Here is a 72,089-nt window from a genome sequence, read left to right as displayed (position 1 = left end):
TTTTGGGTTTTCTTTTTAATTACTACTACAAGCATGGAAGGTAAATTAATTAAAAGCTACAACTAATTTTTTTGTTTTTCTTAAGGTTTATTAAACACACAAGAAGAAAGCATCAAAAGGAAAGTAAACTAGCATGGATGATACAATGAAAAAGTATGAGCACCAACATCTAGCAATGAGTGTGTGAGCATAAATGTAATGTCGGTGAGAAATACGTACTCCCCCAAGCTTAGGCTTTTGGCCTAAGTTGGTCTATGGCCACGGCTGGCCTGGCGGATATCCATAATAGTAGCTGGGGTCATACTGTGATGTAGATGAGGAAGGCTCCGATTGCCACTGGCTGACAATCATCTCCGGATCCCACTGGTAATTAGACTGTCGTGAAGGATCGAACTGTGGTTCCGGATCTGGCTCCTCGGCTGGTGCAGGGTTCCGGTAGGCGTGGATAGCCGTCAACGGAACAAGCTACGTGCCTACAGTCAAATCAAACAAAGAAGGAGCAGGCAAGGTAATAGTCTCAGGATGATGTTTATTAAAAAACAATGGATATTTAAGCTCTCATTCCCTATTCTTAACAATAAAATCATGTGCTACCATACTTTTATAATCTAGATAAACATGGGGCAGCACTTTTTCTTCCTTCTCAGCGTGCCTAATAGGTATGTTAAAATGTGCAGCTAGGCATGTAGCATAGATGCCTCCAAAGATGGGGCCCTTGGTACGGTTCAGACTTAACCGTTTGGCAATAATGCTGCCCATACTAAAAGAGTTATCACCGTATAAACCGTGGTGCAAAATAATAATATCAGGGATACTCAGCTTTCCACAGTTTCCGCGACCAATTAAGCAACGACTAGCAAATAATGCAAAATAGCGTAAAACAGGAAAATGTATGCTAGTGATTCGTGCATCGGAAACCTTCCTTGTTTCCCCTACAGTGATAGTGTCAATAAATCCCTCCACATCATCACGATGTGGTTCTTCTGTCTTGCCCCCAAAAGGGACTAAAAAGATCCGACAAAAATCATAAAGTGACATCTCCTTATGCTCATCATATAAATGAAACTCCACCGTAGGTGGTGAGTTCCTAGAATGAAAATGAAAGTTTTGCACAAAGGTATTCGTGAGCAAGAGATACTGATTGCATTGGTCGTGGAGGAAAGCGGTAAGGCCTGCAGTCTGAGCCAACTCATGAAAATCTTCATAAATCCCGGCTGCTCTTAAGAAATCCTCAGAAGGCCATTCACACGCCCGAACCTCCGCGGTGCAAGGCAGATTATACTTAGGCTTTGGTGCCTTCTCCTTCAAGCTTTGGCTCGATGAGCCCCTCAAAAGTCTCCTCATCATTTTCTGAAAAATTCTGAAATTTTTAGTAACTTCAAAATAAAAGTAAGCCAAACTCAATAATATTGATAGCAACTACTCCTACAAGTGCCTAGGGACTATATCATGCAACAAAACTACTTTTGACCATATAAATTTGACATGCAAGCTCAAGAACAGAGTCACCTAAGCAGCAAAAATTTGCAATGAATAAAGCACTAGAACAAAAATTAATTGGACCAATGGAGGAGTCACATACCAAGGAACAATCTCCCCAAGCAGTTTTGTGAGAGGTGCTTTGAGCAAGGAGATCGAAAATGGCAGCAAAACGAGCTTGGACTCGGGTTTGAGCTGGATATTCGTGTTTGGGGGAGGAAGATGAAGTGTGTGGGTGCAGGAATAAGTGGAGGAGGGCCACCGTGGGCCCACGAGGCAGGGGGCGCGCCCTCCACCCTTGTGGCAAGGTGGTTGGCCCCCCTGGTGTGTATTCAGTTCCATAAATCCTCAAATATTCTAGAAAAAATCATATTTAATTTTCAGGGCATTTGGAGAACTTTTATTTTCGAGGTATTTTTATATTGCACGGATAATCAGATAACAGACAGACAAATATTTATTTTTATTTTATTTAATATAAATAACAGAAAGTAAAAGTGGGGTACAGAAGGTTGTGCCTTCTAGTTTCATCCATCTCATGATCATCAAAAGGAATCCACTAACAAAGTTGATCAAGTCTTGTTAACGAACTCATTCCGAATAACATGGAACCGGAGAAATTTCGAATAACACTATGTTACCTCAACGGGGATATGCACATCCCCAATAATAAGAATATCATATTTCTTCTTGACAGTAGGAAGAGGAAATTCAAAACCTCCAAATATAATCGATGGAATTTTTCCAATAGAGTTGATACTATGAACTTGAGGTTGTTTCCTCGAAAAGTGTACCGTGTGCTCATTACCATTAACATGAAAAGTGACATTGCCTTTAGTGCAATCAATAACAGCCCCTATAGTATTCAAAAAGGGTCTTCCAAGAATAATAGACATACTATCATCCTCGGGAATATCAAGAATAACAAAGTCCATTAAAATAGTAACATTTGCAACTACAACAGGCACATCCTCACAAATACCTACATGTATAGTAGTTGATTTATCAGCCATTTGCAAAGATATTTCAGTAGGCGTCAACCTATTCAAATCAAGTCTACGATATAAAGAGAGAGGCATAACACTAACACGGGCTCCAAGATCACATAAAGCAGTTTTAACATAGTTTCTTTTAATGGAGCATGGTATAGTTGGTACACCGGGATCTCCAAGTTTCTTTGGTATTCCACCCTTAAAAGTATAATTAGCAAGCATGGTGGAAATTTCAGCTTCCAGTATCTTTCTCTTATTTGTAATAATATCTTTCATATACCTAGCATAAGGATTGGTTTTGAGCATATCAGTTAATCGCATACGTAAAAAGATAGGTCTAATCATTTCAGCAAAGTGCTCAAAATCCTAATCATCCTTTTTCTTGGATGGTTTAGGAGGAAAGGGCATGGGTTTCTAAACCCAAGGCTCTCTTTCTTTACCATGTTTCCTAGCGACAAAGTCGTTCTTATCATAACATTGATTCTTTGATTGTGGGTTATCAAGATCAACAGAAGGTTCAATTTCTATATCATTATCATTACTAGGTTGAGCATCATTATGAACATTATCATTAACATTATCACTAGTTTCAGTTTCATTACCAGGTTGTGTTTCAGCATCAGAAATATAAATATCATTTGGATTCTCAAGTGTTTCAACAATAGGATCACTAGAAGCATGCAAAGTCCTATCATTTTTCTTTTTCTTGTTTTTAGAAGAGCTAGGTGTTGGGGAACGTAGTAATTTCAAAATTTCCTACGCACATGCAAGATCATGGTGATGCATAGCAACGAGAGGGGAGAGTGTTGTCTACATACCCTTGTAGACCATTTGCAGAAGCGTTATATCAACGCGGTTGATGTAGTCGTACGTCTTCATGATCCGACCGATCCAAGTACCGAAAGCATGGCACCTCCGAGTTCTGCACACGTTCGGCTCGGTGACGTCCTCGCCTTCTCGATCCAGCAAGAGGGGCAAAGTAGTAGATGAGTTCCGGCAACACGACGACGTGGTGACGGTGTTGGTGAAGAACAATCTCCGTAGGGCTTCGCCTAAGCACTATGAAAACTATGACGGAGGATAAACTAGAGGGGACGGGGTTGTCGGCACATGGCATGGTGTTTCTTGATGTGTCTTGGGTGCTAGCCCTACCCCTCTATTTATATGTTGAGCCTTGGGGTCGAAACTTGGAGTAAAAGCCTCCACAAAGTCGGTTTCACCCGAAAGGCAAGAGTCCTTCTCGGACTCCAGGGCCAGACGCCAGGGTTCCCGGTGTCTGGACCCAGACTCCACGGACCCTGACGTCTGGCCCCTGGACTCCGCAAAACTTCCTTTTGCACTTTCCAAAAACCTTGTGGGCTTTACCCTTTGGCCCAAATAAAGTGTTCTCGTACCCAAACATTTTGGGAAACATCCGGAACCCCATCCGGTGAATTCCGGAACCCTTCCGGTGACCAAACACTATTATCCCATATATCAAACTTTATCTCCGGACAATTCCGGAGTTCCTCGTCATGTCCGTGATGTCATCCCGGACTCCGAACAACGTTCGGTCATCAACATACATAACTCATATAGTACTATATCATCAACGAATGTTAAGCGTGCGAACCCTACGGGTTCAAGAACTATGTAGACATGACCGAGACACCTCTCTAGTCAATAACCAATAGCGGGACCTGGATGCCCATATTGGCTCCTACATATTCTACGAAGATCTTTATCGGTCAGACCGCATAACAACATATGTTGTTCCCTTTATCATCGGTATGTTACTTGCCCGAGATTCGATTGTCGGTATCTCAATACCTAGTTCAATCTCGTTACCGACAAGTCTCTTTACTCGTTCCGTAATACATCATCCCGCAACTAACACATTAGTTGCAATGCTTGCAAGGCTTATAGTGATGTGCATTACCGAGTGGGCCCAGAGATACCTCTCCGACAATCGGAGTGACAAATCCTAATATTGAAATATGCCAACCCAACAAGTACCTTTGGAGACACATGTAGAGCACCTTTATAATCACCCAGTTACGTTGTGACGTTTGGTGGCACACAAAGTGTTCCTCCGGTAAACGGGAGTTGCATAATCTCATAGTGATAGGAACATGTATAAGTCATGAAGAAAGCAATAGCAACAAACTAAACGATCAAGTGCTAAGCTAACGGAATGGGTCAAGTCAATCACATCATTCTCCTAATGATGTGATCCCGTTAATGAAATGACAACTCATGTCTATGGTTAGGAAACTTAACCATCTTTGATGAACGAGCTAGTCAAGTAGAGGCATACTAGTGACACTCTGTTTGTCTATGTATTCACACATGTATTATGTTTCCAGTTAATAAAATTCTAGCATGAATAATAAACATTTATGATGAAATAAGGAAATAAATAATAACTTTATTATTGCCTCTAGGGCATATTTCCTTCAGTCTCCCACTTGCACTAGAGTCAATAATCTAGATCACATCTCCATGTGATTTAACATCAATAGTTCACATCACCATGTGATTAACACCCATAGTTCACATCGACATGTGACCAACACCCAAAGGGTTTACTAGAGTCAATAATCTAGTTCACATCTCTATGTGATTAACACCCAAAGAGTACTAAGGTGTGATCATGTTTTGCTTGAGAGAGAAGTTTAGTCAACGGGTCTGCCACATTCAGATCCGTAAGTATTTTGCAAATTTCTATGTCAACAATGCTCTGCACAGAGCCACTCTAGCTAATTGCTCCCACTTTCAATATGTATCCAGATTGAGACTTTGAGTCATCTGGATCAGTGTCAAAACTGGCATCGACGTAACCCTTTACGACGAACCTTTTGTCACCTCCATAATCGAGAAACATATCCTTATTCCACTAAGGATAATTTTGACCGCTGTCTAGTGATCTACTCCTAGATCACTATTGTACTCCCTTGCCAAACTCAGGGCATGGTATACAATAGGTCTGGTACACAGCATGGCATACTTTATAGAACCTATGGCCAAGGCATAGGGAATGACTTTCATTCTCTTTCTATCTTCTGCCGTGGTCGGGCTTTGAGTCTTACTCAGCTTCACACCTTGTAACATAGGCAAGAACTCTTTCTTTGACTGTTCCATTTTGAACTACTTCAAAATCTTGTCAAGGTATGTACTCATTGAAAAACTTTATCAAGCGTCTTGATCTTTCTCTATAGATCTTGATGCTTAATATGTAAGCAGCTTCACCGAGGTCTTTCTTTGAAAAACTCCTTTCAAACACTCCTTTATGCTTTGCAGAATAATTCTACATTATCTCTGATCAACAATATGTCATTCACATATACTTATAAGAAATGTTGTAGTGCTCCCACTCACTTTCTTGTAAATACAGGCTTCACCGCAAGTCTGAATAAAACTATATGCTTTGATCAACTTATCAAAGCGTATATTCCAAGTCCGAGATGCTTGCACCAGTCCATAGATGGATCGCTGGAGCTTGCATATTTTGTTAGTACATTTAGGATTGACAAAACCTTCTGGTTGCATCATATACAACTCTTCTTTAATAAATCCATTAAGGAATGCAGTTTTGTTTATCCATTTGCCAGATTACATAAAATGCGAAAATTGCTAACATGATCCGGACAGACTTAAGCATAGATACGAGTGAGAAACTCTCATCATAGTCAACACCTTGAACTTGTCGAAAACCTTTTTGTGCGACAATTCTAGCTTTGTAGATAGTAACACTACTATCAGCGTCCGTCTTCCTATTGAAGGTCCATTTAATCTCAATGGCTCGCCGATCAATGGGCAAGTCAATCAAAGTCCATACTTTGTTCTCATACATGGATCTCATCTCAGATTTCATGGCCTCAAGCCATTTTGCAGAATCTGGGCTCATCATCGCTTCCTCATAGTTCGTAGGTTCGTCATGGTCAAGTAACATGACCTCCAGAACAGGATTACCGTACCACTCTGGTGCGGATCTCACTCTGTTTTACCTATGAGGTTCGGTAGTAACTTGATCTGAAGTTACATGATCATCATCATTAGCTTCCTCACTAATTGGTGTAGTAGTCACAGGAACATAATTCTGTGATGAACTACTTTCCAATAAGGGAGTAGGTACAATTACCTTATCAAGTTCTACTTTCCTCCCACTCACATCTTTCGAGAGAAACTCCTTCTCTAGAAAGGATCCATTCTCAGCAACGAATAACTTGCCTTCGGATCTGTGATAGAAGGTGTACCCAACATTTTCTTTTTGGGTATCCTATGAAGACGCACTTCCGATTTGGGTTTGAGCTTATCAGGTTGAAACTTTTTCACATAAGCATTGCAACCTCAAACTTTAAGAAACGACAGCTTAGGTTTCTTGCCAAACCATAGTTCATATGGTGTCGTCTCAATGGATTTAGATGGTGCCCTATTAAATGTGAATGTAGCTGTCTCTAATGCATAACCCCAAATCAATAGTGGTAAATCGGTAAGAAACATCATAGATTGCACTATATCAAATAAAGTACGGTTATGACGTTTGGACACACCATTACGTTGTGGTGTTCCAGGTGGCGTGAGTAGTGAAACTATTTCACATTGTTTTAACTGAAGCCCAAACTCGTAACTCAAATATTTTACCTCTGCGATCATATCGTAGAAACTTCTTTTTTTTTGTTACGATGATTCTCCACTTCACTCTGAAATTCTTTGAACTTTTCAAATGTTTCAGACTTGTGTTTCATCAAGTAGATATGCCCATATCTGCTCAAATCATCTGTGAAGGTCAGAAAATAATGATACCCGCCGCGAGCCTCAACACTCATCGGACCGTATACATCAGTATGTATTATTTCCAATAAGTCAGTTGCTTGCTCCATTGTTCCCAAGAATGGAGTTTTAGTCATCTTGCCCATAAGGCATGGTTCGCAAGCATCAAGTGATTCCAAAAGTCCATCAGCATGGAGTTTCTTCATGCTCTTTACACCAATATGATCTAAATGGTAGTGCCACAAATAAGTTGCACTATCATTATTAACTTTGCATCTTTTGGTTTCAATATTATGAATATGTGTATCACTACGATCGAGATCCAATGAACCATTTTCATTGGGTGTGTAACCATATAAGGTTTTATTCATGTAAACAGAACAACAATTTATTCTCTTACTTAAATGAATAACCGTATTGCAATAAACATGATCAAATCATATTCATGCTCAATGCAAACACCAAATAACACTTATTTAGGTTCAACACTAATCCCGAAAGTATAGGGAGTGTGCGATGATGATCATATCAATCTTGGAACCACTTCCAACACACATCGTCACTTCAGCCTTAACTAGTCTCGGTTCATTCTGCAACTCCCGTTTCGAGTTACTACTCTTAGCAACTGAACCAGTATCAAATACCGAGGGGTTTCTACGAAACTAGTAAAATACACATCAATAATATGTATATCAAATATACCTTTGTTCACTTTGCCATCCTTCTTATCCGCCAAATACTTGGGGCAGTTCCGCTTCCAGTGACCAGTCCCTTTGTAGTAGAAGCACTCAGTTTTAGGCTAAGGTCCAGACTTGGGTTTTTTCACTTGAGCAGCAACTTGCTTGCCGTTCTTCTTGAAGTTCCCCTTCTTCCCTTTGCCCTTTTCTTGAAACTAGTGTTCTTGTCTACCATCAACACTTGATATTTTTCTTGATTTCTACCTTCGTTGATTTCAGCATTACGAAGAGCTTGGGAATCGTTTCCGTTATCCCTTGCATATCATAGTTCATCACGAAGTTCTACTAACTTGGTGATGGTGACTAGAGAATTCTATCAATCACTATCTTATCTAGAAGATTAACTCCCACTTGATTCAAGCGATTGTAATACCCAGACAATCTAAGCACATGCTCACTGCTTGAGCTATTCTCCTCCATCTTTTTAGCTATAGAACTTGTTGGAGACTTCATATCTCCCAACTCGGGTATTTGCTTGAAATATTAACTTCAACTCCTGGAACATCTCATATGGTCCATGACATTCAAAACATCTTTGAAGTCTCGATTCTAATCCTGTTTTGAGGGGGTTTCAAGGTAGCGAGGAGTTAAGTTGCCCATAATTACTTTTGATACGGAGATCATTGAAACTCTCTATACCAGCCTAAGGCAATTCACCAACAATCGTTTGGTGGAGTTCAGAGAAATGGCATACCCGGACTAGAATGGATGATGTGGACTACCTTGTTCAAGACAACGCAATGGATGATTTTGCTTGCGCATGCTCTCAAGAGCTTGAGCATTTCCATATTCATCAAGGTTCTACCAACATTCGTGTCAAGGATCCTGGCAACACAACATACTACCATGATGAATAGTGATGGACGATGCAGATGCAAAGGAAGATAACACCTTCTCGGAGTTCACCTTAGCGAGGCCAAGGAAACAAAATCTGGGTGATTGACCAAGAGACATTTAGCAATCCGCTTCTAATGTTCTCCTTGATGTACTAGGTACCACGGTCAATGTTTAAAAGCATCGCCAACATGGCCATCAAGTAAAGGTCAGACTTCGGGAGCACAAAAATCCATAAGGAACAACTTGTGGAATAAGTCATACCAAATCCTCATGGAGAAGATGGTCGAATTGCTCATTCAAGATACTACCGTAATAGATCTTCCGACTAGGTGTGTCGGCCAGAGCATCAACCTCGTTGGGACCTACATCATAGATCTTGGAGATGTTCCAGCCATCATATCTGCCTGAGATTCAGATCTGACTAGTAACATGATTTTTTTCAGACAACATGTCTAGAAAAGAAAGGTTGCAACACAAATCGACGAGATAACATTGCGAGACTCTTGGGAGATGAACTACGATAGCAAGCTCCAAAACATGAGCTGGTTCTGCTACACACATGTGAGCATGTTGTCCAAGACAAGAATGACTACATAGTAGTATTATAATAAAACACTACCGAGTTCAAGTTGGGAACCATCAAGGAGGATATCGGAGTCTTGTGCATGATCTAGAATTAACACAACAGACTCATTTTCCTTGAGCAAATCAATCAGTGGCTTGGTGTGCTAGGGAATACATATGGAGTGGAGGTAATTAATCTATCAAACCATAGAATACATTTGCACATGCATAACTGACTTGGGATGGTACCAGAGGAATTAGAAACAAACCTTTCTCAAATTCATGGCGGCAACTTACACCTAATGCACGTGAACTTGGAGAAAGTCACTTCTTTCACCCAAACATATACCTCATGAGCGGGACACAAAGGCAATGCTTACAAAAGTTTCCAACACTACCTCAATGTTCAACATGAATCATGGAGGGGACAAGATGCTGCTGATGGGCTGAACAGCAACTCATCTTAATTTCCATATCACTAGAATTCCACCATTATGTGATCAATGTGATAGTATTGGTCAGACCAAAAGATATAATGGTGTATGCTCGAGGAATCAACCACGAGTGAGATAACATTATGAACATCGTTGGTACTGATTTGATTTGGTGATAGCCCATACTCAAATCAACTTTTGATAAGACAATAGGTCCGACAACTGATCACAGGGACCAATCGATGAAGATATCATCTTTCTTCAACTAACACACAACACAAGGATATCCATGGGAAACGAACTAAATTAGGTAAGCTTTTATCTTCCAACTCTCCAAGTTGTTGTTTAGCTTAACCAACTAGCTCAGAGGTATCCAACATGGATCCTTGGAGAAGGAGTGGTTTACAAGAAACCAACTTGATCACGAACTCAACATAGCGGTCAGGTGACAACCTGGTAACACTTCCGAGAAGATATTCGGAAATTCACGAACCACTGATATGTTACTAAGCTCGACAACAATCTTGCTTTTCAAGGCAAGACGAGGTGATCAATAGAGCAAGGATTTGATAAAATCCTAACTCATCGATTGAAGAGTGCGCCAACAGAAATGGACTAGGTAGCACGATCAGTCCTAGGATGGTGATTCGATAACCAACACGTTAGGGATGAGAATAGTGTCCATTAACCACCAAGCAACGGGGTTGCTAGGAGTATCGATTTCACACACCACGATTCACTTGTCGGTATTCTTGTTACAATAACACGGAGACCTAGCAATGAACGATGATGGCGAGAAGTATCACTATATCAAGAGTTCATAGGAGGTGGTGCAATTCCCATGACATTCCTGACATAAAGTGGATAATACTTTAGGGTAGAACAGACGAATAGCTTGATTGCATTTGATCTGCGAAATACAACTGATTTGACCCAATCCTAGAAATGGATGAGGTACTGGAGTTTGTTTCTCCTAGTCATTCTGGAATAGAATGGCTTGACGGACCACAAGAATATTAGACACTGACAAACACGATGGCATAACTATTCCTGACTATCACTTGATAGATGGAGGTCAGGGTACAACTAAAGAGGGACAACTCAAAGGAACATGTGTTTTTCTGAGTTGTGGATGCATAGATAAGTATGTCGAGCAAAGCTCAACATTTCTTCCGGATAACCCATGCAGAAAGGTAGAATTGGCAGACTCACAATGCAAAATGGAGAACTCATCAAGAGCACTCTTATTGTGATGTTTGGTTCAACAAGGAACTTCTGCCATAAGTAGTGCATGGTATTGAAAGAAGGATTTACCACGGACCTTGAGGACTATCGCAAAGGTTACTAATAACCTAAAGGAACGAGCAAACACTAACAACGGGAAGTGAGTAGAGTGATTCTTGGGTTCAAGAACCCAGAAATAGAGTACCTACATACGAAATAACATCACGGGATGCTTTCAAGAATGATGGTCAGAATCATCACACTAGGGATACGAAAGCATTGCTAAATTCTCGAGGACACCTAGGGTCATAATACTAACTCCAACATACACCTCAAGTCAAGGGAGTACCTCAACACACCGATTAGTGTGCTTAATCTGGCCCAAAATACAACAGGAACATGGAGGAAAGATTTGCAAGTGCATAAGACTATTTAGAAACCTGCAATGACTCGGACAACATAATAGCTGTAAATGCTCAAAATGATTTGAGACATCCTGCAAAATGGTGGCATAACCACTCAACATCATAATATCAAGGTTCTGAGGCCAGCTATGAACATATGGAAGTAGTAGGAACTGAACTGAGGCTTGAACTCAACAATCCTAGGCAACTACGGTTTAGTAACACGTCATACTGAGAGATAGAAGAGAAGCCTAGTTCTTAACCCCGTAGAAAAGATAAGATGACTCAGATCAGAAGGTCATGAGGATAAGAAGTAAAAAGAGCCTTACGTTCCCATCCACAATCAATTCCCTTATATAACTAAAGCATTTCTAGACACGACTTCGACCAGCTTGGCTTGGTAATCCTACAGGCAGTCAGGCTCTGATACCAAAGCTGTCAGGACCCCGATTCTAAGTCACATCGATCTAGCCGGTAACACCTCATATCACTTTGCGGCCTCACGCACAGTATTCCCACGGGTGTCGCCTTACCATGGCCCGGGACTATTTGCGCCTTTTGGCTCACATATATGATAGTGTCGCTAGCATCCATATGACAGAGAACCCGGGCCGACATGACTAGTCGTGAACCCAAAGTGGCACTAACTTACGGGAACAGGCATACATGAATCAACATCGAGCATGTCGGTCAGCAGCATGCGAATCCGGGCTGTAGCACTGGGCTAATAGGACTCCGGGAACCCGGGCTGTAGCAGGCTAGGCAGGACTCCGGATGTCACCGCGTGACATTTCCCCGAAGGGACAGACACAGGAACGAAGTGAATCACACGCCGGCCAGTCAAGTGTTTCGGAGCAGTAGTGCTGGGCTAGCAGGACTCTGATGAACCGGGCTGTAGAGGACTACTATGGCTCATGGAAGCACAAGACTACATTTCCCCATAAGAGAGGCTACCAAGGATAAACAACTAGGTTGTCGGATCCCACACATACCAAGCATTTCAATCATACACACAATATGCTCGATATGTGTAAATACAATATGGCATCACAACATAACTCTACGACTCAATAATTTATTTATTAGGCTCCGAAGAGCCAAGAATTACAAACATGGGTCTCATGACCCAACATACAGAGCATACAAGCAACAAGCACATGCTGAAGGATAACTTGTCTGAGTACAGACAACTACAAATGAAAAAGGCTGAGAAGCCTGACTATCTACCAGATCCTGCCGAGGGCACAAGATCGTAGCTGAGGTATCAAGCTAAACGTCGAAGTCCACACGGAACTACTAGCGAGACTGACGTCTCTCTGCAAAACATAAAATAGGCAAACATGAGTACAAATGTACCCAACAAGACTTACATCAGAACTAGCTACATATGCATCGGTATCAACAAAGGGGGTGGTGGAGTTTAACTACAGCAAGCCAGCTTTGACTCAGTGGCTAACCTGAACTACGACTGCAAGCAACTCTTTTGAGGTGGCGCACATGAGTCCACAAATTCACCATACCAATACACCACTATGGATCCGCTCCCCGTCTCCCTGCGAGAACGCCATCCATAGCACTCACACTTATCTTACGCATTTTAGAGTATCCACTTTCACTTGTCTATGAACTATGCAAGGGGTCCAAGTTTCCATATCCGAGGAATCCGGCTATTCGAATAGATAATGATAACCCTGCAGGGGTGTACTTATTCACACATGCTCTCGCCACTTACCACCATGTACACGTCGTGTATCTCGGCAACCTTCAAGCGGAAGCCTGGTGAGGGAGTCGGCCATGACCTGACTAATCACACAAGTCTCTCGTCCAGGTTTATCGCCTATTCGGGTTCCATCAGCAAGGAGATCCGGCCGGGGTGTCGCTTATGGCCCCAAACGATGTGTACAGGGTTCCCAAGCCCACCATCCGGGTGCCACTTGGTACACCGGGCCACTATGCCTAGTCTGTCCCAAGCCCACCTGTACCGGGTGCCACTTGGTAGACTACTAACACTACCTACAAACACTAGAAACTAGTTGCAACTCCTGGACAGAGATCGAGTTGATTAATAAGTCGAGAGGGGTCGAGTTACCAGAACCCAATGTGTGGTAGTAACTGTTCATGGATCACAAACACAGAACTCAGTTCCTCAGGACGGCTGCAATGAGACAACCCACCATGTACTCCTACATGGCCTCTCACCACTACCTTTACCAAATCGTGTTCACACACTTAGCTCTCAACAGTAGGACGTGTTCACCACATTCCAATTCATCCCCGATGAATCAGACCTGACTCAACTCTAAGTAGTAGCAGGCATGGCAAACAAGCATGAATGAGTAGGCACATCAGGGCTCAAACAACTCCTACTCATGCTAGTGGGTTTCATCTATTTACTGTGGCAATGACAGGTCATGCAGAGGAAAAGGGTTCAACTACCGCAGCATGTAACAGTTGAATCGCTGTTGTCCTAATGCAGTAAAAGAGAGCAAGAGTGAGAGAGTGGGATTGTATCGGAATGAACAAGGGGGGTTTTGCTTGCCTAGCACTTCTGAAGATAGGATAGTTCTTCATCGGTGTCATCGAACTCATCGCTGGATCAACGTCTACTGAGGGGGGACAAACACCGGCAACTGAGAAAGAACACAATCAACACATGACGATATGCAACAATATGATGCATGCTATGACATGGCAATATGAATGTGTTTTGGGCTAATGCGAGCTAGAATATATTGAAATGAGTCCATTTGAACCAAAGATTCAAATGCAAACCCATTTTATGAAGTCATATTAGTGCATTAACTTGTTTCACCTAAACATCAAGGTTAAAGTATTCTAACATGCATGAAACTAGTACAGATGGAGAGATTGGATTTTTCTGATCATTTTTCATATATAATTTATTTCAATCTGAGTTATAGATTATTTTCTATGAATTTTTGAAGTTTATACTATTTTCTGGAATTTCCTGAATAAGAATAAATCCAGTAAATGCTTATTGCGTCAGCATTAGGTCATGCTGACCTCACCAGGTCAACAGGCGCCATCCAGGTCAAACCTGACCGGTGGGGCCAACTGGTCAGTGACTCAATTAACTAACAGGGTTAAATAGGATTAACTAATCAAATTAACAGGCACTGGGCCCACTGTCAGTGTCAGAAGTGGGGTAATTAGTCCTAAACTAAACGAGTCAGGGGCGGGGCCCACATGTATTGACCCCAGGGAGGTCAAACCCCGGGTCGAACGGGTCAAACTCGCCGGCGTTGAGTCGCCGGCGAGGTCAGCGGCGGCGAGGGGCTTCGAAGAACCCCTCTGGTGCACCGTTCGGCACGTGGTTGGGCTCTCCGGGACACTGGCGAAGTGGCGCATCGAACGGCGATGGGCTCCGGGCCTGGGGTGGCTGGAAACACCGACGGCGAGCAGTGCAGCGGCGGCCGGAGCTCGGGCCTGCTCGGGTCAGGTGCTACGGCGCGCAAACGCGTGAACTAAAGCTCAGGGGCTGCTCTACGTGAGGCTGCTAACGCGTTGCACACCGGCGCATGACCATGGTCACCGGAGTGTCGCCGGCGTCGAGCTTGTGCGGCAGAGCGTCTCAGCTCCGGTGGAGGCGGCGGCTAGAGCTCGAAATCGGGCATGGAGTTAGGGGGAAACGAAGCAGGGGCTCACATGGAGTCGGTAGGACGGCTCAGCAAGCTCGGGGAGGTCCGGACGGCCGCGGAATCACCACGGCGATCGTCGGGACCCGAGGATGAAGATGACATCGATGGTGGCACTCCGAGGCCTTCCAGTCGCGTGGATCGGCGGGGACAGCGTAGCGGATGACGGCTGAGCTCGTGGGCCGGTCGGGGGAACGAGGGGGATGCGGTGGACACGGCGGCAGCGAACGGCGGCGATGGCTGCGCTCGGTGTGCTCGGGAGAGAGAAACAGAGGAGGGGAGGAGCACAGGGAGAGTGAGAGGGGTCGGGGGGTTGCGTGGCGTCGCGGAAGACGTCCAGGACGACGAGGGGACAGCCAGGCAGGCATCTGCCGGCGTGGCACGCCGCGGCGCCGTGGCTAGCTTCTCCTCTGCCTTTTGGCAGGAGTAAGAAGACGCCCCTGCCCTCGGTGGGCCGGCCAGGTGGCTAGGCTGCCAGGTGGGCTGGACCTGCTGGAGGAGCTGGGCCAGGTAAGTGGCCCAGGTGGGCTTCCTCCCTCTCTCTCTTCGTTTATTTGTTTCTGTTTTCTATTATTTCGGTAACTTCGGGGCTTTATTAAAAATGCCAGGGTATTTACAAAAATCATGAAACTAATCATGGCTACTGTTTAGAATATATCCAACAGTAAACATTTTAGTTTATGATTATTTGAGCATTTAAAATATTTTATAGCATATAAATGCCCAAATGCAAATACAATATGAATTAATTCAAAAATCCAAAATGGCCTAGAAATATGTGCATGACTTTTGGCAAAGGTTTTCACCTTTAACAAAAATCATGAACTTTTCTAAAGGGCATTTGGGATCATTGAAAATATTTTCATTGAACCTAGTTGAATTCATTTGGTGCTAGGGTTTCAACAATCCCCATTTCAAATTTCATGGAATTTAAACATGATGCATGGATGCAATGCCACTAGTTACAAGCAAAGTCTAGGGCTGTGACAACTCACCCCCACTAAACAAGAATCTCGTCCCGAGATTCAGGCGTGGGTAAAAGAAGAGGGGACTCGAACTATCACAATCTTCATGATCCAACTACTCTTCTCGAGGATGTTGATTCATTGCTTCAAATTTTACCTTGACATCTTTGCTTTCAAAATCTTCATGTAACTCGATGACGACAAAAATAGATTCTACAGAAAACGATCTTCTCGAAGATTGAGCAATTCATGATCAACTCACGGAATGAGACACAGTAACTCTCTCGAGTTGAGACACAAACATACCTCAAGAGGGATGGAAGAAACAGACGACGATGTTTGATTTGGTGGGCAACCATCCCAGGCTTAAATAGATGGTGAGGGGTTTCAAGGTAGCGAGGAGTTAAGTTGCCCATGATACCATAACAAGACATCTTAGGGGAGATGACTCATAGAGTTATTCCCTTAAGTGGCAAAAAGAATTACTTTTGATACGGAGATCATTGAAACTCTCTATACCAGCCTAAGGCAATTCACCAACAATCGTTTGGTGGAGTTCCGAGAAATGGCATACCCGGACTAGAATGGATGATGTGGACTACCTTGTTGAAGACAACGCAATGGATGATTTTGCTTGTGCGTGCTCTCAAGAGCTTGAGCATTTCCATATTCATCAAGGTTCTACCAACATCCGTGTCAAGGATCCTGGCAACACAACATACTACCATGATAAATAGTGATGGACGATGCAGATGCAAAGGAAGATAACACCTTCTCAGAGTTCACCTTAGCAAGGCCAAGGAAACAAAATCTGGGTGATTGACCAAGAGACATTTAGCACTCCGCTTCTAATGTTCTCCTTGATGTACTAGGTACCACGGTCAATGCTTAAAAGCATCGCCAACATGGCCATCAAGTAAAGGTCAGACTTCGGGAGCACAAAAATCCATAAGGAACAACTTGTGGAATAAGTCATACCAAATCCTCATGGAGAACATGGTCGAATTGCTCATTCAAGATACTACCGTAATAGATCTTCCGACTAGGTGTGTCGGCCAGAGCGTCAACCTCGTCGGGACCTACATCATAGATCTTGGAGATGTTCCAGCCATCATATCTGCCTGAGATTCAGATCTGACTAGTAACATGATTTTTTTTCAGACAACATGTCTAGAAAAGAAAGGTTCCAACACAAATCGACGAGATAACGTTGTGAGACTCTCGGGAGATGAACTACGATAGCAAGCTCCAAAACATGAGCTGGTTCTGCTACACACATGTGAGCATGTTGTCCAAGACAAGAATGACCACATAGTAGTATTATAATAAAACACTACCGAGTTCAGGTGGGGAACCATCAAGGAGGATATCGGAGTCTTGTGCATGATCTAGAATTAGCACAATAGACTCCTTTTCCTTGAGCAAATCAATCAGTGGCTTGGTGTGCTAGGGAATACATATGGAGTGGAGGTAATTAATCTACCAAACCATAGAATACATTTGCACATGCATAACTGACTTGGGATGGTACCAGAGGAATTAGAAACAAACCTTTCTCAAATTCATGGCGGCAACTTACACCTAATGCACGTGAACTTGGAGAAAGTCACTTCTTTCACCCAAACATATACCTCATGAGCGGGACACGAAGGCAATGCTTACAAAATTTTCCAACACTAGCTCAATGTTCAACATGAATCATGGAGGAGACAAGATGTTGCTGATGGGCTGAACAGCAACTCATCGTAATTTCCATATCACTGGAATTCCACCATTATGTGATCAATGTGATAGTATTGGTCAGACCAAAAGATATAATGGTGTATGCTCGAGGAATCAACCACGAGTGAGACAACATTATGAACATCGTTGGTACTGATTTGATTTGGTGATAGCCCATACTCAAATCAAGTTTTGATAAGGCAATAGGCCCAACAACTGATCACAGGGACCAATCGATGAAGATATCATCTTTCTTCAACTAACACACAACACAAGGATATCCCTGTGAAACGAACTAAATTAGGTAAGCTTTTATCTTCCAAATCTCCAAGTTGTTGTTTAGCTTAACCAACTAGCTCAGGGGTATCCAACATGGATCCTTGGAGAAGGAGTGGTTTACAAGAAACCAACTTGATCACGAACTCAACATAGCGGTCACGTGACAACCTGGTAACACTTCCGAGAAGATATTCGGAAATTCACGAACCACTGATATGTTACTAAGCTCGAGAACAATCTTGCTTTTCAAGGCAAGACGAGGTGATCAGTAGAGCAAGGGTTTGACAAAATCCTAACTCATTGATTGAAGAGTGCGCCAACAGAAATGGACTAGGTAGCACGATCAGTCCTAGGATGGTGATTCGATAACCAACACGCTAGGGATGAGAATATTATCCGTTAACCACCAAGCAACGGGTTTGCTAGGAGTATCGATTTCACACACCACGATTCACTTGTCGGTATTCCGGTTACAATAACACGGAGACCTAGCAATGAACGATGATGGCGAGAAGTATCACTATATCAAGAGTTCATAGGAGGTGGTGCAATTCCCATGACATTCCTGACATAAAGTGGATAATACTTCAGGGTAGAACAGACCAATAGCTTGATTGCATTTGATCTGCGAAATACAACTGCTTTGTCCCAATCCTAGAAATGGATGAGGTACTGGAGTTTGTTTCTCCTAGTCATTCTGGAATAGAATGGCTTGATGGACCACAAGAATATTAGACACTGATGAACACGATGGCACAACTATTCCTGACTATCACTTGATAGACGGAGGTCAGGGTACAACTAAAGAGGGACAACTCAAAGGAACATATGTTTTTCTGAGTTGTGGATGCATAGATTAGTATGTCGAGAAAAGCTCAACATTTCTTCCGGATAACCCATGCAGAAAGGTAGAATTGGCAGACTCACAATGCAAAATGGAGAACTCATCAAGAGCACTCTTATTGTGATGTTTGGTTCAACAAGGAACTTCTGCCATAAGTAGTGCATGGTATTGAAAGAAGGATTTACCACGGACCTTGAGGACTATCTCAAAGGTTACTAATAACCTAAAGGAACGAGCAAACACTAGCAACGGGAAGTGAGTAGAGCGATTCTTGGGTTCAAGAACCCACAAATAGAATACCTACATATGAAATAACATCACGGGATGCTTTCAAGAATGATGGCCAGAATCATCACACTAGGGATACGAAAGCATTGCTAAATTCTCGAGGACACCTAGGGTCATAATACTAACTCCAACATACACGTCAAGGCAAGGGAGTACCTCAACACAGCGATTAGTGTGCTTAATCTGGCCCAAAATACAACGGGAACATGGAGGAAAGATTTGCAAGTGCATCAGACTATTTAGAAACCTGGAATGACTCGGACAGCATAACAGCTGTAAATGCTCAAAATGATTTGAGACATCCTGCAAAATGGTGGCATAACCACTCAACAGCAAAATATCAAGGTTCTGAGGCCAGCTATGAACATATGGAAGTAGTAGGAACTGAACTGAGGCTTGAACTCAACAATCCTAGGCAACTACGGTTTAGTAACACGTCATACTGAGAGATAGAAGAGAAGCCTAGTTCTTAACCCCGTAGAAAAGATAAGATGACTCAGATCAGAAGGTCATGAGGATAAGAAGTAAAAAGAGCCTTACGTTCCCATCCACAATCAATTCCCTTATATAACTAAAGCATTTCTAGACACGACTTCGACCAGCTTGGCTTGGTAATCCTACAGGCAGTCAGGCTCTGATACCAAAGCTGTTAGGACCCCGATTCTAAGTCACATCACTCTAGCCGGTAACACCTCATATCACTTTGTGGCCTCACGCACGGTATTTCCACGGGTGTCGCCTTACCATGGCCCGGGACCGTTTGCGCCTTTTGGCTCACGTATATGATAGTGTCGCTAGCATCCATATGACAGATAACCCGGGCCGACATGACTAGCCATGAACCCAAAGTGGCACTAACTTACGGGGACAAGCATACATGAATCAACATCGAGCATGTCGGTCAGCAGCATGTGAATCCGGGCTGTAGCACTGGGCTAACGGGACTCCGGGAACCCGGGCTGTAGCAGGCTAGGCAGGACTCCGGATGCCACCGCGTGACATTTCCCCGAAGGGACAGACACGGGAACGAAGTGAATCACATGCCGGCCAGTCAAGTGTTCCGGAGCAGTAGTGTTGGGCTAGCAGGACTCCGGTGAACCGGGCTGTAGCGAACTACTATGGCTCATGGAAGCACAAGACTACATTTCCCCATAAGAGAGGCTACCAAGGATAAACAACTAGGTTGTCGGATCCCACACATACCAAGCATTTCAATCATACACACAATATGCTCGGTATGTGTAAATACAATATGGCATCACAACATAACTCTATGAATCAAGTATTTATTCATTAGGCTCCGAAGAGCCAAGAATTACAAACATTGGTCTCATGACCCAACATACAGAGCATACAGGCAACAAGCACATGCGGAAGGATAACTTGTCTGAGTACAGGCAACTACAAATGAAAAAGGCTGAGAAGCCTGACTATCTACCAGATCCTGCCGAGGGCACAAGATCGTAGCTGAGGTATCAAGCTAAACGTCGAAGTCCACACGGAACTACTAGCGAGACTGACGTCTCTCTGCAAAACATAAAATAGGAAAACGTGAGTATAAATGTACCCAACAAGACTTACATCAGAACTAGCTACATATGCATCGGTATCAACAAAGGGGGTGGTGGAGTTTAACTGCAGCAAGCCAGCTTTGACTCAGTGGCTAACCTGAACTACGACTACAAGCAACTCTTTTGAGGTGGCGCACACGAGTCCACAAATTCACCATACCAATACACCACTATGGATCCGCTCCCCGTCTCCCTGCGAGAACGCCATCCATAGCACTCACACTTATCTTACGCATTTTAGAGTATCCACTTTCACTTGTCTATGAACTATGCAAGGGGTCCAAGTTTCCATATCCGAGGAATCCGGCTATTCGAATAGATAATGATAACCCTGCAGGGGTGTACTTCTTCACACATGCTCTCGCCACTTACCACCATGTACACGTCGTGTATCTCGGCAACCTTCAAGCGGAAGCCTGGTGAGGGAGTCGGACACGACCTGACTAATCACACAAGTCTCTCATCCAGGTTTATCGCCTATTCAGGTTCCATCCGCAAGGAGATCCGGCCGGGGTGTTGCTTACGGCCCCAAATGATGTGTACAGGGTTCCCAAGCCCACCATCCGGGTGCCACTTGGTACACCGGGCCACTGTGCCTAGTCTGTCCCAAGCCCACCTGTATCGGGTGCCACTTGGTAGACTACTAACACTACCTACAAACACTAGAAACTAGTTGCAACTCCTGGACAGAGATCGAGTTGATTAATAAGTCGAGAGGGATCGAGTTATCGGAACCCAATGTGTGGTAGTAACTGTTCATGGATCACAAATACAGAACTCAGTTCCTGAGGATGGCTGCAATGAGACAACCCACCATGTACTCCTACATGGCCTCTCACCACTACCTTTACCAAATCGTGTTCACACACTTAGCTCTCAACAGTAGGACGTGTTCACCACATTCCAATTCATCCCCGATGAATCAGACCTGACTCAACTCTAAGCAGTAGCAGGCATGACAAACAAGCATGAATGAGTAGGCACATCAGGGCTCAAACAACTCCTACTCATGCTAGTGGGTTTAATCTATTTACTATGGCAATGAAAGGTCATGCAGAGGAAAAGGGTTAACCTACCGCAGTATGTAATAGTTGAATCGCCGTTGTCCTAATGCAGTAAAAGAGAGCAAGAGCGAGAGAGTGGGATTATATCGAAATGAGTCCATTTGAACCAAAGATTCAAATGCAAACCCATTTTATGAAGTCATATTAGTGCATTAACTTGTTTCACCTAAAAAGCAAGGTTAAAGTGTTCTAACATGCATGAAACTAGTACAGCTGGAAAGATTGGATTTTTCTGATCATTTTTCATATATAATTTATTTCAATCTGAGTTATAGATTATTTTCTATGAATTTTTGAAGTTATACTATTTTCTGGAATTTCCTGAATAAGAATAAATCCGGTAAATGCTTATTGCATCAGCATTAGGTCATGCTGACCTCACCAGATCAACAGGCATCGTCCAGGTCAAACCTGACCGGTGGGGCCAACTGGTCAGTGACTCAATTAACTAACAGGGTTAAATAGGATTAACTAATCAAATTAATAGGCACTGGGCCCACTGTCAGTGTCAGAAGTGGGGTAATTAGTCCTAAACTAAACGAGTCAGGGGCGGGGCCCACATGTATTGACCCCAGGGAGGTCAAACCCCGGGTCGAACAGGTCAAAATCGCCGGCGTTGAGTCGCCGGCGAGGTCAGCAGCGGCGAGGGGCCTCGGAGAACCCCTCTGGTGCACCGTTCGGCACGCGGTTGGGCTCTCCGGGACGCTGGCGAAGCGGCGCATCGAACGACGATGGGCTCCGGGCCTGGGGTGGCCGGAAACACCGACGGCGAGCAGTGGAGCGGCTGCCGGAGCTCGGGCCCGCTCAGGTTAGGTGCTACGGCGCGCAAAAGCGCGAACTAAAGCTCGGGGGCTGCTCTACATGAGGCTGCTAACGCGTTGCACACCGGCGCATGACCAAATGGTCACCGGAGTGTCGCCGGCATCGAGCTTGTGCGGCGGAGCGTCTCGGCTCCGGTGGAGGAGGCGGCTAGAGATCGAAATCGGGCATGGAGTTAGGGAGAAACGAAGCAGGGGCTCACATGGAGTCGGTAGGGCTGCTCAGCATGCTCGGGGAGGTCCGGACGGTCGCGAAATCACTGCGGCAATCGTCGGGACCCGAGGATGAAGATGACATCGATGGTGGCACTCCGAGGCCTTCCAGTCGCGTGGATCGGCGGGGATGGCGTAGCGGATGACGGCGGAGCTCGTGGGCCGGTCGGGGGAGCGAGGGGGATGCAGTGGACACGGCGGCAGCGAACGGCGGCGACGGCTGCTCTCGGTGTGCTCGGGAGAGAGAAACAGAGGAGGGGGAGGAGCATAGGGAGAGTGAGAGGGGTCAGGGAGTTGCATGGCCATGCGGAAGACGTCTAGGACGACGAGGGGACAGCCAGGCAGGCAGCTACCGGCGTGGCACGTCGCGGCGCCGTGGCTAGCTTCTCCTCTGCCTTTTGGCAGGAGGAAGAAGACGCCCCTGCCCTCGGTGGGCCGGCCAGGTGGCTGGGCTGCCAGGTGGGCTGGACCTGCTGGAGGAGCTGGGCCAGGTAAGTGGCCCAGGTGGGCTTCCTCTCTCCCTTCGTTTATTTGTTTCTGTTTTCTATTATTTCTGTAACTTTGGGGCTTTATTAAAAATGCCAGGGTATTTACAAAAATCATGAAACTAATCATGGCTACTGTTTAGAATATATCCAACAGTAAACATTTTAGTTTATGATTATTTGAGCATTTAAAATATTTTATAGCATATAAATGCCCAAATGCAAATACAATATGAATTAATTCAAAAATGCAAAATGGCCTAGAAATATGTGCATGATTTTTGGCAGAGGTTTTCACCTTTAACAAAAATCATGAACTTTTCTAAAGGGCATTTGGGATCATTGAAAATATTTTCATTGAACCTAGTTGAATTCATTTGGTGCTAGGGTTTCAACAATCCCCATTTCAAATTTCATGAAATTTAAACATGATGCATGGATGCAATGCCACTAGTTACAAGCAAACTCTAGGGCTGTGACATTTAACCTGAGTATTTCGCGTGTGCAACTGTTTTGCACCCGTTGTATTTGAACGTAGAGCCTATCACACCCGATCATCACGTGGTGTCTCAGCACGAAGAACTTTCGCAACGGTGCATACTCAGGGAGAACACTTATACTTTGATAATTTAGTGAGAGATCATCTTATAAAGCTACCGTCGAACTAAGCAAAATAAGATGTATAAAAGATAAACATCGCATGCAATCAAAATATGTGACATGATATGGCCATCATCATCTTGTGCCTTTGATTTCCATCTCCAAAGCATCGTCATGATTTCCATCGTCACCGGCATGACACCATGATCTCCATCATCTTGATCTATATCAATGTGTCGTCACATGGTTGTCTCGCCAACAATTGCTCTTGCAACTATTGCTATCGCATAGCGATAAAGTAAATCAATTATTTGGCGCTTGCATCTTATGCAATAGAGAGATAACCATAAGGCTTTTGCCAGTTGCCGATAACTTCAACAAAACATGATGATCTCATACAACAACTTATATCTCATCACGTCTTGACCATATCACATCACAACATGCCCTGCAAAAACAAGTTAGACGTCCTCTACTTTGTTGTTGCAAGTTTTACGTGGTGACTACGGTCTGAGCAAGAATCGTTCTTACCTACGCATCAAAACCACAACGATAGTTTGTCAAGTTGGTGCTGTTTTAACCTTCGCAAGGACCGGGCGTAGCCACACTCGGTTCAACTAAAGTTGGAGAAACTGACACCCGCCAGCCACCTGTGTGCAAAGCATGTCGGTAGAACCAGTCTCGCGTAAGCGTACGTGTAATGTCGGTCCGGGCCGCTTCATCCAACAATACCGCTGAACCAAAGTGTGACATGCTGGTAAGCAGTATGACTTATATTGCCCACAACTCACTTGTGTTCTACTTGTGCATATTACATCAACGCATAAAACCTGGCTCGGATGCCACTATTGGGGAATGTAGTAATTTCAAAATTCCCTACGCACACGCAAGATCATGGTGATGCATAGCAACGAGAGGGGAGAGTGTTGTCTACATACCCTTGTAGACCGTTTGCGGAAGCGTTATATCAACGCGGTTGATGTAGTCGTACGTCTTCACGATCCGACCGATCCAAGTACCGAAAGCACGGCACCTCCGAGTTCTGTACACGTTCGGCTCGGTGACGTCCTCGCCTTCTCGATCCAGCAAGAGGGGCGAAGTAGTACATGAGTCCCGGTAGCACGACGGCGTGGTGACGGTGTTGGTGAAGAATAATCTCCGTGGGGCTTCGCCTAAGCACTACGAAAACTATGACGGAGGATAAACAAGAGGGGACGGGATTGCCGGCACACGGCTTGGTGTTTCTTGATGTGTCTTGGGTGCTAGCCCTACCCCTCTATTTATATGTTGAGCCTTGGGGTCGAAACTTGGAGTAAAAGCCTCCACAAAGTCGGTTTCACCCGAAAGTCAAGAGTCCTTCTCGGACTCCAGGGCCAGACACTAGGGTTCCCGATGTTTGGACCCAGACGCCAGCCCTGGCGTCTGGCCCCTGGACTCCGCAAAACTTCCTTTTGTGCTTTCCAAAAACCTTGTGGGCTTTCCCCTTTGGCCCAAATAAAGTGTTCTCGTACCCAAACATTTCGGGAAACATTCGGAACCCCTTCCGGTGAATTCCGAAACCCTTCCGGTGACCAAACACTATTATCCCATATATCAAACTTTATCTCCGGACCATTCCGGAGTTCCTCGTCATGTCCGTGATCTCATCCCGGACTCCGAACAACATTCGGTCATCAACATACATAACTCATATAGTACTATATCGTCAACGAACATTAAGCGTGCGGACCCTATGGGTTCGAGAACTATGTAGACATGACCGAGACACCTCTCTGGTCAATAACCAATAGCAGGACCTGGATGCCCATATTGGCTCCTACATATTCTACGAAGATCTTTATCGGTCAGACCGCATAACAACATACGTTTTTCCCTTTGTCATCGATATGTTACTTGCCCGAGATTCGATCGTCGGTACCTCAATACCTAGTTCAATCTCGTTACCGGCAAGTCTCTTTACTCGTTCTATAATACATCATCCCGCAACTAACTCATTAGTTGCAATGCTTGCAAGGCTTATAGTGATGTGCATTACCGAGTGGGCCCAGAGATACCTCTCCGACAATCGGAGTGACAAATCCTAATCTTGAAATACGCCAACCCAACAAGTACCTTTGGAGACACCTGTAGAGCACCTTTATAATCACCCAGTTACGTTGTGACGTTTGGTGGCACACAAAGTGTTCCTCCGGTAAACGGGAGTTGCATAATCTCATAGTCATAGGAACATGTATAAGTCATGAAAAAAGCAATAGCAAGATACTAAACGATCATGTGCTAAGCCAACGGAATGGGTCAAGTCAATCACATCATTCTCCTAATGATGTGATCCCATTAATCAAATGACAACTCATGTCTATGGTTAGGAAACTTAACCATCTTTGATCAACGAGCTAGTCAAGTAGAGGCATACTAGTGACACTCTGTTTGTCTATGTATTCACACATGTATTATGTTTCCGGTTAATACAATTCTAGCATGAATAATAAACATTTATCATGAAATAAGGAAATAAATAATAACTTTATTATTGCCTCTAGGGCATATTTCCTTCACTAGGTGCATCTAAATTATTTCTCTGAGAATCTTGCTCAATTCTCTTAGGGTGGCCTTCAGGATACAAGGGTTCCTGAGTCATTCTACCAGTTCTAGTAGCCACTCTAACAGCATAATCATTATCTTTACTATTCAGTTCATTGAGCAAATCATTTTGAGCTTTAAGTACTTGTTCTACTTGAGTGGTAACCATAGAAGCATGTTTACTAATAAGTTTAAGTTCAGCTTTGACATTAGCCATATAATCACCCAAGTGTCCAAGCATATTTGAATTATATTTCAATTGTCTACCAAAATAAGCATTAAAATCTTCTTGTTTAGCCATAAATTTATCAAACTCATCTAAACATGGGCTAGCAAATTTAGTAAACGGGATTACAGCTTTATCATATCTATAGAGAGAATTTACCTTTACTACCTGTGTTGGGTTATCAAGACCATGAGTTTCTTCAATAGGTAATGAATTAAGATTATATGTTTCTTCAACAGGTGGTAAATTAAGACCGTGTATTTCTTCAATAGGAGGTAAATTCTTAACATCTTCAGCTTTAATACCTTTTTCTTTCATAGATTTCTTTGACTCTTGCATATCTTCGGGACTGAGAAATAGAATACCCCTCTTCTTCGAAGTTGGTTTAGGAATAGGCTCAGGAATTGGCTCCGGAGGTGTCCAATTATTTTCATTTGTCAACATATTATTCAATATAATTTCAACTTCATCCGGTGTTCTTTCCCTGAAAACAGAACCAGCACAACTATCCAAGTAATCTCTGGAGGCATCGGTTAGTCCATTATAAAAGATATCAAGTATTTCATTTTTCTTAAGAGGATGATCAGGCAAAGCATTAAGTAATTGGAGAAGCCTCCTCCAAGCTTGTGGGAGACACTCTTCTTCAATTTGCACAAAATTATATATATCCCTTAAAGCAGCTTGTTTCTTATGAGCAGGGAAATATTTAGCAGAGAAGTAATAAATCATATCCTGGGGACTACGCACACAACCAGGATCAAGAGAATTAAACCATATCTTAGCATCACCCTTCAATGAGAAAGAAAATATTTTAGGGATGTAAAAGTAGCGAGTTCTCTCATCTTTAGTGAACAGGGTAGCTATATCATTCAATTTAGTAAGATGTGCCATAACAGTTTCAGATTCATAACCATGGAAAGGATCAGATTCAACCAAAGTAATTATACCAGGATCAACAGAGAATTCATAATCCTTATCAGTAACAAAGATAGGTGAAGTAGCAAAAGCAGGGTCAGGTTTCATTCTATCATTTAGAGATTGCTTACTCCATTTAGCTAATAATTTTTTTAAGTTCAGTTCTATTTTTGCAAGCTAAAATGGCTAAAGAAGCATCTTGATCAAATGCATAACCCTTAGGAATAGCAAGTGGTTCTTTATCATCACTTTCATCAATATCATCAGATTCAATATTTTCAATCTCTCTAGCCCTAGCAAGTTGTTCATCGAGAAAATCACTAAGTGGCATAGTAGTATCAGGCATAGAGGTAGTTTCATCATAAGTATCATGCATAGCAGAAGTGGCATCGTCAATAACATGCGACATATCAGAACGAATAGCAGAAGCAGGTGTAGGTGTCGCAAGCTTACTCATAACAGAAGGTGAATCAAGTGCAGAGCTAGATGGCAGTTCCTTACCTCCCCTCGTAGTTGAGGGATAGATCTTGGTTTTTGGATCTCTCAAGTTCTTCATAATGATAAGCAGATATATATCCCAAGTGACTCAAAGAATAGAGCTATGCTCCTCGGCAACGACGCCAGAAAATGGTCTTGATAACCCACAAGTATAGGGGATCGCAACAGTTTTTGAGGGTAGAGTATTCAACCCAAATTTATTGATTGGACACAAGGGGAGCCAAAGAATATTCTCAAGTATTAGTAGCTGAGTTGTCAATTCAACCACACCTGGAAACTTAATATCTGCAGCAAAGTGTTTAGTAGCAAAGTAATATGATAGTAGTGATAACGGTAGCAAAAGGTAACAGTAGTAAAAGCAATGTTTTTGGTATTTTGTAGTGATGATAGCAATAGCAACGGGAAAGTAAATAAGCGAAGCACAATATATGGAAAGCTCGTAGGCAATGGATCGGTGATGGAGAATTATGTCGGATGCGGTTCATCATGTAACATTCATAACCTAGGGTGACACAGAACTAGCTCCAGTTCATTGATATAATGTAGGCATGTATTCCGAATATAGCCATACATGCTTATGGAAAAGAACTTGCATGACATCTTTTGTCCTACCCTCCCGTGGCAGTGGGGTCCTTACGGAAACTAAGGGATATTAAGGCCTCATTTTAATAGAGAACCGGAACAAAGCATTAACACATAGTGAATACATGAACTCCTCAAACTACGGTCATCACCAGTAAGTATCCCGATTATTGTCACTTCGGGGTTAACGGATCATAACACATAATAGGTGACTATAGACTTGCAAGATAGGATCAAGAACACTCATATATTGATGAAAACATAATAGGTTCAGATCTGAAATCATGGCACTCGGGCCCTAGTGACAAGCATTAAGCATAGCAAAGTCATAGCAACATCAATCTCAGAACATAGTGGACACTAGGGATCAAACCCTAACAAAACTGACTCGATTACATGATAGATCCCATCCAACCCATCACCGTCCAGCAAGCCTACGATGGAATTACTCACGCATGGCGGCGAGCATCATGAAATTGGTGATGGAGGATGGTTGGTGATGACGATGGCGACGGATTCCCCTCTTCGGAGCCCCGAACGGACTCCAGATCAGCCTTCCCGAGAGGTTTTAGGGATTGGCGGCGGCTCCGTATCGTAAAACGTGATGATTTCTTCTCTTTGATTTTTTTTCTCATCGAAACTCAATATATGGAGGTGGAGTTGGAGTCGGAGAGGCAACAGGGGGCCCACGAGGTAGGGGGTGCGCCCCCCACCCTTGTGGCAAGATGGTGGGCCCCCTGGCCTTCATCTTTGGCAGGTATTTTTCTTATTTTCTGAAAAGTGTCTCCGTGAAGTTTCAGGTCATTCCGAGAACGTTTGCTCCTGGACATAAATAACACCATGGTAGTTCTGCTGAAAACAGCGTCAGTTCGGGTTAGTTCCATTCAAATCATGCAAGTTAGAGTCCAAAACAAGGTCAAAAGTGTTTGGAAAAGTAGATACGTTGGAGACGTATCAGTTGCTAGTAGTGTTGATTACTCCTTGTAGTTGATGCTAGTTGGTTTATTCGGTGGAAGATCATATGTTTGGATCCTTAATTATAATTAATACTCCTCTGATCTTGATCATGAATATGCTTTGTGAGTAGTTATGTTTGTTCCTGGGGACATGAGAGAAGTCTTGTTATAAGTAATCATGTGAATTTGGTATTCGTTCGATATTTTGATGAGATGTATGTTGTCTCTCCTCTAGTGGTGTTATGTGAATGTCGACTACATGACACTTCACCATTGTTTGGGCCTAGGGGAAGGCATTGGGAAGTAATAAGTAGATGATGGGTTGCTAGAGTGAAAGAAGCTTAAACCCTAGTTTATGTGTTGCTTCGTAAGGGGCTGATTTGGATCCATATGTTTCATGCTATGGTTAGATTTATCTTAATTCTTCTTTCGTAGTTGCGGATGCTTTTGAGAGGGGTTAATCATAAGTTGGAGGCTTGTCCAAGGAAGGGCAGCACCCAAGCACCGGTCCACCCACATATCAAATTATCAAAGTAACGAATGTGAATCATATGAGCATGATGAAAACTAACTTGACAACAATTCTCATGTGCCCTCGGGAGCGCTTTGCTTTATATAAGAGTTCGTCCAGGCTTGTCCTTTTCTACAAAAAGGATTGGGCCACCTTACTGCATCTTGTTTACTTTTGTTACTTTTTACCCGTTATGAATTATCTTATCACACAACTATCTATTACCGATAATTTCAGTGCTTGCAGAGAATACCTTGTTGAAAACCGCTTGTCATTTTCTTGTGCTCCTCGTTGGGTTCGACACTCTTACTTATCGAAAGGACTATGATAGATCCCATATACTTGTGGTTCATCACTATGTCGTTGCATTTATATTTAGCTTCCTCATAAAATGTTCAATTTGTTATTTATAGCACATGACTAAGAACTTGTAGCGTTGTTGTAGTTAATTATAGCTTTTGATGCTTTAGAATTTGGTTGTTGTCTCAGTAGCAATTAATTCATTTGCACATTGATCTTTTTGAGAAGATATGTCATAATTAACATGTTTCTTTAGTTTTTCAAAATATGTGTTGGGTGATTTTATATGTTGCTAGAAACTCATTTCCCCTATAATTGTTACTAATCTAGTTTTAAATATTATAGGATGAACGAAAGTGTTCTTATCTGGAGTGGGTTGATCAAAAGTGGCCACAGTCTTTGAAGATGTGCCTAGCAAAGTGATGACCCACAAGTATAGGGATCAATCGTAGTCCTTTTGTAAGTAAGAGTGTCAAACCCAACAAGGAGAAGGAGGAAATGACAAGTGGTTTTCAGCAAGGTAATTTCTGCAAGCACTGAAATTGTAGGTAATAGGTAATTTGATAGCAAGATTATTTGTAATGAGCAAGTAACGCTAACGGTAAATAAAGTGCAGCAAGGTAGCCCAATCCTTTTGTGGCAAAGGACATGCCAAAACGGTTTCTTATAATAAGCAAAACGTTCTTGAGGATACACGTGAATTTCATCTAGCCACTTTCACCATATTGGTTTAATTCATGTTCGCTACTTTAATAATTTGATATGTGGGTGGACCGGTGCTTAGGTATTGTTCTTACTTGAACAAACCTCCTACTTATGATTAACCCCCTCGCAAGCATCCGCAACTACGAGAAAAGTATTAAGATAAAATCTTACCATAGCATTAAACTTTTGGATCCAAATTAGTCCCTTAAGAAGTAGCGCATAAACTAGGGTTTAAGCTTCTGTCACTCTAGCAACCCATTGTATAATAACTACTCCACAATGCATTCCCTTGGCCTAAATATGGTGAAGTTTCATGTAGTCCATGTACACATGAGACTACTAAGGGAATCACAACATACATATCATCAAAATATCAAACACATATCAAGTTCACATGATTACTTGCAACAAGATTTCTCCCGTGACCTTAAGAACAAAAGTAACTACTCACAAATGATAATCATGCTCAAGATCAGAGGGGTATTAAATAGCATAATGGATCTGATCCTATAATCTTCCACCAAATAAACCATACAGTAATCAACTACAAGATGTAATCAACACTACTAGTCACCCACAGGTACCAATCTGAGGTTCCGGTACAAAGACTGAACACAAGAGATGAACTAGGCTTTGAGAGGAGATGGTGTTGTTGAAGATGTTGATGGAGATTGCCCTCCCCAATATGGGAGAGTTTTTGGTCATGATGATTGCGCTTATTTTCCCCTCCGAGAGGGAAGTTCCCCCGGCGGAATCGCTCCGCCGGAGGGAAAAAGTGCTCCTGCCCAAGTTCCGCGTCGAGACAGCGGCGCTCTGTCCCAAAAGTCCTCTCCTTATTTTATCTAGGTCAAAATGACTTATATACCATAAGAGGGGCACCAGAGGTGGGCCGAGGAGGGCACAACCCACCAGGGCGCGCCCAGGTGGATTGTGCCCACCTGGTGGGGCCCCTCTGGTAGTTATTTGCTCCAATATTCATCATATTTCCAAAACAATTCTCCGTAAATTTTCAGCTCATTTGGAGATGTGCTGAATAGGTAACTCTGACATAGCTTTTTCAGGTCCAGAATTCCAGCTGCCGGCATTCTCCCACTTTGTGTAAATCTTGCATATTATGAGAGAAAAAGTATTAGAATTACTCCATAAAGCATTATTATGCATAAAAACAATGTAAATAACAGTAGGAAAACATGATGCAAAATGGACGTATCACAAAGCTGAAGGAAATATGCCCTAGAGGCAATAATAAAGTTATTATTTATTTCCTCGTATCATGAAAATGTTTATTATTCATGCTAGAATTATATTAACCGGAAACATGATACATGTGTGAATACATAGACAAACAGATTATCACTAGTATACCTCTACTTGACTAGCTCGTTGATCAAAGATGGTATGTTTCCTAACCATAGACATGAGTTGTCATTTGATAAACGAGATCACATCATTAGGAGAATGATGTGATTGACTTGACCCATTTGGTCAGCTTAGCACTTGATCGTTTTAGTTTACTGCTATTGCTTTCTTCATGACTTATACATGTTCCTATGACTATGAGATTATGTAACTCCCAATTACCGGAGGAACACTTTGTGTGCTACCAAACGTCACAACGTAAATGGGTGATTATAAAGGTGCTCTACAGGTGTCTCCGATGGTACTTGTTGAGTTGACGTAGATCAAGATTAGGATTTGTCACTCCGATTGTCGGAGAGGTATCTTTGGGCCAACTCGGTAATGCACATCACTATAAGCCTTGCAAGCATTGTAACTAATGAGTTAGTTGCAGGATGATGCATTACAGAACGAGTAAAGAGACTTGCCGGTAACAAGATTGAACTAGGTATTGAGATACCGGCGATCGAATCTCGGGCAAGTAACATACCGATGACAAAGGGAACAACGTATGCTGTTATGCGGTTTGACCGATAAAGATCTTCGTAGAATATGTGGGAGCCAATATGAACATCCAAGTTCCGCTATTGGTTATTGACCGGAGACGTGTCTCGGTCATGTCTACATAGTTCTCGAACCCGTAGGGTCCGCACGCTTAAAGTTCGGTGACGATCGGTATTATGAGTTTTTGTGTTTTGATGTACCGAAGGCAGTTCGGAGTCCCGGATATGATCACGGACATGACGAGGAGTCTCAAAATGGTCGAGACGTAAAGATCGATATATTGGACGACTATATTCGGACACCGGAAGTGTTCCGGGTAATTTCGGAGGAAACCGGAGTGCCGGAGGGTTATCGGAACCCCCGGGAGAAATAATGGGCCTTATGGGCCTTAGTGGAGAGAGAGAGAGAGAGGGTTGGCCTAGGGCAGGCCGCGCGCCCCTCCCCTTCTGGTCCGAATTGGACTAGGAGAGGGGGGCGGTGCCCCTCTTTCGTTCTCCCTCTCCCCCTTCCTCTCCCCCTCCTAGTAGGAGTAGGAAAGAGGAGAGTCCTACTCCTACTAGGAGGAGGACTCCTCCTCCTGGCGTGCCATAGAGGGCCGGCCAACCTCCCCCCCCCTTTCTCCTTTATATACGGGGGCAGGGGGCACCTCTAGACACACAAGTTGATCATTGATCCCTTAGTCGTGTGCGGTGCCCCCTTCCACCATAATCCACCTCGATCATATCGTAGCGGTGCTTAGGCGAAGCCCTGTGTCGGTAGCAACATCATCACCGTCAACACGCCGTGGTGCTGACGGAACTTTCCCATGAAGCTCTGCTGGATCGGAGTTCGTGGGACATCATCGAGTTGAACGTGTGCTGAACTCGGAGGTGTCGTGCGTTCGGTACTTGCATCGGTCGAATCGTGAAGACGTTCGACTACATCAACCGCGTTCTCATAACGCTTCCGCTTACGGTCTACTAGGGTACGTGGACGATACTCTTCCCTCTCGTTGCTATGCATCACCATGATCTTGCGTGTGCGTAGAATTTTTTTTGAAATTGCTACGTTCCCCAACAAAAGCTCTGGAGCATGTATGAGAAAGAGAACAGAGATAGGCTTAGAGAAAGTGTTGTCAACGCTGAAGAATATTTCAAGATGCAGAAATAAAGAGGAAGATGAAGAATGAGCTCAGATTTTTTTTTAATTGGACTTTGCTAAGATGGTGTTGGCGAATGAGGAGACACTTTTCCAGTTGGTCAGTGCAAAACAGGTTCTTACTGAACTGAAAGCAGAGGTGGATAAGACGAGCCTGACTGATCTCGATTAGGGAAATGAATATATTATTCTAATATTGTTCTTATGAAGATGAACTAGTTATATGATGTATTGTGTTGTTTTCAGGTAGCTATCGTATTGTGATGTTAAAATATATTTATGCGGCTCATATGAAATTGGCAAACAGATGTTCGATATGAAATGTGAATTTGCGTAAAAATTATTAACTGTAAACTAATAAACCTGCTAAATGGGTCATGGAACTTTGTAAACGGTTCTAGCAGTAAAAGCGGTTGTGATGGATAGCTCAATGTCATACAATTTTTTTATCAAATCGACAAATCGTGTGTGATGTAGTTGAATAAAAGCAAACGGTTACACCTATCATACACGAGGCTATATATAAAACTGTGTGGGGTGTATATACGAACAGAAACACTTTTTCTCGGCTAACTGTGTGGGATGTACATACGAACAAAAACGTACTTCTTGGATTGACTGTGTGGGATGTACGTAAGAACGGAAACGTATTCCTTGAAATGACTGTGTGGAATGTACATACAAACGGAAACGTTTCTCTGGGACTGGCTCTGTGCTATATACTTACGACCGAAACCAATTGGGCATGTATAATTGTATTTGATCCCTCGTCGTTGCACACGATCTCATTTTGCCCAGCGTGTGTGACCGGAGGGCCTATCCCGACGATTTTTGGATCATGTGGGAAGAACCCCCTATCACACACACTCACTTGACGACGGTTCAGAATGATGTCGCGGAAAGGCGTAAAAACGGTTTATATAGCAGCTCGCTGTACTAGTGAAAGTGTCGACAATTTCGATTGGCGTTTCAAAAGGATAATGCAGGTTAGGGGCCTCTCATCCATACACCTTTATAGAGTGTTGGAGAGCTTTGCAAGACCAATCTAGCTTGGGGAACTAATCTTGCAGTAGTGGAGAAATGACTAGCCATAATTTTTGTTGGTGGCGCGCCATTTCCCAACAATGCGGGAACTAATTTTTTTCAAATAGTTGTGGCGTAGCTATATTTGGTATGACATTGATATGACCTTAGTACTGGCGTTGTATTGTTTCGTCACGCCATAGATATTTGCTGAGTTTTTTTTCTTCTATTAACTACAGTTTATTATGGCATGGCCCATTAGGCCCACGCCAGCACTATTCCATCTTCTAACTACCCTATCTAGACAAAAAAAGCCTAAGTATGATTCACCCCATCGTCTTTTTCACTTCGACCCCCTCTCGACCTGCATGCCGCCACCACATCCCGATCGCAGCACTTGTTGCTGCCGGACCAGCGCGACCGACGCCACCTTCGGGTGAGGAGGTGAGTGATACGTCTCCAACGTATCTACTTTTCCTAACGCTTCCTCTTGTTTTGGACTCTAATTTGATTGAATGAAACTAACCCCGGACTGACGCTGTTTTCAGCAGAACTACCATGGTGTTGTTTTTGTGCAGAAATAAAAATTCTCGGAATGGAATGAAACTTTGCGAGGAATTTTTATACAATAAATAAGAATTTCTGGAGGCAAGACCTATCGGAGAGGGGCACCTGGGTGGGCACGACCCACCAGGGCGCGCCCCCTCTCCTGGCGCTCCCAGGTGGGTTGTCCCCATCTGGTGGCCCCGCAGACCCTGAAACCAACGCTATAAAATCCTATTTTTCCAGAAAAAATCAGGGAGAGAGAATTATCGTGATCCACGAGACAGAGCCGCCGTCACCTCCTGTTCTTCATCAGGAGGCTAGATCTGGAGTCCGTTTGGGGCTCCGGAGAGGGGGGTCTTCGTTCTTCATCATCACCAACCCTTCTCCATTGCCAATTTCATTATCCCCACCGAGAGTGAGTAATTGCTTCGTAGGCTTGTTGGTTGGTGAGGAGTTGGATGAGATTAATCATGTAATCGAGTTAGTTTTGTTAGGGCTTGATCCCTAGTATCCACTATGTTCTAAGATTGATGTTGCTATGACTTTGCCATGCTTAATGCTTGTCACTTTGGGCCCGGGTGCCATGATTTTAGATCTGAACCGTTTATGTTATCACCATTATATCCATGTTCTAAATCCGATCTTGCAAGTTATAGTCACCTACTACGTGTTATGATCCGGCAACCCCGGAGTGACAATAGTCGGGACCACTCCCGGTGATGACCGTAGTTTGAGGAGTTCATGTATTCACTATGTGTTAATGCTTTGTTTCGGTTCTCTATTAAAAGGAGACCTTAATATCTTTTAGTTTCCAATATGGACTCCGCTGCCACGGGAGGGTAGGACAAAAGATGCCATGTAAGTTTTTTCCATAAGCACGTATGACTATTTACGGAATACATGCCTACATTATACTGATGAACTGGAGCTAGTGCCGTATCGCCCTAGGTTATAACCGTCTCATGATGAATATCATCCAACAAGTCACCAATCCAATGCCTACGAATTTATCTTATATTGTTCTTGCTAAGTTACTACTACTATCATCACTGTTACACTTGCTATAAAATTACTGTTATCACTGTTACTGTTACCGTTGCCGTTGCTGCTATCACTACCATCAAAACTATCATATTACTTTGCTACTGATTACTTGCTGCAGATAATTAATCTCCAGGTGTGGTTGAATTGACAACTCAGCTGCTAATACCTTTAAATATTATTTGGCGCCCCTTGTGTCGAATATATAAATTTGGGTTGAATACTTTACCCTCGAAAACGGTTGCGATCTTCTATACTTGTGGGTTATCAGTGAGATCACCCCCTCCCCCCCCTCCCCTCGCGCATCTTCTTCCCCTCCCCTAGCGTCTTCCTCGTCGGAGGACACCATGGAATCCATGGTATCCGTGGATTTTTTTTTGTGTATAAAATTATTACTGTAGAATTATATTTGCTAAGGTCACACGAAGGTGTCACTCATCCGTTCGTTGCGAAAGCTTTGGCATTGTAGGATGACGTTATATTTGCTAAGTCTCAAGGCTACCCGCATGTGATAATGGAGATACATTGACATTACCAGGTCTATCAATGCACTTCTCGCTGTAGCTCCCTGTTGGTTGTGGCGATGATTCTTTTAGAAGTCGGAGAGCCTGTTCCATCATTTTGAACTTTTGTATTTCAACATGTAATTAAACAGATTAGCCAAATCAGCCATCTCCTTTTTTTGTTGAATCAAGCTCTCTGAATTCCCCACAAAAAATAAGTCTTAGCTAGAACAAGGATATCAATTATGTTCACCCGAACATGGAATAAATTTAGAGTAATGTCCAGTTCTTCTGACAGCTTATGGCATAAGGTACCCACTTCCCAACTTATCTTATTACAGAAGTCACCAAAGCCCCCCAAAAAATTGAGGGTGGCTTTCAAAATAAGTTGAGAAGGGGACAACTTATTTTGGCAGCCACCAAATAAATTGGACTTAAATAGAGTAGGATAATGGATACTTTGTCTTTTTTTTTTGCGGGATAGATACTTTGTCACATAACATGTAAAAAAGAATCATACACATCCGCATATAATTTAAATGAACTAGCCCTGTAAGTGCAAAAGACACATGATACAAAACCAGCCTGAGCACTACATCATCATATAGTCATATAGTATTATTAATCTGAAAAACTTCCCCCGCAAAAAAAAAACTGTAAAACTTATAAGAGCTCTTGGCGACCAAAGAATCCGGAGGCTTCAAACTTCCAAGGCGTTCAAATCCCTATGCCAAATAAATAAGCTTGAAGAAGTGCAACACAAAGCGCTCGTGGCCTAATGGATAAGGCATTTGACTTCTAATCAAAGGATTGTGGGTTCGAGTCCCACCGAGCGTGACTAATTTTTGCTGTTTCTGTTTAATTTCCCCCCTTATCCACACTTATCCATTTCTTTCGTATAAATACGACACAGCAAAGCTGAGTTTCCCGATGCTGAGTTTACACTAAATCAAAGAGACATTGTTTACCAGCAAAGCTGAGTTTCCCATTTCTTTCGTAAAATAAAAAGCAAAGCTGAGTTTACACTAAATCCATGAATCGGCAAAGAGACATTGTTCACCAGCAAAAAAAAAAAAAAAATAGACATTTGTTAGTGCTCATTATGGATGATGGCTCAAGCGCTCGAAAATTCCCGGGCTGTTTGCGAGGCGACATCTTGAGGATCCTCTGCTTATACTAGAGATAACATGTTGTAAGCGAAATTGGGCTAGGTCCCATTTGTGTTCCCTATGTAAAAATGTTGAAACTAGGAGACCATTGTTTTTCATGTCCAGTTTCTACGGGTGGTTCGGGGATCTGTTGGTGTTGTGCCAAATACTAGTAGTTGTTGTCTTTCTTCTCTGCTAAACTTCTTATTGGCTTCATGTTTTCCTCCTAATTTTTGCTGTTTCTGTTTAATTTCCCCCCTTATCCACACTTATCCATTTCTTTCGTACAAATACGACACAGCAAAGCTGAGTTTCCCGATGCTGAGTTTACACTAAATCAAAGAGACATTGTTTACCAGCAAAGCTGAGTTTCCCATTTCTTTCGTAAAATAAAAAGCAAAGCTGAGTTTACACTAAATCCATGAATCGGCAAAGAGACATTGTTCACCAGCAAAAAAAAAAAAAGACATTTGTTAGTGCTCATTATGGATGATGGCTCAGGCGCTCGAAAATTCCCGGGCTGTTTGCGAGGCGACATCTTGAGGATCCTCTGCTTATACTAGAGATAACATGTTGTAAGCGAAATTGGGCTAGGTCCCATTTGTGTTCCCTATGTAAAAATGTTGAAACTGGGAGACCATTGTTTTTCATGTCCAGTTTCTACGGGTGGTTCGGGGATCTGTTGGTGTTGTGCCAAATACTAGTAGTTGTTGTCTTTCTTCTCTGCTAAACTTCTTATTGGCTTCATGTTTTCCTCCCGGTGGGGATCGTTTGTTCATGCTGGGCATTTCTGCTATATGCTGGGCTCCGTGGTCCGTGGAACACAAGAAACATGGATTACCTTTGATCATCATGTTATGTCTTCTCTTAGGTAGTGTTCTGTGCTTGTTCCTCTGCTGATCTGTAAGAACTTGTTATTTTTGTTTTTAATGTTAAGGTGATAAATTTCTCGGTGCTGGTTGTTTGTCGTGGCTTGTTTTTGGTTCTCTCTCTATATACATTTTCCTCTTCTTTCTTTGTGTGCTATATGTTGCGAATATCCATTTCTAAGCCTAGGCTCATCTGCACCCGGTGAAGAGAAAATTCGAAAACAAAATTGCATGGAAGATAATTTGATGCGTGAGGTGCGCTTCAAATTTCAGATTATTTGAAGTTCAGGCAGAAACGATACAACACTAGTGTTTTTTTTTTTGAATTTTCTGTTCATCGCGGATGTAGCTGAGCCTGGGCAGCGAATCGCCTCGTCCTACATGTTTCAGCTGTGGTGTTGTATCGTCTTCTTTTTTTTCAATAAATTTGAAAATGGTTGGTGTTGTATCGTCTTCTGTTTTTGCAGTGATGAATATATTTGAAAATGGTTCAGGCCCGCTGTTGCCTGCCATGGTCACCGTCAACAACAAAAAAACACTTCGGAGGAAACAAAAAATTGTGCCCAAATTTCAACAGCAGTCTATTAGCGTCAGTAGTCAGATGCTACTACAAGCAGCATCCTGAACAATTTATACTAGCACAAGAAAGTATTTGTCCAGCAGCACAGGCCAAAAAATGTCTGATCAGTTCCACGAAGAACAAACCGTGTGCAGCAACTGACATGAAACAACAGCGAAATTAAGTCGGGTGGATCAAGTACAGCATCGTTACCAACACCAAAATATGTATCCTACGAAACTTTGCTCTTTCTAACCCCAAATGCTGTGTGTTCATTATTATTCCTATGATTGTCAAGAGCGCCTATATGTCCTGCTGCTAGATCTTCTCTTGCTTTTCGCCTACAAGGGGGAGCATCTCCAACCGGCTTCTCGGGGTGCGCGGGCTTGGGGAGGCGGCCTGCTGGGAGATCAAATGCCTCACATAGCCGTAGAAGGTGCAGCCGACGAGAGTGATCCCACACCCCACGGCGTTCATGGCGGAGATCGGGTTCCGGAAGATCATCCAGGAGATCAGTACCGCGACAGCCACCTACAAACCGATCATGGTACCAGTTTGTCAGTGCCAAACTTGGACTGGGGAAGCAGAACAAAGCGGAATAGAGCCTCACACTCTTACTCTCACCTTGAGATTGCCGGCTACATTGAAGGTCACCGCTGTCGTTGAATGGATAACATAGAAGATGGAGAAGTTCAGGCAGAAGGCGAGAACTCCCGAGGTGATTATGATGACCAGTGCAGGGACGGTTGACTCGTATGTGTACAGCCAGTTGATTACGCCGCTCCCTTCGAGTACGATCGCTGGTATCGATAGTATCATGGTGGCAAAGGGTGCCATGTAGTACACTGTGTTAATGCTGCAGAGAAGAAAAAGAACAGCAAATCACCTCACTAGAAGGAAAATGTGCAAGATCGTACTTGATTGCGGTACTATAAAAATAGCAAGAGATTCTACATAATAATAATGATGACAGCAGCGGTATTTATTCCATTATCTATGATAATCTCTGATGACAATTACTATGAAACATCACATGACAACAGCCACCCTTCCCCTACACCTTAAATTCTTTGTTGTAAAACTGAGACAGATTGGTATGTAATCATTTCTTCTGTAAACTGATCAGATCAACTGTTTACCTGTCAAATTTGTATCCATGGAGCAGGGATTCTGCCAAGATGGTCTTTGTAGATGTGGCAAGGCAGCCAACCATGGCAGCGCAAAAACCAAACATATTGAAGCTTAGTTCAGTTACTGAAGTTAAGAGGATTCCACCCACAATTGGAATCAAAGAAGCCCATATGCGCCACTCAAAATATTTCCTCCAGACCAACCACTGCAGAATAACTGTTCTTCAATGAATCAGAATATGTGACAGCAGTCGTGAAAAGGGCATGTTGAATGGAGAGCAAGAAATGGGAGAACCTGTTGTTGCAGGAGTGAAGGATTTTATGGTCTGCATGAAAGAGACCGGGATGTACCGCAGGCTGATATTTCCCAACACTATGTTTATGCAGAACACAAATGACATGGGGAATATCCTTTTCCAGCGATCCTCGGGGGCGACCTCGATGAGTGGTTTTACTTTGAGCACTTTGATTGCGATATAGGCTCCAATAGAAGAGCATATGAAGTGGACACACGACACGGTCAGAGGGAATTTGAACTCCAGTTTCTGCATCGAAGAAAAACTTCAAATCATCGAGAGCAAGGAGCAGATAATTTCTTTATTAACGAGGATAATTTCTCTATTAACGAGGATAGTGCCAGTGCCAGCAGCAGGATGTTGTATATTTCTAGTCCAAGAAATCAGACTTGTACTTGACAACTGAATGCAAACATAAAATAAGCCCCCAAACAAAGATGGTGGAAGAAGCCCAGGGGGAATATTCATCCATATGTCACTTGAGGTGAAATATGTTTAGATTCATCTTGTTGTCAAACATATCAGTACAAAAAAAACTCTGAATGAAGCCTGAAACCTGGCATGTTGGTTTTTTAGATCATCAGGGCATGTTGGTTTTTTAGATCATCAGGGCATGTTGGTTTACCCTCTAGTTTAACTCTGAATAAACTAGCAATCAAACACATGAACGAAAGGAAGGACTTGAGGTTTTGTTTCTCCTCCTAAAAGTTCTTTTTTTACCATTGGCAAGGAAACCTAATCCGATAACTCCTTTTTTTTTACATTCGTGGCATGATAAATCACTAGCTAATCTGCACCTGAAGGCACGGATCAACCCATAAAAACACGAGGAGGCGCACATGAGGATGAGGAGGAAATAAAAGGTAAATAAAAAAGGGGGATGGAGAAGAGTTGGGACCTGGAAGATCCACTTGTTGATGATGATGACGGTGACGTTGAAGCCCCGCCATTGGAGGATGGCGAGCACCGCCCGGACCGTCGCCACGTTCCCCATCTTCCCATCCTCCATCGCGCCTCTTCCGAAAGAAGATGAAGAAGAAGGCCAAGGCCCAGGGAAGAAACCGAAACCGGCCGGCGTTCCGGAACCAATTAATCAATAATCAATTAATCCATCGAAAACTCCTCTCCGGACGACCCATTCTATAAGGCATCGGCGGTTCTTCTAGAAGGTTCTAGAAAGTCGAGAACTTGAGGCGGCGCCGTCGATCTCTTGAGAAGAGAAGGAAAGACACGAGATATGGGAGAAAGAAGAGAAGAGGGTACACAGGCCAGGATTGGTCCTGGTTTTAGGTTGAGAGCTCGGTTTGTGTGAAGGAGGGAGAGGAGAGGCTCTTCCCTGTCATCATGGAACGCGTTACTGCTTTCCTTACCTTCACGTCATGCTTCTATCCTGGCCTGGACACGTGGCATGCGAGATAATGACAGACGATTGCAAACGAGATTCGCCACTGCAATTAGCAAACAATTTAACTCCTAGGATTTGCCGCTCCGAATCTCCTGTCAAACCCTGCAGTAGCAGTACAATGCAATGGGCTTTAGAGTAGGCGTTTGTAAAACTATAAAATTATGTTTTCTTAAGCACCGATGCATATTTTATAGCATAGACCTATTGCTTATATACTCCCTCCGTTTCTAAATACAAGTCTTTTTAGAAATTTCACTATAAAGACTACATTCGGATATATTGGACGTCTTTTAGAGTATAGGTTCACTCATTTTGCCCCGTATGTAGTCTAGAGTGGGATCTCTTAAAAGACCTATATTTAAGAAAAGAGGGAGTATATAATTATAATGTAAGGGTACGTTTTCGCAAACAACTCTCTAAGCACATTGCATTGTACTCTTACATTATAAGGTCCCAACAAATAAGTTTACCCATGCAAAAAGAAAAATCAGTTTGCAAAAATAGGGTTCCTAGGTGTGACAAAATAACACAAAAATAGAGTTAGTTATAACCAAACAACAGCAATGAATAGAGATTGACAAGGTCATATCATTCGTTCCTTACAAGAGTTACAATGGAACAACTGGAACTAAGTAAGTAAAAACACAACAAATCAAGTGATGTTTCGTGCAAATAATAATAATACAGCCTACATAAAAGAAGCGTTTCATCAGGCGAGACTTTCTAAGTGTCAACTACACAACTGACTGGCTCTGATTCAACTATTCAAGCCAGTGTATATATCATATATGGCCCTCCAAAGAGGGCCAAAGAATAATCATCGTCCCTTGCTTTTCCTTTACCCAGCAAAGCTTGGCCAAGCAACATCTTTGCAAAACGCTGCTCTGCTTATTACTCCCCTCTTGGCCAAGCAATAGCATCATCAACTAGGCTAAGCGTCGTCCGACTGGCTCGCACGCTTGGCGCTTATATGTTGTTGTTTCTTCAGGATCGACTTCTCGTACCTCTGCATCCCCTCCCTTGCTCGCCGCACGCTGCACAGCGGACAGTACCAGTGGCCCTTGGGGACGCAGGTGCGCTTGGGCGTCATGCAGTACACGTGGTAGGCCTCGTCGCAGCCGTCGCACAGGGTGATCTCCTCGTCGTCCTTGTTCTTGAAGCAGCCCCTGCAGAGGCAGGAGGGGCAGTACCAGCACTCCAGATTCTTCTGCTTCTCCAGCGCGATCTGGCTCGTCCTCAGGCACCGGATGTGGTAGAACTTGTAGGGGCAGTAAGGGTGGCCACACACCAGGAACTGCTTGTCGTCGTCCTCGCACGTGCCACAGTGCTTGCACAGTTTCGACAGGGCGGTCGTGTACAGGTCCGGCTCATTCTCTTCCTCCACACTCGGCACCGAGCTCCCTTCTCTTTCGTCGGCTGCCTCGATTCCGCTGGCAACTTCAGGTGGTTCTATCTTCTTGACGACCTCAAGCTTGTCACACAGAGGACAATCACCATGCAGGCTGTCATGAACATTCTTCTTGGCGCCTGCAGACTTTCCCTTTCCCTTTCCCTTTCCCTTATTGCTGCTGCAGGCAGGACAGTGCCAGTTGTCCGGGATTTGTTTCATAGCAGGATGGAGTCGCTTCACACATTCAAAGTGGTATGTCGTGTCGCATCCATCACATATAAGGCTTTTTTCTTCTTCTGCACTGGTTCCACATTGTTTGCAAGTGCAAGTTCGACCAAGTCCACATGTCCCAGATCGCTTTGGTATTGTAGAATGACCGGAATCACATGGGGAGAACTGTGTGGTCGTATTTGAATCCTTCGGGATTTTCTCGACAAAACCACCCAGACTTGTTTCCTAATGAAATATGCAATCAGTAAAAATTATTAGCTGGATGTAACCATTTTAAAAGTGGCCAGCAAACTGTCCACAAACACACCAATTACCTCTATCCTGTGCTCAGCAGCAACCTCTACTTCAGAAACTCCAGAAGCCTGTAAAGATTATATCATAAGTGTTGCCCAGCAGCAGCATAAAGAGGAATTATAGCAACAAGTTAAGCATCAACAGCAGCTTGAGGTACAGTTGTCCGGAAATACATGTCTCTTAAGTATGGGGGTAAAAACTGCAAACTTACTTGCTTCTGATAGGAAGCTCGTGAAATGATTGGAAGATTGCTGGCTAGACTTGTCATCTCTCGGCCAACTTGTTCAAACTTCTCCCATATCTATATCATGCACAAATATACATACATATTAAAGTATTATTTGCCTGAATGTTTCATGGAATACTTATAGCAAGCAAAAAAAGAGATGAAAAGGAGAAAAGACAAAAAATAAGAAGAGCAGCACACGTCTTCTGAGAGGCGTGGGAGGTGGAGCGCTACCGTCTACACAGCTCACCAAATCTAACCATTAGTTGATCTTACCCCAACACATTACAGTTGTTTTTCGCTATCTGTCCATTTTAGTAACGGAAGGAGGAAAATAAAACTTCCTCACTTGGATTAATACTCCAGCATTGAACTGCGCATGCAGAAGAATTATTCGACAATTTTGGTTTACGTGTGCTCACAGATGCCACGGTGAAAATACAGGGACCATTTGAGACACTACAGTGCATAAAAGGCCTACTCTAGGCTGCCAAGCAGAAGTGATGCTGGCGTGTCTCTATTTGATATCATAAAACACAGTAATAATCATAGTAAAAGAAGGCGCGACTAGGCTCTAGGCGATAGCAAAACGCCTAGCACTGAATTGTGGTAATAATCAAGAACACGGCTACTTTTTCCAATGAATGAATGAGAAATAGCTACCTGCTGGATGTGGTCGTTGAACAGAGCCGGGTTCCGTGCATAGTTTCCATTTCTCATGTTGGCGTCAATTTTCCCCAAATCAATGACCTCATGAACCTTACTCACATGGAAAGTTCCAACTAGCAAATCACACAACATGGCAAACTTCTCTGAGACAAAAATGTCAAGGAGAGCATTATTGCACATTGCTGTGTTGGCATCCAATGATGCTGCAATCGCATCTTTTAATGCAATAGAGGAGCTAATCTCTTTAGCACCTGCTACTCCAGCAGGATGCTCTTCTGACGCTCCTTGGCCTTTATTTAGGTTGCCCTGGAAATCACAGACAAATTCACTATCAGGGGAAATTCCTATCATAGACATTATACACAAGATTGCTTCTGTTATGAGATATATGTTCTGAACAAGAGCATTATTACTGACTTTTTGCACTGATCGACAGCAATTGTATCTGAGCGCATCTTGTATGCAGCTCTGAATCCCTCCACCCTTATTTACACCTGGGGATTGCAGGAAGCCCTCCAACGTGTTCCTCCAAGTAATCCAATGTCTGGGCAGGATCTGGTGGCCATCTTGGCCAGAAGTACCGCTACAGGGGACGGTGGTGGCACAAGGCTGCACACAGAGCAAGCAAAGGAAAAGCACTGAGCATAGTTTTCAGTTATGCAGAACATCTGCAGAGGAAAAGATATTTCGTTTATTGGGTACAGAATTGCTGGGCGGCGGCAAGATTCATGGCATTGGAAGAACCTAGTTGCAAATCTAGGCGCTTCAAAATGAAATCTTGGGCGGCTGGTGGCGCCAGAGAGCAAAGACGGCCAGATATTCCAACTGCAACAGCAACAAGGGGAGGGGGGAAGAAGAAAGAAGACGAGCAGGCTAGGGATTGCAATGCTTACCGCTCCGGGGTCGGAGCTGGCGCCGCGGGTGGCCGTGCGGCGGCGCTTGTAGGTGACGAGAACCTCGGACGACGGCTGCTCCCCCGGGGCAGGGCGCTTGGGCGGGGCCGGCGGCGGGGCGGCGCCGTCCTGGGAGGTCATCTTCCGGCACGGCGGCCGCAGCACATGCCCAGCGCAGAGCGAGCCCGTGGCCGGAACCGGGAGCGAAGCCTCGGAGGGGGTGAGAGGGGACGAAGGCAGCGTGGGGGCGAGTTTCTAGGGTTTCGGGGGGCCGTTGCGGAGGAGGATTTGGGTTGGGATCTCCCGGTGAGGGGAGGGGAGGGGAGCAGCGGAGCAGAGAGGAGCGGGACAAGGTGGGAGATGAGTTTTTGGAAGAGGAAAAACGGAAAAGGGAAAGCCAGACGGACGGACTGTTGGGCCTTCTCTCTGGGTGACGGACGGACGGCTATCTGTATGGTCCACCAAACAGCTTTGGACATATGCAATTCGGCACGGTCTCTCTAATTTGTATCCCCTCCGGTGCTGGTGTGGGCTGCATCCCCTCGGAGATGGATGGCGGTGCGGGAGGCAGAGATCGGAGGTGGCCGGCGGTGGGACGGAGTGTAGTGCGACTGCAAAGGAGCAAGGGGTGACGATGGAGGTCCTGAATGATCAGTGGGGTGAAGAGGAGCGGCCGATGGTCCGCGGGGAGGAGTAAGGGCAAAGGAGGAGGAGGACCGGCAGTCAATGGAGGGGCCGCTGGGTTGGGTAGGGTCGTCGCCACGGGAGGCGGCTGACGTATGAGTAGCGGTGGAGGAGAGGCGGCGACCGGTGGAAGAGACGCGGAGCAAGGTCGCTCGCGACTGAAGAGGGCGACGACCGCCTAGCGGTGGAGGAGAGACTCACGGTGGCAATAAGGACTGCTCCGGCGGTGGCGTGCTCGTCCAAGAAAGAGAGGGGATTCGAGCCAAAAAAAGGCGAGCCAACGAGGCATGAGCGAGCGTGCTGTTTAGAGCAACTCTAGCATATGCTTTACATTCCTGCCCCGCAAAATAACCGTCGATATATGGGAGACGAAAAATCGTTTCGACCAGGTCTCTTATAGGTGCCAAATCTGCACCCCCTCCCCCTCCTCAACCAGTTTGCCGCTAGCTTTATCCAACTTGCGATTTAGTGGGAGGGGAACTTCCTCACTTTCCGGGCCGTCGTCGCCAATCCCTCTGGTCCCTGGCCGCCTCTCCTCGCCCACCTCCAGTCACCGGCATGGAGCAACCACAGCCCCTAACTAGCGTTTTCCATGTGTCGTCGGCCCAATCAGAGCCATCGCGCCTATTCCTTCCATCGTCAACATGTCATGTCCCTCGCCATCTCTCCTCGTCGCGCCTCCAGTCGCCGGCATGGAGCCACCACACCTCCCGGCTGACGTTTTCCATGCGTCATCGGACCAATCAGAGTCATCGCGCCTATTCCTTCTACCGTCGGCATGAAGCGAAAGCGGCAGGGGAACCACGTCGTCCATGGAGCCATTGTCGCCGCCGCGCCAACTTCCGCCGGGCCGTGAACTCTCTCGTTGCGGTTGCGCCGGATCAAGGACGGCCGCCTCCTCCATCCCCTTTGTCGAACGCCAAAGATGCAAGCAAAGGGCCCGAGGAAGAAGAAGACGACAGCGCGAGGTCGGGAACCATTGTCGGGGGATTGATTCTGAGCTACGGGAAATCCCCCCAAACCCTGGTTCAAACTCTGGGGACTTGGCTCACAACCACGAGACTACGAGCTACGCACGAGGCACGACAGAAACACAACGAGATACCCAGGTTCGGGCCACCATGCGTTGAAAACTCTACTCCTACTCAGTGGAATTGCTTTGTGGACAGTGCTCTTGGAGCTACAAGATGAGTAGGAGCTCTATGGGGCTAGCAATGGAGAGATTACATGATCCCCTTCTATGGTGGCAGCACTGCCCCTTTTATAGGTGCCTCGGACCTCTTCCCCAAAAATATGAGCAGGAAAGGGTTATCACAGGGCGGCAAATTCAAAGGGGGACAGGCACCGATGCTTATCCTGATGAAAGGCACTCTCCGCCTGATTATCCATGACGCGCAGAGGGCTCCACGATGACCACCGTCATGTCGCGTCGCCGTCCTGATCTTCTTTCACCAAAGCGGAAGGCTTTGGGACTTGCTTTGGGGCCAGGCAGGCACAGTTGCTCCCTTATTGTCGGGGAACGCAGTATTTCAAAAAAATTCCTACGATCACGCAAGATCTATCTAGGTGATAACTTGCTTGCCATTCTTCTTGAAGTTCCCTTTCTTTCCCTTGTCCTTTTACTTGAAACTAGTGGTCTTGTCAACCATCAACATTTGATGTTTTTCTTGATTTCTACCTTCGTTGATTTCAGCATCACGAAGAGCTCGGGAATCGTTTTCGTCATTCCTTGCAAATTATAGTTCATCACGGAGTTCCAGTAACTTGGCGATAGTGACTAGAGAACTCTGTCAATCACTATCTTATCTGGAAGATTAACTCCCGCTTGATTCAAGCGATTGTAGTACTCAGACATTCTGAGCACATGCTCACTGGTTGAGCTATTCTCCTCCATCTTGTAGGCAAAGTACTTGTCAGAGGTCTCATACCTCTCGACTCGGGCATAAGTCTGAAATACCAATTTCATCTCTGGGAACATCTTATATGCTCCGTGGCGTTCAAAACATCTTTGAAGTCTCGGTTCTGAGCCGTAAAGCATGGCGCACTAAACTATCAAGTAGTCATCATACCGAGCTTGCCAAACATTCATAACTTCTGCATATGCTCCTGCAATAGGTCCGTCACCTAGCGGTGCATCAAGGACATAATTCTTCTGTGCAGCAATGAGGATAATCCTTAGATCACGAAGCTAGTCTGCATCATTGCTACTAGCATCTTTCAACCCTAGGAACATATCGTAAATAAAATGGGGAAGCTATACGCGAGCAATTGATCTACAACATAGATATGCAAATACTATCAGGACTAAGTTCATGATAAATTTAAGTTCAATTAATCATATTACTTAAGAACTCCCACTTAGATAGACATCCCTCTAGTCATCTAAATGATCACGTGATCCATATCAACTAAACCATGTCCGATCATCACGTGAGATGGAGTAGTTTTCAATGGTGAACATCACTATGTTGATCATATCTACTATATGATTCACGTTCGACCTTTCGGTCTCAGTGTTCCGAGGCCATATCTGCATATGCTAGGCTCGTCAAGTTTAACCCGAGTATTCTGCGTATGCAAAACTGGCTTGCACCCATTGTATGTGAACATAGAGCTTATCACACCCAATCATCACATGGTGTCTCGGCACGACGAACTGTCGCAACGGTGCATACTCAGGGAGAACACTTATACCTTGAAATTTTAGTAAGGGATCATCTCATAATGCTACCATCACACTAATCAAAAAAAGATGCATAAAAGATAAACATCACATTCAATCAAAATATGTGACATGATATGGCCATTATCATCTTGTCTATCTCCAAAGTACCGTCATGATCTCCATCGTCACCGGCATGACACCATGATCTCCATCATCTTGATCTCTATCAACGTGTCGTCACATGGTCGTCTCGCCAACTATTGCTTTTGCAACTACTGCTATCGCATAGCGATAAAGTAAAGCAATTGTATGGCGCTTGCATCTTATGCAATAAAGAGACAACCATAAGGTTCCTGCTAGTTGTCGATAACTGCTAAAAAACATGATCATCTCATACAACAATTTATATAATCACGTCTTGACCATATCACATCACAACATGCCTTGAAAAAACAAGTTAGACGTCCTCTACTTTGTTGTTGCAAGTTTTACGTGGTTGCTACGGGATTCTAGCAAGAACCGTTCTCACCTACGCATCAAAACCACAACGATTTTTCGTCAAGTGTGCTATTTTAACCTTCAACAAGGACCGGGCGTAGTCAAACTCAATTCAACTAAAGCTGGAGAAACAGACACCCACTAGCCACCTGTGTGCGAAGCACGGCGGTAGAACCAGTCTTATGAACGCGGTCATGTAATGTCGATCTGGGCCGCTTCATCCAACAATACCGCTGAATCAAAGTATGCCATGCTGGTAAGCAGTATGACTATTATCGCCCACAACTCTTCGTGTTGTACTCATGCATATAACATCTACGCATAGACCTGGCTCGGATGCCACAGTTGGGGAACGCAGTATTTCAAAAAAATTACCTACGATCACGCAAGATCTATCTAGGAGATGCATAGCAATGGGAGGGGAGAGTGTGTCTACGTACCCTCGTACACCGAAAGCGGAAGCGTTTAGTAACACAGTTGATGTAGTCGAACGTCTTCGCGATCCAACCGATCCAAGTACCGAATGTACAGCACCTCCGCGATCTGCACACGTTCAGCTCGGTGACGTCCCTCGAACTCTTGATCTAGTTGAGGCCGAGGGAGAGTTCCGTCAGCACGACGACATGGTGACGGTGATGATGAAGTTACCGACGCAAGGCTTCGCCTAAGCACTACAACGATATGATCGAGGTGTGTAACTGTGGAGGGGGCACCGCACACAGCTAAAAGATCAACGTGTGTGTCTTTGGGGTGCCCACTGCCTCCGTATATAAAGGAGGGAGAGGGAGAGGCAGCCAGCCCTAGGGGGTGTGCCAAGGTGTGGAGTCCTACTAGGACTCGCTAGTCCTAGTAGGATTCCACCTCCCACACGGAGTGGGAAAGGGGGAAGGGAGAAGGAGAAGGAAAGGGGGGCATTCTCCTAGTCCTAGTCGGCCTCCTGTCCAATGGGGAGGGTGCATCAGCCCCTTGTGGGCTGGTTTGCTTCCCTCTTATGGCCCATAAGGCCCATAACTTCTCCCGGGGGTTCCGGTAACCTTCAGGTACTCCGGAAAAATGCGTGAACCACTTGGAACCATTCCGATGTCCAAATGCAACCTTCCAATATATGAATCTTTACCTCTCGACTATTTCGAGACTCCTCGTCATGTCCGTGATATCATCCGGGACTTCGAACAAACTTCAGTTCATCAAATCATATGATTCATAATACAAATCATCATCGAACGTTAAGCGTGCAGACCCTACGGGTTCGAGAACTATGTAGACATGACCGAGACACATCTCCGGTCAATAACCAATAGCGGAACCTGGATGCTCATATTGGCTCCTGCATATTCTACAAAGATCTTTATTGGTCAAATCGCATAACAACATACGTTCCCTTTGTCATCGGTATGTTACTTGCCCGAGATTTGATCGTCGATATCATCATACCAAGTTCAATCTTGTTACTGGCAAGTCTCTTTACTCATTCCGTAATGCATCATCCCGTGACTAAATCATTAGTCACATTGCTTGCAAGGCTTATAGTGATGTGCATTACCGAGAGGGCCCACATATACCTCTCCGATACACGGAGTGACAAATCCTAATCTCGATCTATGCCAACTCAACAAACACCATCAGAGACACCTGTAGAGCATCTTTATAATCACCCAGTTATGGTGTGACGTTTGATAGCACACAAGGTGTTCCTCCGGTATTCAGGAGTTGCATAATCTCATAGTCTGAGGAACATGTATAAGTCATGAAGAAAGCAATAGCAATAAACTAAACGATCATAGTGCTAAGCTAACGGATGGGTCTTGTCCATCACATCATTCTCTAATGATGTGATCCCGTTCATGAAATGACAACACATGTCTATGGCTAGGAAACTTAACCATCTTTGATTAACGAGCTAGTCAAGTAGAGGCATACTAGGGACACCCTTTTTGTCTATGTATTCACACATGTACTAAGTTTCCGGTTAATACAATTCTAGCATGAATAATAAACATTTATCATGATGTAAGGAAATATAAATAACAACTTTATTATTGCCTCTAGGGCATATTTCCTTCACAACCACACCTGGAGATTAATTATCTGCAGCAAAGTGATCAGTAGCAAAGTAGTTTGATAGTTTTGATAATAGTGACAACAACAATAGTAACAGTAACCGTGATAGCAGTAATTTTGTAGCAAGTGTAACAGTGATGATAGCAATAGCAACTTAGCAGAAACAATATGTTAAAGTTCGTAGGCATTGGATCGGTGACTTGTTGGATGATATTCATCATGAGACGACACTAGCTCCAGTTCATCGATATAATGTAGGCATGTATTCCGTAAATAGTCATATGTGCTTTATTAAAAGAACTTGCATGACATCTTTTGTCCTACCCTCCCGTGGCAGCGGGGTCCATATTGGAAACTAAGGGATATTAAGGCCTCCTTTTAATAGAGAATCGGAACAAAGCATTAACACATAGTGAATACAGGAACTCCTCAAACTACGGTCATCACCGAGAGTGGGCCCGATTGTTGTCACTCTGGGGTTGTCGGATCATAACACGTAGTATGTGACTATAACTTGCAAGATCGGATCTAGAAGATGGATATAATGGTGATAACATAAACGGTTCAGATCTGAAATCATGGCACCCGGGCCCAAAGTGACAAGCATTAAGCATGGCAAAGTCATAGCAACATCAATCTAAGAACATAGTGGATACTAGGGATCAGGCCCTAACAAAACTAACTCAATTACATGATGAATCTTATCCAACTCCTCACCGACCAGCGAGCCTACGAAAGAATTACTCACTCTCGGTGGGGAGAATCATGGAATTGGCGATGTAGAAGGGTTGGTGATGACGAAGAATGAAGACCCCCCTCTCCGGAGCCCCAAACGGACTCCAGATCTGCCCTCCCGAGGAAGAACAGGGCTTGGCGGCGGCTCTGTCTTGTAGATCGTGATAATTCTTTCTCCCTATTTTTTTCTGTAAATATGTGATTTTATAGTATCAGGGGGGTCATCTGCGGGGCCACCCGGAGAGGGGGCGTGCCCTGGTGGGTTGTGCCCACCCAGGGGGCCCTCTCTGGTGGGTCTTGGCTCCAGAAATTCTTATTATTGATATAAAAAATCCTCGCAAAGTTTCATTGCATTCCGAGAACTTTTATTTCTGCACAAAAACAACACCATGGTAGTTCTGCTGAAAACAGCGCCAGTCCGGGGTTAGTTTCATTCAAATCATGCAAACTAGAGTCCAAAACAAGAGGAAACGCGTTAGGAAAAGTAGATATGTTGGAGACGTATCACTCACCTCCTGACCCCGAAGGTGGCGTCGGTCGCGCTGGTCCGGCGGCAACAAGTGTTGTGGTCGGGATGTGGTGGCGGCATGCAGGTCGAGAGAGGGACGAAGTGAAAAAGACGATGGGGTGAATCATACTTAGGCTTTTTTGACTGTATAGGGTAGTTAGAAGATGGAATAGTGCTGGCGTGGGCCTAATGGGCCATGCCATAACAAATTGTAGTTAATAGAAGAAAAAAACTCAGCAAATATCTATGGCGTGACGAAACAATACAACGCCAGTACTAAGGTCATATCAATGTCATACCAAATATAGCTACGCCACAAATGATAGTTCTGCTGAAAACAACGTCAGTCCGCGGTTGGTTTCATTCAAATCATGCAAATTAGAGTCCAAAACAAGAGGAAAAGCATGAGAAAAAGTAGATACGTTGGAGACGTATTACCTCGCACGCACGAGCGTACGTGTACGAGAGAAACACGCAAATCTATGTGCATCGCTCGGCCCCGACCACCCACCATAACCGGGAACTCCACGATAGTATCCTCGCCCTTGCTTCTACCATGTTTTTTCCATCATGGACGGCCCAAAGAATGTCATGCACCTGCCTCTCCGGCCCGCCCAGGACGAAAAGCCCATTTTCTGTCATGATTTTTTTGTCATAGAAGTAGGAGCCCACCACATCTATGATGATACCGGGTTTTGTCACAGTTATCATCATAGAAGTGTCATAAGCATGACAGAAATAAAATTCATTCGGCCCAAAATGTCACGGGTGTGTCTTTTTTTGTAGTGTGTTCTTCATCGAGAGGCCAGATCTGGAATCTGTTTGGGGCTCCGGAGAGGGGGGTCTTCGTTCTTCGTCATCACCAACCCTTCTCCATCGCCAATTCCATGATGCTCCCCACCAGGAGTGAGTAATTCCTTCGTAGGCTCACTGGTCGGTGAGGAGTTGGATGAGATTCATCATTTAATTGAGTTAGTTTTGTTAGGGCTTGATCCCTAGTATCCACTATGTTCTAAGATTGATGTTGCTATGACTTTGACATGCTTAATGCTTGTCACTTTGGGCCCGGGTGCCATGATTTCAGATCTGAACCGTTTATGTTATCACCATTATATCCATGTTCTAGATCCGATCTTGCAAGTTATAGTCACCTACTACGTGTTATGATCCGGCAACCCCGGAGTGACAATAGTCAGGACCACTCCCGGTGATGACCCTAGTTTGAGGAGTTCATGTATTCACCGTGTGTTAATGCTTTGTTCTGGTTCTCTATTAAAAGGAGGCCTTAATATCCCTTAGTTTCCATTATGGACCCCGCTGCCATGGGAGGGTAGGACAAAATATGTCATGCAAGTTCTTTCCATAAGCATGTATGACTATTTACGGAATACATGCCTACATTATATTGATGAACTGGAGCTAGTGCCGTATCGCCCTAGGTTATAACTGTCTCATGATGAATATCATCCAACAAGTCACCGATCCAATGCCTACGAATTTATATTATATTGTTCTTGCCAAGTTACTATTGCTATCATTACTGTTGCACTTGCTACAAAAATACTGCTATCACCATTACCGTTACTATTGTTGTTGTCACTATTATCAAAAGTATCATATTACTTTGCTACTGATCACCTTGCTGCAGATAATTAATCTCTAGGTGTGGTTGAATTGACAACTCAGCTGCTAATACCTTCAAATATTCTTTCGCTCCCCTTGTGCCGAATCTATAAATTTGGGTTGAATAATCTACCCTCGAAAACTGTTGCAATCCCCTATGCTTGTGGGTTATCAACCAGCATCGAGCCCGGCCGACCGCCATTCAAGTATCTGCCAGCGGACCGCCGACGGTGTAGATCTGAGCGGCTAGAGGAGGAGTCAGTACATGCATGCGGCCTTGCGGCCTTGCCGGGGCCTTCCAGCCCGTTGCCCGGCCAGTCTATGGCGCGGCGCGGCCTCGCACAGCCGGGCGAGCTCAAGCCCGACTGGATCCGCTCCAAATCCGGCCGCCAAGTGCGCAAAAAACGTAGCCGTGGTTGGGTAGCTTGGGGGCATCGAGGGAAAAGGGGCTGGGCAAGCGCGCGTCCGAGCTGCACGCGCTGGAGTTGGCCTAAGTGAAGATGCAAGACAACACGCATTTCCCTCGCGGCGTGGTGGACTAACCATGTGGGTGTGCGAAGCGGCTCCGCTCGTGTGGGGGGCGGAGGACATTTGTTGTGTGATGAAAACTTTAGTATTTACTAGAATGTTTTGTTGGAACTAATCTATAATTCAACATGTATCCTCATTGTCGTTGTGTGTTGATGACTTGTTGTATGTAATGAATGATACATTTGCATATGCATGTCTAAACTCAATTTATGAGGCTGGCCATAGTGGGGGTAAGGCTGGTTGTAATGGTAGTATCATAGCTAGTATCATGCATGCCAACTATCTTGGGATCTACGGTAGGGTGCGTCGACTGCAAATTAAAATTTTCCTACGCGCAGAACAACCAAGAACATGCTACGGGAGATGGATCACACTTCGTTACCACTAGACGCGAAGTACCGTGCAGTGGAAGAAGAGTTGGGGCAGCGCGTCCGCGTGGATCGTCTCCTCCTCGTCCGATCTCCCTCGTACAGCCGGTCGTCGGTTCCCACGTACAGGTTCGCCGGAGCGGCGCAAGTGCACCGCCTCTAACGGTATCCGCGCGTGCAGGAGGAACATCGTGTGGCGGATTGCTAGGTCCGATCACACAACCGGCGGCGAGTGGAGGTGTCTATTCGCAACACATGCAAACTCTAGTGATAGCGCCGAAGCGATCGACCGCATGAGTGTGCCGCACCCCACTTTATATAGGCGTCCGTCGTGGGCTCAACACTTCGGCCTCGCACGGACCCTAAAGCCCATAAGTCTACTCGGCCACAATCCTAATATAGCTCGGATCACATCCGAACAGTGTCCTCGGATCCGACCTCGTAGGTTCCTTCCCTTAAGCGCGCGACCCCTTAGGTTCAAGCCGGCTTGGTCGCAGTTCGGATCACCTCCAGACTACATGGCTGGTAGCAGCCTCTAGCAAGGCGTGACGACCACCAAGTAGACGTTGAAGCTGGTTAGGCGAACCTGTACATCACACCTCCATTCCTTTTGCCACACGATATATGTTGTCGGGCTCAAGGCGAGTCTGTCATCCTTGTGCTAGCCCGACCTCTTTCTCGTTCCAGTGATGCCGACCACAAACCAGATTATCTCATAATCCTTGTCGCATGGCCATGCCTATCCTGGTCGGATCACACGAGGGGCCCAAAGTATATCTCTCCTTATCGGAGGGGCAAATCCCATCTTGCTCGACCATGTCTCGCAGCATGGGTTTGGACAAGCCCGAGACCTATATTGTGGAATAGTATGGCTCCTTCATGGATGTTCTTCCAGGTCGGCTCCAACTTTGATGACCATCTAGAAACTCCATCTTGTTTGCCACGCCGGGCCGCCAAGCCGCCAACCTGATCTCTATTATCCAACTACTACAACTAGTAATGAATTTTACATAGAGTCATAAGTCGACACGCAGGTCGTTATACAATATAATGACAGCACTTTGGCTCCTGCCGGCTGACAAACATGACATGCATGCCATGTATAATTTACACACATGCATCACATACACATGAGCCATACTATTCACATCAAACCCTGCAAAATAAAGTTATGCATAGAATCGCTTCTACCGGTTTGAGTGATCGTGTACGAAATACAAGGCGCTACGAACACGACGGATCTTATCGATCACATATCACATCTGAACTCCGATCACGCCGAATTCTCTGATCTGACCGGTCTTATCGATCATCGCGAGCCCGATTCGGATTTACGTTCCACTGTTAACCCCGATGGCAGATACCGACCGGTAGGGGTAGGTTGTGTCACGACCTCATCGACTCCGATCATCAGAAAACATAGCCTCAACGATCCCCATGTGCAGTTGATCACATCAATTGTGCACATAGCCGATCTCATCAACGACAACAGATCTCATCTATCGCCTCCACATATCTAATATGCATATGATCTGAATCCAAATCCTATAGCAGAGACTCTGATACCACTGTTGGGATCTAGGGTAGGGTGTGTCGACTGCAAATTTAAAATTTTCCTACGCGCAAAACAACCAAGAACATGCTACGGGAGATGGATCACAGTTCGTTACCACTAGACGCGCAGTGCCGTGCAGCGGAAGAAGAGTTGGGGCAGCGCGTCCGCGTGGATCGTCTCCTCCTCGTCCGATCTCCCTTGAATAGCCGGTCGTCAGATCCCACATACAAGTTTGTCGGAGCGGCGCAGGTGCACCGCCTCTAACGGTATCCGCGCGTGCAGGAGGAACACCGTGCGGCGGACTGCTAGGTCCGATCACACAGTCGGCGACGAGTGAAGGCGTGTCTATTCGCAACACATGCAAACCCTAGTGACAGCGACGGAGCGATCAACCGCGTGAGTGTGCAACACCTTTGCTTTATATAGGCGTCCATCGCGGGTTCAACACTTGGGCCTCACACGGACCCTAAAGCCCATAAGTCTACTCAGCCACAATCTGAATATAACTCGGATCACATCCGACCAGTGTCCTCGGATCCGACCTCGTAGGTTCCTTCCCTTAAGCGCGGGACCCCTTAGGTTCAAGCCGGCTTGGTCGCAGTCCGGATCACCTCCGAACTGAAAACTTGGTAGCGGCCTCTAGCAAGGCATGCCGAACACCAAACAGACTATGAAGCTGGTTAGGCGAACCTGTACATCATACTTTCATTCCTTTTGCCACACGATATATGTTGTCGGGCTCAAGGCGAGTCTGTCATCCTTGTGCTAGCCCGGCCTCTTTCTCATTCCAGTGATGCCGACCACAAACCAGATTATCTCATAATCCTTGTCGCATGGCCATGCTTATCCTGGTCGGATCACACGAGGGGCCCAAAGTATATCTCTCCTTATCGGAGGGGCAAATCCCATCTTGCTCGACCATGTCTCGCAGCATGGGTTTGGACAAGCCCGAGACCTATCTTTGTAACTACCCAGTCACGGAGTAGCGTTTGGTTGGCCCAAAGCAAGTTTGTTACCATTCCGAGTACATGCGCCAGCTCAGGTCTTAGGACATAGAACGTATGTTGTACTAGAGACTCACAGATGACATATCGATGCGTCTCATAGTTGGGTCTGTCCGACTCGGACCTTATCTCAACTCGGATCCGACTATGTCGAATCCGACCAGATCCTTCCGAGTCCATATTATCCGGTTAGCATCCAATGCCCCATGGCTAGTGAGACCAAGCCATCGACCGTGTCATATGCTAGTATAGATGGTTGCGCGTCCACACAACCCTTTCGACTAGGGACCTTTTAGGGCGTTCATCATACAATGCATAGTCCCACAAACAAGTCACGTACTTGCTAATACACACCATTGATAATGTCCAAGGACTATCTTTATTCATAAACACATAGGAAATATCATCATACATGATTGCCTCTAGGGCATATCTCCAACACCGTCGCCGGAAAATAACATGAGGTGTGGGTGAGTAGAGGAATGGTCTGGCCAACAATGGAGTAGGGTGGGGTGATGCGGCATGTGCAGCAGCACAACCGACCATGGGAGGCGGGATCAGGCAGTCCCACCGGCGCTGGTTTGGGCGGCTGGAGCAAGAAGATCAGATATTGAAGAAGAAGCACGGCCGTTGGATTGACATCCAACGGTCACTTCTGCTAGAATCGTTTGTGGACTAAGTTGACAGAGCCTTTCATACACATCAACCTAGTAGACCCACGAGTTAGCCTCCAAATCTGTCTCAAACAGCATACAGCCCGAAATTTCTAGTCAGATTCAAATTAATTTAAAAACTAAACATACCTTAATTTAAATCCAATGAAATTTTACCCACACAAAAACAATGAAATTTAAAATATCAAAATCCGAAAGAAAAAAGTATTTTGGAACTAATTGCCTGTTTGTTGTATTTTTTCATTTTATAGCCCATTTAATATTACTTATAGCCCATTTTTTATTACTTATAGCCCATTTTCCGGGCAAAATGCATCCCTCCTCGTCTTGAAAGATTTCTGGCCCAGCAGGGCGTAGAAAAACAAGTAGGCCTACGTTGGTTATTCTGCAAAAAAACAAAATAGCTAGGCTAGCCATTTTCAGCAAGGAAAAAAGCAAACTGGGCTGGTCATGTGCTAGACGGGCCACATCTCCCGAACAACCCAGTTGATACCCTTCTCCGTCCCCAAAAAACAAAATTATTGCGTGCGCTGCTGGGTCCCTACTGTCATCCTCACCATGTACAATCATCTCCTCATTTCTCTCGGTTGTTGACCATGTTGACAACACCGGAGGGCTGCGCCGCGGCGAGCGAACCAAGGTGGAGGACGATTGTGAGGCCTCGGACGGGAACGAATAGGAGCCGGGGAAAATGCGCAAAGTTTTAGGGTGCGATGTGGCCACGATGCGTGCGCGGTAGCACAACCAACCGTGGGAGCCGGGAGTAGGCGGTCCCGCCGGCGCTAGTTTGGCTTTGGCGGCTGGAGGAAGAAGAGACTGAAGAAACACGACAAACGTTGAATGTCAATCCAACGGTCAAGGTTGGCACAATCGTTTGTTGACTACGCTGACACCAAGTAGCATACTTTTTTATATATAGGAAGAAAAGAAAAACTTGGCTCGTTCGCGTGATAACATTCCCGAAACTGCGACCGTTCGATCTTGCGTTGCAACTAAAACTGCGAGGAAAATGCGTTCGTCTACCATCCTCCTTCGAGGGAACGTTCGCCACATAAGTGACTAGCACCCTTGGTTTTCAACCGAGAGGTTTGGGTTCGAGTCCCAGGAAATCTCAATTTTGTCCTCCTTCCTTCCTTGCAAAAAAGAAAGAAAATCAAAGACTTGAGAAGGCGTATAGAACAAGCTAGTGTACCAGTAAAGAGACGTTGTTGAGTTTTAGAAAAAAAGACGTGCACCTGTAGCTGATTCGAATCCAAACCTAGACTATGACTATACACTACTAGGGAAAACCCTAGTAGTAGCGCTTGAAATATGCATAGTAGTAGCGCTGGGTCCAGCGATACCACTAAGGCGCTACATCTAACTAGTAGCAGTAGCGCTGGAAAGGGAGCTCTACTGCTATACCTAGTTAGCAGTAGCGCTTCCCTTTGGACAGCGCTACTGCTACTTGTAAGTAGCAGTACGCTTGTTCTAAAAAGCGTTGCTGCTAAATTTTCCTGTATTTTAAAAATATAGCTTATTTTCATTGTGTGGTTTTATATACAGTACTTTCATCATATGATTTTATGACCATGATTACTTATTATTTATAACAGTGGGTGAGGGAGTCCTGGACTAAGGGGTCATCGGGCGTCCGGCCTGTTAGCCGTGGGCCGGACTGATGGGTTGTGAAGATACGAAGACCGAAGACTGCACCTGTGTCCGGATGGGACTCTCCTTGGCGTGGAAGGCAAGCTTGGCGACCAAATATGTAGACTCATTTCTTTGTAACCGACCTTGTGTAACCCTAGATCCTCCTGGTGCTTATATAAACTGGAGGACTTAGTCCGGAGAGGGAGAGAATTCATTATCATAGCCATACAAGCTAGATCTCTAGGGTTTAGCCATTACGATCTCGAGGTAGATCAACTCTTGTAATACTCATATTCATCAATATCAATCAACCGGGACGTAGGGTATTACCGCCATAGAGAGGGCCCGAACCTGGGTAAACATTGTGTCCCTTGTCTCCTATTACCATCGACCTTAGACGCATAGTTCGGGACCCCCTACCTGAAATCCGCCGGTTTTGACACTGACATTGGTGCTTTCATTGAGAGTTCCACTGTGATGTCGGCAAAAGGTTTGATGGCCCCTTCAATCATCAATAATGATGCTGTCCAAGGAGAAACCTTCCTCCCCGGACAAATCTTTGTGTTCGGCGGCTTCGCATTGCAGGCCAATTCGCTTGGCCATCTGGAGCAGATCGAAGGCTACGCAACTACCTCTTGAGCACTCTGTTGGTTTTCCCTTGAAGAGGAAAGGGTGATGCAGCAAAGTAGCGTAAGTATTTACCTCAGTTTTTGAGAACCAAGGTATCAATCCAGTACGAGGCCACGCGCGAGTCCCTCGCACCTACACAAACAAATAAAATCCTCGCAACCAACGCAATAAAGGGGTTGTCAATCCCTTCACGGTCACTTACGAAAGTGAGATCTGATAGATATGATAAGATAATATTTTTGGTATTTTTATGATAAAGATGCAAAGTAAATAAAGCAAAATAAAAACAAAAAAAGAAATAGCTTGTTGATGGAAGATTAATATGATGGAAAATATACCCGGGGGCCCTAGGTTTCACTCGTGGCTTCTCTCGAGAGCATAAGTATTACGGTGGGTAAACAAATTACTGTTGAGCAATTGATAGAATTGAGCATAGTTATGAGAATATCTAGGTATGATCATGTATATAGGCATCACGTCCGAGACAAGTAGACTGACTCATGCCTGCATCTACTACTATTACTCCACACATCGACCGCTACCCAGCATGCATCTAGAGTATTAAGTTCAAAAGAACAGAGTAACGCTTTAAGTAAGATGACATGATGTAGAGGGATAAACTCTTGCAATATGATGTAAACCCCATCTTGTTATCCTCAATGGCAACAATACAATACGTGCCTTGCTGCCCCTACTGTCACTGGGAAAGGACACCGCAAGATTGAACCCAAAGCTAAGCACTTCCCCCATTGCAAGAAAGATTAATCTAGTAGGCCAAACCAAACTGATAATTCGAAGAGACTTGCAAAGATAACCAATCATACATAAAAGAATTCAGATAAGATTCAAATATTGTTCATAGATAAACTTGATCATAAACCCACAATTCATCGGTCTCAACAAACACACTGCAAAAGAAGATTACATCGAATAGATCTCCACAAGAGAGGGGGAGAACATTGTATTGAGATCCAAAAAGAGAGAATAAGCCATCTAGCTAATAACTATGGACCCGAAGGTCTGAAATAAACTACTCACACATCATCAGAGAGGCTATGGTGTTGATGTAGAAGCCCTCCGTGATCGATGCCCCCTCCGGTGGAGCTCCGGAAAAGGCCCCAAGATGGGATCTCACGGGTACAGAAGGTTGCGGCGGTGGAATTAGGGTTTTGGCTCCGTATGTGGTAGTTTGGGGCTACGTAGATATATATAGGAGGAAGAAGTACGTCAGTGGAGCAACATGGGCCCCACGAGGGTGGAGGGCGCGCCTGGGGGGGGGGGGGGGTAGGCGCACCCCCTACCTCGTGCCTTCCTGGTTGCTTTCTTGATGTAGGGTCCAAGTCCTCTGGATCACGTTCGTTCCGAAAATCACGTTCCCGAAGGTTTCATTCCGTTTGGACTCCGTTTGATATTCTTTTTCTGCGAAACTCTGAAATAGGCAAAAAAACAACAATTCTGGGCTGGGCCTCCGGTTAATAGGTTAGTCCCAAAAATAATATAAAAGTGTATAATAAAGCCCACTAATGTCCAAAACAAAATATAATATAGCATGGAACAATAAAAAATTATAGATACGTTGGAGCCGTATCAAGCATCCCCAAGCTTAATTCCTGCTCATCCTCGAGTAGGTAAATGATAAAAACAGAATTTTTGATGTGGAATGCTACTTGGCATAATTTCAATGTAATTTTCTTAATTGTGGTATGAATATTCAGATTCGAAAGATTCAAGACAAATGTTTAATATTGACATAAAAATAATAATACTTCAAGCACACTAACTAAGAAATTATGTCTTCTCAAAATAACATGGCCAAAGAAAGTTATCCCTACAAAATCATATAGTCTGGCTATGCTCCATCTTCACCACACAAAGTATTCAAATCATGCACAACCCCGATGACAATCCAAGCAATTGTTTCATACTTTTGGTGTTCTCAAACTTTTTCAATCTTCACGCAATACATGAGCGTGAGCCATGGACATAGCACTATATCTGGAATAGAATGGTGGTTGTGGAGAAGACAAAAAGGGAGAAGATAGTCTCACATCAACTAGGCGTATCAACGGGCTATGGAGATGCCCATTAATAGATATCAATGTGAGTGAGTAGGGATTGCGACGCAACGGATGCACTAGAGCTATAAGTATATGAAAGCTCAACAAAAGGAACTAAGTGGGTGTGCATCCAACTCGCTTGCTCACGAAGACCTAGGGCATTTTGAGGAAGCACATCATTGGAATATACAAGCCAAGTTCTATAATGAAAAATTCCCACTAGTATGTGAAAGTGATATCATAGGAAACTCTCTATCATGGAGATCATGGTGCTACTTTGAAGCACAAGTGTGGTAAAAGGATAGTAGTATTGTCCCTTTCTCTTTTTTTGGCCTTCCTTTCTTTTATTTGGCCTTTCTCTTTTTTTGGGACAATACTCTATGAATGATGATCATCACACTTCTATTTTTTTACAACTCAATGATTACAACTCGATACTAGAACAAAGTATGACTCTATATGAATGCCTCCAGCGGTGTACCGAGATAACAATGATGCATGAGTGACTTATATGAAAGAATTATGAACGGCGGCTTTGCCACAACTAAAATGTCAACTACATGATCATGCGAAGCAATATGATATTGATGGAGCGTGTCATAGTAAACGAAACGGTGGAAAGTTGCATGGCAATATATCTCGGAATGGCTATGGAAATGCCATGATAGGTAGGTATGGTGGCTGTTTTAGGAAGGTATATGGTGGGTGTATGATACCGGCGAAAGGTGCACGGTATTAGAGAGGCTAGCAATGGTGGAAGGGTGAGAGTGCGTATAATCTATGGACTCAACATTAGTCATAAAGAACTCACATACTTATTGCAAAAATCTATTAATTATCGAAGCAAAGTACTACGCGCATGCTCCTAGGGGGATAGATTGGTAGGAAAAGACCATCGCTCGTCCTCGACCGCCACTCATAAGGAGGACAATCAATAAATACATCATGCTCCGACTTCTTAACATAACGGTTCACCATACGTGCATGCTACGGGAATCACAAACTTCAACAGAAGCATTTCTCAAATTCACAACTACTCAACTAGCACGACTCTAATATCACCATCTCCATATCTCAAAACAATTATCAAGTATCAAACTTCTCTTAGTATTCAGCACACTCATAAGAATTTTTTTTACCAATCTTGAATGCCTAGCATATTAGGATTAATTTCCTAGTTTAAGTAAATTACCATGCTGTATAAGACTCTCAAAATAATATAAGTGATGCATGAGAGAATAATAGTTTCTATAAAACAAATCCACCACCGTGCTCTAAAAGATACAAGTGAAGTACTAGAGCAAAAACTATATAACTCCAAAGATATAAGTGAAGCACATAGAGTATTCTAATAATGTTCAAATCATGTGTGTTTCTCTCAAAAGGTGTGTGCAGAAAATATGATTGTGGCAAACTAACAAATAAAGACTCAAATAATACAAGACGCTCCAAGAAAAACACATATCATGTGGTGAATAAAAATATAGCTCCAAGTAAAGTTACCGATGGAAGTAGACGAAGGAGGGGATGCCTTCCGGGGCATCCCCAAGCTTTGGCTTTTAGGTGTCCTTAGATTATCCTGGGGTTCCATGGGCATCCCCAAGCTTAGGCTCTTGCCACTCCTTGTTCCATAATTCATCAAATCTTTACCCAAAACTTGAAAACTTCACAACACAAAACTTAAAGTAGAAAATCTCGTGAGCTCCGTTAGCGAAAGAAAACAAAACACCACTTCAAGGTACTGTAATTAACTCATTCTTATTTATATTGGTGTTAAACCTATTGTATTCCAACTTACCTATGGTTTATAAACTATTTTACTAGCCATAGATTCATCAAAATAAGCAAACAACACACGAAAAATAGAGTCTGTCAAAAACAGAACAGTCTGTAGTAATCTGTAGCTAATGCAAGTTCTGGAACCCCAAAAATTCTAAAATAAATTGCTGGACGTGAGGAATTTATCTATTAATCATATGCGAAAATAATTAACTAAATATCTCTTTCCAAATAAAAATGGAAGCAATTCTCGTGAGCACTAAAGTTTCTGTTTTTTACAGCAAGATCAAAAAGACTTTCCCCAAGTCTTCTCAACGGTTCTACTTGGCACAAACACTAATTAAGCACAAAAAACACAACCAAAATAGAGGCTAGATAAATTATTTATTACTAAACAGGAGCAAAAATCAAGGAATAAAAATAAAATTGGGTTGCCTCCCAACAAGCGCTATCGTTTAACGCCCCTAGCTAGGCATAAAAGCGAAGATAGATCTAGGTATTGCCATCTTTTAATTTTTTTAGCGGAGTCATGCTCGAATCCGGGAGGTTCTTTACGTTTCCCTTCATATTCAGAAATTTTTAGATCTAAAGAGTCCAACCGCTTATTACAAAGAGTGATCAACATATTCATGCGGTGAAGATTCCCGCTAACAATCTTAAGAGGTTCAAGGGATTTTTGTAATATTTTCGTTACTTCGCAAATTGTCTCAAAAACTTGGGTTTCTTCCTGGGTATGATGAGGCCCCTTTTGTTGAGGTAGTGTTCCCATTATCCCCTCTATAATTTCATGCGCAATACTAGGATCAATTTCGATAAAACTTCCTTTGGCAACGCAGTCCAAGAGTTGTCTATGAGACATATTTAGTCCAACATAAAAATTGCGAAGCAAAATTCTAAAATTCACTTCTAGGGTGCAATTATGATAAGATTCCATCATCCTAAACCAAGCATCTTTTAAGTTTTCTCCTTGTCTTTGTTTGAAGTGAAGAACCTCAAACTCGGGAGACAAATGAGCGGACAAGGGACTGGCCATAGCGACAAGCAAGCAATCCAACACACAAGCAAGCAAGAAACGGGCAAAAAAGAGGCAAATAGGGAAAGAGAAGGAGGACGGAGAGAGAGGGCAAATAAAACGGCAAGGGTGAAGTGGGGGAGAGGAAAATGAGAGGCAAATGGCAAATAATGTAATGCGGGAGATAAGGGTTTGTGATGGGTACTTGGTATGTTGACTTTTGCGTAGACTCCCCGGCAACGGCGCCAAAAATCCGTCTTGCTACCTCTTGAACACTACGTTGGTTTTCCCTTGAAGAGGAAAGGGTGATGCAACAAAGTAGTGTAAGTATTCCCCTCAGTTTTTGAGAACCAAGGTATCAATCCAGTAGGAGGCCACACGTGAGTCCCTCGCGCCTACAGAAACAAATAAAATCCTCGCAACCAACGCAATAAAGGGGCTATCAATCCCTTCACGGTCACTTACGAAAGTGAGATCTGATAGATATGATAAGATAATATTTTTGGTATTTTTATGATAAAGATGCAAAGTAAATAAAGCAAAATAAAAATGACAAAAGAAATAGCTTGTTGATGAAGATTAGTATGATGGAAAATAGACCCGGGGGCCATAGGTTTCACTAGTGGCTTCTCTCGAGAGCATAATTATTACGATGGGTAAACAAATTACTGTTGAGCAATTGAAAGAATTGAGCATAGTTATGAGAATATCTAGGTATGATCATGTATATAGGCATCACGTCCGAGACAAGTAGACCGACTCCTGCCTGCATCTACTACTATTACTCCACACATCGACCGCTATCCAGCATGCATCTAGAGTATTAAGTTTAAAAGAACAGAGTAACGCTTTAAGCAAGATGACATGATGTAGAGGGATAAACTCATGCAATATGATGTAAACCCCATCTTGTTATCCTCGATGGCAACAATACAATACGTGCCTTGCTGCCCCTACTGTCACTGGGAAAGGACACCGCAAGATTGAACCCAAAGCCAAGTACTTCTCCCATTGCAAGAAAGATCAATCTAGTAGGCCAAACCAAGATGATAATTCGAAGAGACTTGCAAAGATAACCAATCATACATAAAATAATTCAGAGAAGATTCAAATATTGTTCATAGATAAACTTGATCATAAACCCACAATTCATCGGTCTCAACAAACACACCGCGAAAGAAGATTACATCGAATAGATCTCCACAAGAGAGGGGGAGAACATTGTATTGAGATCCAAAAAGAGAGAAGAAGCCATCTAGCTAATAACTATGGACCCGAAGGTCTAAAATAAACTACTCACACATCATCGGAGAGGCTACGGTGTTGATGTAGAAGCCCTCCGTGATCGATGCCCCCTCCGGCGGAGCTCCGGAAAAGGCCCCAAGATGGGATCTCATGGGTACAGAAGGTTGCGGCGGTAGAATTAGGGTTTTGGCTCCGTATGTGGTAGTTTGGGGGTACGTAGGTATATATAGGAGGAAGAAGTATGTCGGTGGAGAAACGTGGGCCCCACGAGGGTGGAGGGCGTGCCTGGGGGGTAGGCGCGCCCCCTACCTCGTGCCTTCTTGGTTGCTTTCTTGACGTAGGGTCCAAGTCCTCTGGATCACGTTCGTTCCGAAAATCACGTTCCCGAAGGTTTCATTCCATTTGGACTCCGTTTGATATTCTTTTTCTGTGAAACTCTGAAATAGGCAAAAACAACAATTCTGGGCTGGGCCTCCGGTTAAAAGGTTAGTCCCAAAAATAATATGAAGTGTATAATAAAGCCCAATAATGTCCAAAGCAGAATATAATATAGCATGGAACAATCAAAAATTATAGATACATTGGAGACGTATCATACGCCCCTGGCCATCAGGTCAGATTTGGGAGCTTGAACTACGTTGCGGACATCCGTGGAGACTTGATCTTCGCTGGATTCGAGACCGCGGCTGCCACCCCCGGTCACCCCGATGATCATGACCTAAATCTGTCATCAGACCGCACCCAGGAGATCGCTCCTATAACCGCTCTGGCCTTAGAGCCGGAGCAGACTGCGCCATTCGAGGACGGGAGGATCAACCCACCACGGAGGCCACAGATTCCACGGCATTGGAGCCGCACACAGACTTAACCTCTCACGACGTCTTTGTCACCGGAACTCTGGACTCATCTCTGGCCGTAAGTTCCGAATCACGCGGGCCCGCGGACGCCGAACTCGATCGTTTATCGATCTTCGAGTTTAGCGTCGTAGATATCTTCCAGCACTCGCCTTTGGGCGATGTGCTAAACTCGTTAAAGAACCTATCCTTGGCAGAGGACTCACAGCCGAACTATATTCGGTTCGAACTAGGGGCTGATGGTGGAGAATTTTTCTTCCCACCCGCCACCCACTTCATCGCCAAGGTCGAGGATTTGACTGACACACTTGATTACGACTCTGAGGACATTGACGGTATGGACGACGATGCCGGAGAAGAAGAGGCCCAAAACGCGCCACTCTAAGTCACGCCATAGTAAAGACAACAACACTGGCACAGGAGAAGACAATACTCCAGAAGGTGCCAAAGACAACAAAGACCCCGTTGAAACAACTAATGAACAAGATGAACATGAAGATGGGCAGGCTAGCCCTGGTAAGCAGGCCACGCACGAAGACTCAGAGGACGGAAGTTATCTTCCGCTCTCCGAGGATGAGGTGAGCCCTAGCACCGATGATTTCATCGTGCCTGAGGAACCTCTCGAGCAAGAGTGCTTCAAGTGCCAGCTAATCGCCACTGCAAGGAGCCTGAAAAATAAGTAGCAACAGCTTCAAGCTGACCAAGATCTGCTCAATGATAAATGGACCGATGTCCTAGCAGCCGAAGAATACGGCCTCAAGCGCCCAACCAAAAGCTACCCAAACGCAAATTGCTACCTCAGTTTGACAAGGAGGCACCGGAATACATACCTCCATCGTACAATGGGGCTGACCGACCACCACGTGGTCGGGACAAAACGGCAACTCACGCCGAACACCAACCAGCCCCGCCTCATCGCACGGGTAGAGGTAAATTAGCCTAAGGTCATACATATGATCTCCGGCAAAACTTGAACAATAAAGCAAGACATACTAGATCAATCTACGGATCATGAGGACGTGCCTCGACACGCGACGATGGCCACCTGTTCGGACGTGATAGACTTAGTCATGCGCGGGCTGAAAACCGCAGACAGACTCCATCAGAGCTACGTCACGATATGACCCGATATAGAGGTGCCGCACACCCTCATTGCGTCACTGATGAGGTCCTGTATCATGAATTCCCAGAAGGGTTCAAACCCATGAATTTAGAATCATACGATGGAACCACGGACCCCGCGGTGTGGATCAAAGACTTCATTCTCCACATTCATATGGCCCGCGGCAATGACCTCCACGCCATCAAATACCTCCCTTTAAAACTCAAGGGGCCAGCTCAGCACTGGCTCAACAGTCTGCCTGCAAATTGTATTGGCAGCTGGGAGGACTTGGAAGAGGCCTTCCTCGATAACTTCCAAAGTACATATGTTCGACCTCCGGACGCTGATGACTTAAGCCATATAGTTCAACAGCCTGGAGAGTCCGCCAGGAAATTCTAGACTAGGTTCTTAACTAAAGAGAACCAAACCGTCGATTGTCCGGATGCTGAAGCCCTAGCAGCCTTCAAACACAACATCCGCGATGAATGGCTCGCTCGCCACCTCGGCCAAGAAAAGCCAAAATCCATGGCAACCCTCACAACACTCATGACCCGCTTTTGTGCAGGCGAGGACAGTTGGTCGGCCCGTAGAAAAAACAATGCAAGCGACGCCGGCACCCCTGAAGCTAAAACTAGCAAAGACAAGTCTCGACGTAACAAATACAAGCGTCGAAACAACAGTGATAACACCGAGGACACGACAGTCAATGCCGGATTCAGGGGCTCTAAGTCCGGTCAGCGGAAGAAGCCGTTCCAAAAGAACAATTCAGGCCCATCCAGCTTGGACCGCATACTTGATCGTCCGTGCCAGATTCATGGCACCCCAGACAAACCACCCAATCATACAAATAGAGATTGCTGGGTTTTTAAACAGGCCGGTAAATTAAACGCCAAAAATAGGGAAAAGGGATCGCAAAGCGAGGACGATGATGAAGAGACCCAGCAACCGAACACAGGGGGACAAAAGAAGTTTCCCCTCAGGTCAAAATGGTGAACATGATATACGCTACCCACATCCCCAAGAGGGAGTGCAAGCGTGCGCTCAGGGACGTCTACGCGATAGAGCCAGTCGCCCCAAAATTTAATCCATGGTCGTCATGCCCGATCACTTTTAATCGCCGGGATCATCCAACCAGTATCTGTCACGGTGGCTCAGCCGCACTGGTCCTAGACCCAATAATTGATGGGTTCCACATGACTCACGTCCTTATGGATGAAGGTAGTAGCCTCAATCTGCTTTATCAGGATACAACGCGAAAACGGGCATTAACCCATCTCAGATCAAGCCCACCAGGACTACCTTCAAAGGAGTCATACCAGGTGTAGAGGCCTACTGTACGGGCTCAATCACACTAGAGGTTGTCTTTGGATCTCCGGACAACTTTTGAAACGAGGAGTTAATCTTCGATATCGTTCCTTTCCGCAGCGGCTATCACGCACTGCTCGGACGAACTGCATTCGCTCGATTCAACGTAGTACCACACTATGCTTATCTCAAGCTCAAGATGCTCGGTCCACGTGGCGTCATAACAGTCAACGGAAATACGGAACGCTCCCTCCATACAGAAGAGCACACAACTGCCTTAGCAGCAGAAGTACAGAGCGGCCTTCTCAAGCAGAACCTTAATTCGGCTGCCGAGCCCACAGACACCGTTAAGAGGGTCTGAACTACTCTGCAGCAGGAGAGCTCGGCTCGTCAGGAGCTCGACTAGCAATCCGGCCTCCGTCTCAGTCCCGATCAAGTGGTGGCATTCGTGCCGCGCGTACATAACTACGCACTCAAAATCCCATGGGCATCGACGGAGGCACAACTAGCTTGTGCTCCGTAGTAAGGCTCAATCGACATCGGATACACACATACTTTCGAGTTTACTTGTTTCCTTTTCAGGTCTCAATCCCACAGGCACCATTTGGTGGTCTGGTCATCGGTACTCTCGAAGGATAAACACACCAAGACGGCGAGAAACGCAATCATATGGGGGACTTTTTAGGTGATTCTGTTAACAATAACTCTACCTGTTTTTCAGGACCCGCGTGTAGCTCTCCCTTGGTTTCGGCATGTCAAATAGTCTGTTGCTTATCGCACTACCTGTATCAATGCACCTTGATGTACTAATTAAATTACAATGAGATCAGTCTGCGGCTGGAGCTGTAGGACTCCAGCTTTTTACCTTCGTACCTTTTCTGTTTTCTTTCCTTTTTTTCAGCTCCCCTGTGGATAATCCTATTAGGTAGCACCTGTACACTTTGGTACGCTTGATGTTTGCCAGGGGCTTCATAGCACCCCACATTACGGCGACAAAAGTCCGAACACTTTTTATAAGTATAGTTCGGCACCCCGAATTTAGCATTATATGCATTGGCTCCGAATCATGTCTTTGGTCAATAGTTGGGTTGCCCGGCTCCTGTG

The 72,089-nt window shown here is 44.5% G+C and overlaps 2 protein-coding genes and 1 non-coding gene across 3 annotated transcripts; 1 reads left to right on the top strand and 2 right to left on the bottom strand.

Moving 5' to 3' along the window:
- Nucleotides 1-38,117: 38,117 nt before the first annotated feature.
- On the top strand, nucleotides 38,118-38,190 carry TRNAR-UCU. The gene has a single exon. It is a non-coding gene; the product is annotated as a tRNA-Arg (tRNA).
- Nucleotides 38,191-39,916: 1,726 nt separating this feature from the next.
- LOC125522765 (UDP-galactose transporter 1-like) lies at nucleotides 39,917-42,709 on the bottom strand. The gene is made up of 5 exons (XM_048687799.1): nucleotides 42,254-42,709; nucleotides 41,355-41,604; nucleotides 41,069-41,276; nucleotides 40,554-40,785; nucleotides 39,917-40,460 (listed from the first exon to the last, which is right to left on the bottom strand). Exons 1-5 carry the CDS (start codon nucleotides 42,362-42,364, stop codon nucleotides 40,248-40,250), a joined length of 1,014 nt encoding a protein of 337 aa, XP_048543756.1. The 5' UTR covers nucleotides 42,365-42,709; the 3' UTR covers nucleotides 39,917-40,247.
- Nucleotides 42,710-43,307: 598 nt separating this feature from the next.
- Nucleotides 43,308-46,898, bottom strand: LOC125520589 (PHD finger protein EHD3-like). The gene is made up of 6 exons (XM_048685543.1): nucleotides 46,464-46,898; nucleotides 45,988-46,179; nucleotides 45,565-45,876; nucleotides 44,887-44,976; nucleotides 44,696-44,743; nucleotides 43,308-44,606 (listed from the first exon to the last, which is right to left on the bottom strand). Exons 1-6 carry the CDS (start codon nucleotides 46,602-46,604, stop codon nucleotides 43,692-43,694), a joined length of 1,698 nt encoding a protein of 565 aa, XP_048541500.1. The 5' UTR covers nucleotides 46,605-46,898; the 3' UTR covers nucleotides 43,308-43,691.
- Nucleotides 46,899-72,089: the final 25,191 nt, after the last annotated feature.

Source organism: Triticum urartu, chromosome 7, assembly GCF_003073215.2.
Source record: "Triticum urartu cultivar G1812 chromosome 7, Tu2.1, whole genome shotgun sequence".
In the NCBI taxonomy this organism is placed as follows: Eukaryota; Viridiplantae; Streptophyta; class Magnoliopsida; order Poales; family Poaceae; genus Triticum; species Triticum urartu.
Note: the sequence above shows the minus strand (reverse complement) of the source record. Positions and strands in the feature narration are given on the sequence as shown.

Excerpts from the sequence above, each read along its gene's own strand:
- LOC125522765 (XM_048687799.1), bottom strand. The coding sequence starts at position 42,364 with ATGGAGGATGGGAAGATGGGGAACGTGGCGACGGTCCGGGCGGTGCTC. Across the intron at positions 41,605-42,253 it reads TCAACAAGTGGATCTTCCAG|AAACTGGAGTTCAAATTCCC; the intron begins GTCCCAACTCTT and ends TCTTCGATGCAG. Across the intron at positions 40,786-41,068 it reads CATGGATACAAATTTGACAG|CATTAACACAGTGTACTACA; the intron begins GTAAACAGTTGA and ends TCTTCTCTGCAG.
- LOC125520589 (XM_048685543.1), bottom strand. The coding sequence starts at position 46,604 with ATGACCTCCCAGGACGGCGCCGCCCCGCCGCCGGCCCCGCCCAAGCGC. Across the intron at positions 46,180-46,463 it reads CCAGCTCCGACCCCGGAGCG|CCTTGTGCCACCACCGTCCC; the intron begins GTAAGCATTGCA and ends CTCTGTGTGCAG. Across the intron at positions 44,744-44,886 it reads GAGCTTCCTATCAGAAGCAA|GCTTCTGGAGTTTCTGAAGT; the intron begins GTAAGTTTGCAG and ends TAATCTTTACAG.